Below are 72089 nucleotides of genomic sequence, written 5' to 3'. Positions count from 1 at the left end.
TTGGTTAGAGATAGATAGTCAAAGTCAAGATTTCTACATCTAGCTCAACCCTTTTCAATTCTAGCAAACAAATAATATTTGGCCAAGGGTGTAAAAACTTCCGTTCCATATAAAATCCACTAGTAATATGCAAAAAATTCTCCTTTAAAATACAACTTAAAGCATTTTCCTAAGAAAATCCACCTAGGGCACTCCTTTATTTGATTTCTTAAAGCATTAATCCTTGTGCTCTCTCCATCCAACTCCTTTAAATTTTGTAAAAAAGGAATATATGGCCAAGAGCTCCATCATTATCCTAATTTAAGTGAGACAATTGAGATGTTTAGCTCTTATGAATGCCTCTCGGGTTTAGAATGAGTGCGATAAAATTCCAAATGTCTAATAGACCAATTCCAAAATATTTCTACTCCAATTAACAGTAAATCTTGGAGTATTAAATCTGCCAAATACCTATTTATGAGCATTCCAATAGAATAAATGGATGGCCCAACCATTTCCAATTCTAGCAAATAACTAGCCAAGAGTGTCATAAAATTGTCAAACCTCTTTTCCATATAAAATCCATTAGTAATATGCAAAAGAATTTTCCTTCAAAATACCACTTAAGGCCTTATAAAAGTTAACATCTTTTATCAAGGGGAATCCCTTTTACTAATGATAAGTTCAAGAAAAAGAGATCCTTATGAAATGAGTACTCTCTTGAGGATTCAAATCCCTGCATCATAAACACCATTAGGTCAAGGTGCATCATAAACACCATTAGGTCAAGGCCATTCCATAGATCCATATCTTCTACTGTATATATTCCGTCGCAAGAGTATATGCCTATGATCTATATTTTTTCCTATTCATCAAGCCTTTTTTCTGGACTGAAAATACTTGAAAAATCACAAGTGGGTAGTCCAACTTGATAAAAGAAGGAAAATACTCCTTAATAAAAGGGAAGAAACGTAGAGCGTACTCAGAGATCTCTAGCTATCCACCCAAAGGTACAATAGAGGTTAGTTCGCTACAGGTTCAATGCTCACGAGCCCCTTCATGCTACGTGGTTGAGATCCGCCTCCCAGGGTAGCAATTTCCATCTTCTCACGTTGGAATATACTCTGGGACAAAGTTTTCAAGTTATCATGATGCTGCTCCCTACGGCCAACAATGCTCATTCCTGCTTGCTGTCCTTGAGACTCGTCACAACAAGAGACTACGTTGTTGGATCTCATGACTATGGCCCTTGAGGTGGAAGTGATGAAGAAATCGCGTGAGGAGCGGACAAATATAGCTATGGAGCGACTGCTTTGGAACCAGTGGTAGACAAGCCCGTGGAGCATATCTCCATCTACAACACCAAATCTGTTGCAACACGATATAATAGAGCACATTGTCATAGCCCAATTATATGAGCCCCTCAGTCATACGACCGATTATACAATCCTCTCCTTTGTTTACAATATGACACGGCTCATAGTGTTTCGTCTCCTTCAATAGGACACGGCTCATAGTGGTTAATAGATAGGGAATACTTGTTGAACGTTTTCCTCCAACGCTGTCTTGTAAGAGGTGAGCATCTCAAATACTGAGAAATATAGAGAATGGCTATTCTATTCATCCCTGCGTTCACGATAATAATTGGTCCGAGGGCGTGCTATAGACTTTCAACAGGGTGAAGGGAGTCCGAAGACCATTTCTTTTGGGAATTCTCATAAAGAAGCATTCGGCTCATTTCGGCTTATGTCGTGAAGAAGCATTTGGTTTATTTCGGACCTGCAAATGAAGCAAGTAGGAGTAGGGTCACGCTATCCTCTCCTCCTTAGGCTTGAGTTCGACTCTGTGAAGGAGACAAGCGACTGGAAGAAAATCCACCAGTAAGGCTTTCGAGCTATAGCAGACCATAGCATGTCCGCATGAGATAGCGTAGCCATGTTTACTCCAGATCCCAATGAGCTGAAGAGCAAAGACCTGCTTGTAAGCTCGATATCGCGTTGCAAAGCTCACTGCTACTGACTATAAATTTTGCAGTTGATCGGATATGGTGGCGCCGGCTTAATGCGCAAATAATAATGTAAAATCCCAGAGCATAATGCGTAAAAGACAGCATGCGTCACTCCCTAAGTAATACAAGACGCGGTGTGGAGGAGCAAAGAAACTCTGGTGAAGGACCGCTTCCAACTTAAGCATGAAATCGTGCTTATCGACGAGTTCCACAGGCACGGCCTGATCCTCACCGTAGGTATTGCATTTCAAAACAGAGCCTCGTAATGAAACATGCTCTCAGCAAGGCGATTAGTTTGTCTCACACATTCCTCCTTCACGGTGTGGTTGTAGTCAGACTCTCGCTTTGTGGAGAGGTGATTGGAGGTAAGTAAGAAGGAGGTAGGAGAGGAGTGAAAGGGGTTGGAGGCAGTGAGGAGGTGAGGCTCAAATGGAGCAAGAGAGTGTACTGGAGAGCGTGATGGAGAGAGCCAATGCTAGCTTGTACACCCAAGAGTTAAAGCTAGTAGTATTCATGTCTGCACAGGTACCATTGAACTGCCCATAACTAGGACAGATATAGTGTAATTATCTGTCCTTACACATAGGATTCCCTCCAAAAAAATCGTGTATTTACAAGGTAGAAAATTCCTCATGTATATTGTCACGAAAGAGGTGAAGGCGTGGTCCTCAAGGTATGCCTTCCATTACTAATCATTTAAAATTGTAAGAAGTGGACAAGGAGGCCTTTAGGGATAAGCTCATATTTCCATATTGGAAAGGCCATCAAAGGTAAGCCCTATATATTCTTAATGGGGAGGCCACCAAAGGTAAGTCCTATGAGCTCTTGTCCCCATTATCATAAATATAAGAAATATTCATACTTTTATATACTACATTTGAAATTCCAAACTTCTTTCACGTGAGTTCAATAAACTTCCAATGATATCCATCATCTCTAAAAGAGCAATACTATAGTAGACATACATTGATGAAATACTTTCCACAGTTAAGGCTCGTTCCTCTCCTTCTCACAACACCTTACATGACCATGAGCATGCAAGGTTGCTCATAAGGATCTTCCCATGAGCATGAGCATGCATGGTTGGTCATAACCTTTTCCAACATGATTAAACCCCCCAATCACAAGTCCAAGTTCTTTTTGTGGGGGACGATGCCAATAATGTACCCCAAATTCTTCCTCTAAAGTGTTATCACGCATAGACTTTACACAAAGTCCCCCAAGGGGTGAGTATGCATACTCAAAAATTACAAGGGACCTAAAGGGGAAGTGTGTGTGTGTGTGTGTGTGTGTGTGTGTGTGTGTGTGTGTGTGTGTGTGTGTGCGCGCGTGCGTGTGTGTACGAAAATAGTAGGGCTAGGGGAGGATTTTCATAACTTTTAGCATTATTTTAAATATTGATTACCAAAAAAGATGTCATAACATGTATGGACTAAGTCATGTATGTAAATCCAAGAAATAATTATTAAAGAGGAACAAAAAAGCGGGGAAAAAAAAGGGGGTTAAGGGGGTTCCAATATGTATGCACACTTCTTATGTTAATGGGCTAGTATAATATGCCATTGCCTTGGGGGAAGTTACAAAGTATTTTGTAATCTAGGGTAAAAGAGTTTATCAATGCTCGAAGGGTGTGTGTGTGGTTGTGTGGTCAGGGGGGTATGTGTGTATAAAGAAGGAGTCTTCCATTCAGAGTATGTGTGTGTGTGTGTGTAAATTGTAAAGAGAGGTAAGAGGGGGGTAGTGTGTGTGTGTGTGTGAAGAGATGATCAAGTGAAAAAGTGTGTGTGTGTGTGTGTGTGAAAATGAGAACACTATTAAGCAAGATTAATGTGTGTGTGTGTGTGTGTGTGTGTGTGTGTGTGTGTGTGTGTGTGTGCATATACATGTACACACACACACACACACATAGATATATATATATATATATATATATATGTAGAGAGAGAGAGAGGAGAGAGAGAGAGAGAGAGAGATCTCACATAGTTATTATTCAACTATATAGTGTGCACCTCTATCTCACATAGTTATTATGCACCTCTATAGTGTGCACATCTATCTCACATGATTATTATGCACCTCATTGCTTTGTTCGAGCATGATATACTGGGTTGTTTACCAAATGTATGCTGATATTATTGTCATAATAAATGATCCATCCACTACCTGATGCATATCTACAAGTAGTTTCTATAACCAAGCTATGTCACATGTAACCATAGTTGCACCCTTGCATTCTATGTTAATATTTGACAAGTTAGTCATTGGCTACTTCTTGCCACTCCAACTAGCTATAGGGAAATCCCAAGAGAATTCTTGAAACTTCTAGTATATCTCCATTTAGAGACAATACCAACCCTATATATACACACCCTAACCTCTAGTCTATATCCCGTGTCCAGAATGCAATTTACACCTTAATATCTTCCTTGCCACATCTGAATTTTCTTCCTTGGAGCTGACATAAACTGATTCACAATCCCACATCATAGAACAAATATAGCCTAATGATATTCATATGTACTAATCTTCCGATTATGCATCTGTATATAGTACATTCCTCCAACCCATCTCTACACTAAGCTTCACATTCCACTCCAAGGAAACTGAAATAGGCTTATAGCCTAAAATACCATATTTGGACAGCATGTCCAATCCATATTCCCTATCCAATATCCATATCCCACTTAAGGATCTAATTACGTCAATCTGGGCTCAATTTTTTGGATATCCTCATCACTATTCCCCATCATGATCAAATTGTAACATATGACTAATAGCATTTTTTTTCTTTCTCACATAAAGTGAGAAGTGTGCTTTACCATTCTAAAAACCAATAGTCATGCATTTTGTTAACATTTTCATGTTTTTGTTAACCCATTATACTTAAACGTCCATTTTGTTCTCAAAATGCATAAAAATAACATGACTACATTTGTAACTTTAAAATTTCACTAGTGAACCAAATAAATATACTCGGGGTAATAGTCTAATACTGACAATAAAAGGCAAAAGACAAATATTCTCTAGCTCACCCTCTTCACAATAATATCAAGTGGTATATGATCTCCATCTTCTTCCTCAATGTCATGATCTCTCCATCTCTCTATTACGATGTTGTTGTTTCCACCCTCTTCTCGGCCCATGTCATGATCTCCACTTCTTGCCTAGATCAATTGGGATCAATTCGATCCATTGGCATTTCCATATCTACATCCCTATCTTTAAAAGCCGATTTACTTTAGGGAGAAAATTGGACCACATACCATCTTGTGTCAATACGATCCGGATGAAAGACCACTTGTGTTTAAGATGAAAATGCGGCCCTCAAAATGCCATTAATTATATTAATGGCATATTACAATTGTTTAAAAACAAAGGTATGCTTGAGTATGAACATATTACAATTGTTTAAAAACAAAGGTGTTAGCTTAATTCATTTGTACATACATGTTTGCCTTGTTTGGGAAGAAAAAAAGTATCACTTTCATTGGTTTAGATCTTGGTGGAGTCTATCATAATGTCAAAAAACTAGTATTGTCTTTATTGACTATAGCATTGGGACCAATGTAGAGAGTTCTAATCCCTTTTACATCAAGAATACAAATACTAAAGACTCTAACTCCAACTTTATAGATTGCGTGTTTGGTCCCACAATAATCTAACTTTAAGGAAAGGATATTCCAGTATCAGACACACTTTTGCTCAATTATCTTGTATGAGTTAGCCATGACACCACAATTAAATGTGGCTCTCTTTGAAACAATGCGTTCCACACAAAAATGTCATCCATATGACCATAATGCATTGTACATTTTGTACTACAAAAGAGATTCATTAAAGCAATGAGGATGCATTTTATAGTGATTGGAGAGTGATTGTGACTATGATTAACTTAACTAAATCAAAAATTAAGAACTTACATGTAGATTACATCCTAATGCAAACTCCCACTCTCACTCAACTACTATCTATCCATCATCTTTAGCTTTACAAAGAGATTGTTGTAGCCAGTCAAGTGACATGTCTTTGTGGAGAAGAGCAAGGTCCATTGGATAAAGTTGTGTTTGCTTGCTAAAAATCCTCCTCACATCTTCTCTTTCTATTTTAGCATATGAATACCTTTGAGTCCACTTTTGCATGTCCTCACTATTGAGGATACAAAACTTGTCAATGATGAATTTCTCCCTTAAGTCTTTGACCATGTTTCATTGAACCCCTTTACCTGAAACCTCGGCAAGGGTATGATCATCATCCTTATTATGCCAAGCATGTAGCATATAAAGATTCATGGATGCAAGAAACTTAGTTATATATACTAATGACTATTGCACAAGCTAACCCTCACAACAACACAAAGCAAGTATAAACGCGCTTGGTAGACGTGCAAAATAACGGGCGCGTCTATAGGCGTTGCTTTAGTAGAGGAATTACGGGTGCGTCTAAAAGCGCGTCTAACAACTCGTCTATTTGCGCGTGTATTAACACGTCTAATTGCGCATCTAAACTGAGAAAATACGGGCATGTCTATAGGCGCGTGTATAGGCGCATTTATTTGCACGTGTATTACCACGTTTATTTGCGCGTTTACACTGAGAATCAGACGCACAGTTAGACGCGTAAATAGACGCAAACCAGAGAATACAGAAAGTGAGATTTTGGTATACATCATTGCTTTCCAAACATTGCCCATGATTACCAAAGCACATAATTTTTTGCAAGCCCACATATACAAGAATTAACTGAGATGAGAAGAATGAGACAATATGTAATATATTTTGCCAATATCAATTATGGGGCTACGGTTCAATCTCATCCTCAATGAGATCAACCCTTGCCAAACTATCTACTTCAAAATCCAAACAAGTGTTTAGATCTACAAATACATTCAATCCACTACTACTTGTGCCACTCAGTGCTCATCGAAATCAGCATCTCGAATGGTAGGCTTGTCCTCACGGGTAATGGCCTCAATATCTGTATCTCCTATCTCATGATCATCCTCCTCTCTCATATCACGGTCATCATCATGTCCATGGCCATGATCATCCTCCATATGCTCCATATTAGTAAATGTACTATACGTCACTTTGGAACGTGGCATAATAGGTATGACATGCCACCATCTATTATTATCCACCATTGGTTGATAGACAACCTAATTCAAACACAGATACAATCATGTTATTTTTCTTGCATCAAATATTTAAAAGCGAGTATTTTTATATGTGTGCACAGTACCTGTTCACATTGTTGCGGTAGTACTAGTGTGTCCTTCCTACTTTGCCAAAACTTTGTGGAGTCAATAGTTACAAAGCCACTTGCATGGCGTTTGATTGTTGCATTAGGGCCTCTTTCCACCACGTCCTTAAACCACTTTACATCCAAAACATACACAAAGAAGCGTCGAAAGTCAAGCATAATAATATCTTGGATTATGCCACAATAATCATCCATGGCTCCATTGGCTCCCTCAAAGCTAGCAATGACGCCGCAGTCTTGTGTGTTTCTCTTATCATCAATCCGTTGTGTTCGAAAATGCTTGCCCTCACACCATATAACATTGAACATAGTGCACTACACCAAGAAAAAATCAATTAAATAAGCAATCTAAATTATCGAAAGCTCTTAACTTATGCATAAGATTCTATATACCAACCTTGCTCATGCATCCCCGAGCATACTCCCATTCTTCCATTGTGATATGCATCCCCTCGTCTTTCTCTGCTTTCTCCATTTCATCAAGTAGCCAATCCACATGAATATCCTTTGGAAGTGCTCTTAGATACTGAGGGTATGGCACACGAGATCCGTGGTGTGTACGAAAGAGGGCCCTTTCTTCTTGTCTTCTTGCCTTTGCATCCTCATATCTTGTCACCCATCTTTTCATCACATCACTATTAAGCACGGAAAAGAGGTTGATACTATTATGCAACTCCGTGTCTATTATTTTGTTGCGTCCTTTGCCTTGAGGCACAATAGAGGTCATCCTTAGGTCTTCATCATCTCTGCATAGTCGTGGGAGAGAGCTATCCACATCAACAAGAAACTCAGAAATATATACAAGTGACTCTTGTACCAACCAACCCTCAGCCATGCTACCTTCGGGTCTTGCATTTTGTCTCACGAAGCCCTTCAAGGTCTTCATGAAGCGCTCGAGGAAGAACAACCATCGTGCATGTATAGTACCACATATAGCAATCTCATCCACCAAATGCACTATGAGATGTAGTTGGCTTGTGAGAATAGAACTCCTCCACTAAACAAACCGCCTCCACTGACATAACTCGAGCATTCTCAAGCATGGTGGGATCTATTTCCTTTGAGCTCACATACCTAGAAATGAAAAAGTACAGCATATTAGCAATATGCATTCAAACTTGCATGGAGCATTGATACACATCATATTTTGTATCATGTGAAGTACCTCACAAGGTCGCCCATCTTGTAAATACAATCTTTCACGTCCTTCGATGCACTACGTGAAATGCTAGTAGGTAGTATGAACTGAACCCATGAGGAGCTGGTTGATTAGTTGCTTATAACTATTCACTCACAAATTGGAAAGGAAAAAGATATTATGCACATAAAATACTTACTTGGAGCATCTTGTGCCAATCATGAGATTTCAAGCCATATAATTGCTCTACACCTCTTTTCTTGCTCTTTGTAAAGGCTCCCTTCAAACACCTCATGCATCCAGTGGGAGTACGAATTGTAGTAATAGCACGCTTCACCGTCGCCATCTCTAGCTTTGATAACATCCACGGTGCACGAGGTAAAAAAACACACCCATTTGGTCTCTCTTGAGGCCAAGCTTCATGCATCCTCCCTGTGGTATGTAGATCCTCCCTTATGCTTGCAGAATCTCGTGTCCCATTCAAATGCTCCCAAATGGTAGATGCCACATTCTTGAAGATATGCATGGGATCAAGCAGGTGATTGATCTTGAGGTGGGACCAATATGGTAAACGATAAAAAATGAAGTATCTAAACAAAATAAAGTGTTAGCGGGCAATCTTTACTTCCAGCCAATATAGCCAATCTTTACTTCTAGCCAATAGTTACAAACCCTTACCGGCTCATGCCAAGTGGTGGAGGAGTCGTGGAACCGTCCCAAATTCTCATCCAATCTCCCGGTTGAGTGATTGTGGGAGGACTTCATTCCAAGGGGCAACATATCCAGGATGATCAGGTGGGAGAAATCGATGGTGATTCTCATAGATGACCTTATTCAATGTGCCTGCCCGTGAGGCAACTAGCGAAGGACCACAAACAGGACATGCATGGTAACCCGATGTAGTGAGACCTGAACAATAGACGCAATTAAGAGTTGAAGGTGGGTTTAGGGTGCCACATCCTTTGCCTATTCATAATTAGAAATGCAATGCTTACCTGAACACTCGCCATAGCCTGGGAAGTCATGCATCATCCACATCAAGACTGCTTTGCAGTTGAAGTCTCGTGACAAGGGAGGCCTGCTCACATCATGCACCTCGATACCTCTCCAAAGTATCTCTAGCTTGTCAATCAAAGGCTCCAAATAAACATCAGGGTTTTTGACTTTATGTTTCCCTGGAATTAGAAGGGACAGCATAACATGTCCTTTCTTAATAGCCATAGAGGGTGGAAGATTGTAATTCACCAATACCACTGGCCATACACTGTAAGACGTGCTTTTGAGACCAAATGGGTTCACACCGTCCATACCCAATTCAAGTCTCAAGCTCCTAGGTTCTTCCTTGAAGCTTGGCCTTGTGTCTTCAATATGCTTCCATGCAGGAGAGTCCGCGGGAGTTCTCCACTTGCCATCAGTTGATCGATGGGAGGAATGCCATGACATGAGCTCTGCAATAGATTTACACTTGAACATATGTTGGATGCGAGGGATTATGGGAAAATGTCACAGAACCTTACGAGGCACGTCCAAGGTTTTGAGATCTGCTTTATATCTTGCCTCTCCACAAGTAGGACACTCTCTTGCATCCTTATGTAGTCCACGAAACAAAACACAATCATTAACACATACATGGATGCGCTTGTAATCTAATCCTCCAAGAGAGGTCACATGTTGCCTTGCCATATCTCTTGAGGTCGGTGGTTTATTGTCCCTTGGAAGCATTTTACACAATAGCCTACACGTGAAGACCATAAATGAGGAAAAGCATTCGAGTAATTGACCCACTAGCATAATTCACCATGTTTGCAAAATAGACTTTAAAGCTTACTTGAGTAATGCATTCAAACTTGCATTGCTCCATCCATAGATGGTTTGCAAGTTTAGTAACTCAAGGGAGGCACGTAGAATAGAGAATGTGCACCCCTCAAATAGTGGAGTCGATGCTGCAGTAAAAAGATCATCCTGCTCCATGCTATCATCCCTCCCTTGATGGACATATAAATCCCGCACCATATCATCAAACACCTCCTCCTCCACGGCTTCATGAGGTAATGGCGGAGGGCTACTATCACCATCACTCCATGCATCCGTAACGGTCCCTCCTGAAGATCCCACCTCATATCGCCGATGCTTCGCCTCCTCACGACGAGCATAGGGCAACATATGCGGGTGTGGCATTGCATCCTGTATCAAATTAAAACGGGATCATAACTCAAACATATGAACACCCATAGGTATCTCAATCAACCTTAACTTACAAACCCTTACCCTATTTACGGTCACATCCCATTCTCCATACTTTGAGATATGATTGAGTGTAATCCTGCGTGCACGATACATGTTTCCTCGAATCGATCACACAGACATTTGATTTTTTTCTCCAACCACATTTCGCGATGGTGGATACGGAGGGATTCATCCTCACTGGAGCTACTTGTTGAAGATGAAGACATCCTACAAACAAACAACCCACCAAATTTGCTCTTCTTCAAATGTTTAGTTTAAACTCTGTGGCGCGTCTAAAGGCGCATCTAAAAGCGTGTCTACAGTCGCGTCTAAATGTGCGTCTAAAGGCACATCTACTCTGTGTATTTAGACGCACCTATAGATGCGCCATTAGACGCGATTATAGACGCGGCTTTTAAACCTGCTTTTAGCGCGCTCGCTTTGCTTTTCTTCACATTACTTATACTTCGCGCGGCTTGCTTCCTTCCTTATTAGCAGATCCATAGTTTCGACGCTTAAGAGGAAGGCTCCCATACTTACTTCCAAGCTTACACTTAAGAGGAAGGCACCCACACTTACTTCCAAGCTTAAAGGAGAGGAGGACGAATAAGGAGGAGAAGCAACTTTAAAAAAGAAGAAGAACCTTCCATACCTCTATCCAAGTAAGTCCTTTTGCAGTTGATCTTGTTTGGAAGTTTGCTCTCTTTAGATTTGTACTTTCTCGTATCCAAGAAATGCACGATCTGGGTATTAGTGTCACGTTTGTGTGTCGGGCGCAATGTGGGCGCAATGTCATTTTCTACTTTTTAGAAATCCCGTCTGTCGGAGCGCGTCTATAGGCGCGTCTTAGAGCGCGTCTAAAACCGCATCTAGAGGTGCGTCTAAAGGTGCATCTAGCCTGTTTGCAGACACAGACAGACGCGCCTATAGACACGCTGTTAGACGTGATTATAGATGCGCTTATCAAACGCATCTATAGACGCGCTCCAACAGTAAGCCTCTTTTCCCTTCCCCTTTCTTCTTAGCTCATCATTAATAGATTTTTTTCCTTTTTTCCAGTTCAACATGTGGCCAGGAAGCGCTTCCAGCTCACCTGATCCCCGGGATTCTATTTGGAAGGACTTATATAACCTTTTAGGGCACCCTCCTAGTCCTGCGGAGTTATATGGGTATATGACGGGTACTTTAAGCACTCCCCAGGAGTCGGCACTACAGACTCCAAACCACCCCACACCGCCTAAGATCACCCCAGTGGAGTCAGCATAGCCGTCTTATGCCCCTTCTTATGCCCCTTCCCCCATATCGTCTTATGCCCCTTCCCCCATGCCGTCTTATGTCCCTTCTGCCATCCGTCTTATGCCCCTTCCCCTATGCCGTCAGGAGGTCCTTCTGTCTCGCAGAGCCGTCGACGTACTCTTGTGCCGTCGAGACTCGGTTCTCCAGCTAAGAGTGGTCAGCGTAGTCCCGTGCAGTCTCCAGCTACGAGTGGCTAGTGTACGAGCTCGACACGACAGGGTAGCAGGTGTAGTAGTAGGGAGAGCGGTGGGGGATGCATGGCACAGTGCTTTGGGCCATGTGGCGGTGGGGAGGATGATGATTCAGATGATTTAGAAGTTCCTCCGGGTGATGGTACGATATTCTATGACATCACTCAGATAGGAGGCATCTTGATGGATGCGCGGGGGAAGGACATCATGGCCTTCATGCACTCTGTAATTGCTAACAATTATAGAGATTACTTTATCCACTTCAAAGACCAGCCAAAGAGGTTGGCTGATGAGACCCTTGCTGCAGTTTGCTCTAGGTATCCTAACCCCCCCAATCGCCAGTTCACAGATAAATGGGCCAAGTCAAAGATTGTTACGATACTTGGCAATAAAAGATCTTCGCTTAAGAGGCAGGTACTAGCGGAGCTTGCCAGGCTTGAGGGAGGTCAACCACTAAGGGGCCCGCCCCACACCGCTCACAAGCGTGAGTGGAAGAAAGCAATGAAGTCAGCGAGGGAGGACCCCAGTCTGCAGCACGTGGAGGCACGGAGGATCCAGATGGAGGAATATGGAAGCGCGCATTTTGGAGCAGGGGGTGTTGAATCATGGGAGGCCCAATTTGTAAGTATCGATCTCAAATTATATTGCTTATGTAGTTTATTAGGAGGTTGTTTCTTTGTGCTAATCCCTCCGCAAAGTGTGTCGTCTTATAGCTTGAGATCGTGGGCAGATACCCTACTCCTAAGGAGACAGCCTACCACCGCCACCATCGCAGAGGAGATACATGGAGGCACTTCTATGATGACGGGTTGATTACTGAGGAGCAGTATACTCGGGCTACTAGAGCGGCCCCCGAGGTATTTAAAAGTAATTAAATAATGCCAAAATTATAAGTAAAGATTTGATTTTTCATACATTGATATATGTTGTCCCTTGTTTACAGGCCCATGCACAAGACAATGAGGAAGACGAGGAAGGAGGCGCAGAAGGGAGCGCAGAAGGAAGCGTGGAAGGGAGCGAGGACCTGGAGAACATAGATTAGTCGTAGAAGTAGTGCTAGCTACTCTTTTTTGTACTTAAAGCCACTGGCTTGGCTTCGTGCCTCTTGTATATACACTCCTCTTATTTTTTGTACTTGAAGCCACATGACGTGGCTTAGCTTCCTTATTTTTTGTACTTGAAGCCACATGACGTGGCTTAGCTTCGTGCTATATGTATATACAAGCACTTTTTGAGCTTTCAATTTTATTGCATTTTGGAGTTGTAATGTTTTATTTGGAATTGTAATTAAAATGCGGTTGGCTGTAAGAATTGAATTACACAATGTGGATATGGGATTCTTGTAACTATATAGCATACACAACATACATAGCATTCTGTAAATTTAAAAAATAAAAAATAAAGCGCATATATCAGTGCATCTATAAACACGTTTATAAGCGTGTCTGTCTGTTCGACCGGCATCTATTTTTGTGTTTATAAACGTGTTTATAAGTGCGTCTATTTCAGTGTCTAAGTGCGCGTCTATACGCGTGTGTGTCTGATATATAGATGTGCTGATAGACATGGGTTTCCAGACGTGAAAATAGATGCGCCCGTAAGTTTTTTATTTAGTTCAGTAAATGCGTTTGTGTGCACGTCTATGGGTGCTTTCTCTTGTTGTGCCTCTACCATGCTTCCTTTGTGTCTTGCTTTTTGCCTTAAAAATACCTGCAAATTTTTCATAAATGGTTCATGGAAAAATATCCAATGTTTATGAATGGTTCCTACAATAGCAACCTTCTCAACTATTTGTATAAGCAAGTACACGTGTCATCATAATGCTTGAGGGAAAGTGCTTCTAAAGCAAGCATACACCTTCAATGGAGTCCAACCTAGCCTTATCAACACTTGATAAAAAGATCTCTTTTTTAGAGATCCATCTATTTCACGTGCCCATATAAGATTCAAGTTTTCTACTCATTCGAAATTGAATAAAATATAAGGTGGCATGATAGTAAGCAAAATTCACAATGCCATTAATCTTGTACTGATAGCTTTTCTAAAATCTTCTAATAAGCATCTCTCACCATAATTATGAGGATAAACTATCCAAGAAACAAAGGAGTTATAGCAATGCATCACAATCGTAGACATAGTAATGCACCACAATCCTTAGAGTGTTCAAGCATTAATATATATTTAAAGCATGTAGAATACATGTATGTACTTGCGCCAATCATGGGAATTGAGTCCATTAAGCTTATTATCCTTTGTAAACTCATTTTTTAAGAAATTCATGTGTCCCACTCCCATTGGTGTCTAAAAAGAGGCAACGTCCTTCTTGACCATTGCCTCCTCCCTCTTAAAAAATATCCATGATGTTTTCAAGAGAAAACTTTACGACCAAGAATTCGGGGCCACAAGTCTAGCATCCTATCCATTTTCCTGAAGTCTTGTCGTGCTTCCCTTCTATCTTTATCACCAACCAAATGTGCCTAAATAGAAGCCCCCACATTCTTGAATATATGCATGGCATCCAAGAGATGATTGATCTATAAGTAACCCCGATAAGGAAGCTCATGAAATATTGATAGCCTCTTCATTCTGGGTGGAAGTAGATCTTCAGTCACTCTCCAAGCTTGAACCATATCACTTGCCTTCTAAGAATCTTATTTATTACCAAGTTGACCTTCACATATAAGGTGGTAAAGCATAAGGTATCTAGCAAATCCAATCACTTGCGTTCAAAGAAATATTTTATGATCAAGTTGACATTCATGCATAAGATGGTCAAGCAAAAGATATCAACTATGACCATTATATGCCACTTTTGTTAAATTTTTGGAGTGTCATGCGTCTAAAAGATCACCACAAATAGGGCAATCATGGTACCCACTGTTTGAAGACATACATACATAATTTAAACATCATTAGGATTTATGGGGTCACATCACAAAGCATGAAAGTGTGATTAGGTATGCATAGACCTACAAGCAGGTACCGAGGCACTAGAAAGTTATGCATGGTTCACATCAAATCTCCCCTAATCATCAAGATGTCATAGGAATGCCTCAGAGATCTACAAATATCAAAGATACGTATGCCTCTCCATAGGATCTAGAGCTCGTCTATCAAAGAATCCATGTACATGTCCATATTGTTTGCCTTGTACTTCCCTGGCATAGGGAGGGCAAGCATGAACTATCCCTTATTTATTGTCTGCCATGGTGGGATGTTGTAATTCACCAAAACTATGGGCCATTGTGGATGTTGAATGTAACCCAATAGGATTTCTACCTTCCATCATGAGCCCAAGTTGTAAGCTCACTGTAAGTTATGTGGCTCCAATGCAAAGTCTGGCCACATGTTATCTATGTGCTTCCAAGTAGCACAATCTAAAGGAATCCTTGAAGTATCATCAGTAGACCAATGACAATCCATGTCATCAACAATGCTATGGACTAGAACCACTATGGACTAGAGCCAAAATATATGTATATAGTCTCGCAGTGTCTCAAGACATTTAGTGGAATGGTCTAACCTTGCAAGTCCTACCTATAAGACTATGCCCCACAATTTGGACACTTAACCAATCCTCGTGCCTATGACCAAAGAGAACACAATTATTAAAACAAGCATGGATAGTGTTATAACCCATCCCAACACTTACAGTCAATATTCTTTTTTCTTCATTCCTTGATGCGGGCATGGTATTTGGTTCAGGCAACATCTTTTGGAGTGACCTATTGTAATTTTTGTATGCAAGGAACATTAAGAATGTGATACTAATAATTGTTAGCATAAGATCAAAAAATCAAATTGATATAAATTTACTATCCTCAATAAGGCTGAGACACTCATGTCTAACCAGCCATACATTGCTTACAAATTAAGATCAAAATGCAAGCCTGTAGTTTTAACATCTAAGAACCATCATCCAAGGGTGTTGATTGAAACTCCTGCATGAAGATCTCAGACTCAGACATCATATGTATACGTGATGTTGTGACTCTAAAAATTGCAGGGAGCAGATGGGTCTAACCAGCAACAGAAGCTATGATGTAATTGTATACAAATATGAAATAAATATATTGCTTATTTTGACCACAATTTGTGTACTCTCTTGTATATCTTGCTTATTTTGACCACAATTTTTGTACTCTCTTCGAGTCCAAGGTTTGTGTGAGGTAATGACATTGGGGGGATGCGTCAATTTTACGAGCAAAAACCTATGAGCAGGTTTATCCGAGCGTGTTTTTCAAGAGATTTTTAAAAATGTTTTTCTTTAGGAAACATGGTTTTTACACTTTTATTTTCACTAGAACTAGATCCCTTTATCATAAAAATATACAGACTAGTCACTCATTCATTTTTGCACAACATAATTTTCTTATTTAGAGACATCCCTTTGTACCCCTGTTATTACCTTAAAAAAGTGTTGATTCCTTTAAGAAACATTCCTCATAATCACTCTCAATGTAATAATACTATGCATATATAATTACTTATTAACACATTTATATCATATGGCAATATCTTTTTAGTGTTTTTATAGCATATTTATGGACATGTTTCTAAAGAAGTCTAAATTACTATAAATAAGTATTAACTTGGGCTTATATATCACTCTCATAAAATACATGTAATATTTAATACTATATATGAAAGATTTTCCAAAATATAACTTCATGGATGTGCTCAAATGGGGTGTTCCGATCAATTTGAGTGGTTGAATGACTATATTTGGACATTCGATATGAAAGTTATGTCACTTTTAAAAGTGCTATCCAAGGTAGTTTCGCCAGCGAAACTACCTTGGGAGACTTGCTTCAAAGGGGTTTCGCTGGCGAAACTACCTGGATGGCTTGCTTCAATGAGTTTTCTTTGAAGAAACTATTTTATGAAGATAAATTGAGAGAGGGTTTTCAATGTCACCCCCTATTAAGTAAAAGTTGTAAGAAGGATCATAAGGGAATTTTCATAGAGAAGTCTACTCTACATGTGGGTTTCTTCAAAAGCCATCCCATTATTCTCTCACCATTCCTACAGATTCACCTAAAGATTTTTGTATAAAATAGGCATTGCTATAATACTTTGCATATTTCTAAGTGAAACTATGTTTTCTTCTGATTGATTTTTGCCATATTTATGCATAGTTGGAAGCTTTTTTTTTCCTTCGCTCGGACGCTCGGAAGATTTCGCTCAGAAAATGCTCGTCCCCACATTGGGGAAGGTGGGTACATGGTGAACGAGGGGGAACAGAAGGGAGGGGCGCGGGGTGGGGCAAGGGGAGGGGTGGAGTGGTAGCAAGGGTGGGGGGAGGGGGGGTATGGGGGGTATGGGGTTTTGAGATATCGAGCTCCACTCGTGATATGCCAGGGTGACCGTTGTGCATTTATGTCACCGACTTGTTAGCTGCAGATGCGGTTGGTACACCGCCCATGAATAATAGTTGGATGACAGCTATCCTTATGTACTCTAGTTCGTGGCTCAGTTAGTGTGCCACCTTAGTTAGCTGAGTTTGGTTTGAGACCCACATATAGGGTTCTTCTATTTCTTTGTACTAGAGTTCTTTTGGCTTTCACAACTAAGAAGAGGAAAATTGTTTTCAGCCTCCACCTTTGTGTGTATTCCCCCATTGTGTATGTGAGAAAGCCGCAAGTGAGACTCCTTCCTTCTCTCCCACTATCTTCACATGGTATCAGAGCCTGGTTCATGGTAAGGAGCTCAAGAAAGCAAACCAAGTTTGCGGTGTCCTGGTAAGAGGACCAGTGTTGCTTTCCTTTTTCGAGTTTGGGAGCAAATCTCTACAGGTAGCACAGCCGGAAAGTGCAAGAGTGCATTGTCTCAGATTGAGACGCCCTTCGCGGTGTGATGAGAGAGCAGTATATGCTGTAGGAGAGGGCCATTTTTTTGATTCGAGGCCATTTCGGGGCCCCTTTTGGAGGCGGAAGTTCTCTGCAAGCATTGAGAAAAAGGCCATGTTTTTGCTGTGCGACCACTGCTTTGCAGGTCGGTGAAAAGTTGCCGCAGAAATTGCATCGTATGCCTATGCACAAAGATATTGGGAGTTACAGAATCATCCTTATTGCCTGTTCATGCAAAATCGTCACTAGGAAGTGACTGTATGGTCAAATAACACTTTTGTCAGTTTTGCAGATTTGCCCTTGTGAGGGAGAAGCTGTGTTTTTTTGTAGTGACAGAATATTTTGCAGTGTTTTGTAATGGCGTCTGATTCTCTTTCACAGATTGTCACTGAAAAGCTTGACAAGAACAACTTCCAAGCATGGAAGTTTAGAATGACAAATTTCCTTATGGGAGAAGGCTATTGGGAGTTCATTACAGGAAATGAAGAAGAACCAGTTCTTCCTAATGTTCCCAATCAACAGGAAATGCAGGCATTTAAGGGATGGCATGAGAGAGCCAGAAAAAAGTTATGTACTGGCTGTTTATCAGTATTTCAGATTCTATGATTGTGTATATTCAGGATGCAAGTACGCCAAAGGAGGCATGGGATACTTTGGCAAAAATGTACAGCACAAATACGCAAGCCAGGAAAATGCAGCTCAAGCAGGAGTTGCACAATGTGCAGAGAGAAAATATGAGGATCAATGACTACCACATGAAGGTGAAGAAAATTGTAGATGCACATGCTTCCATTGGGTCGCCAGTGGAAGATGATGATTTAGTTTCTGTGACCTTGAATGGTCTAGGAAAGGATTATGCACAATTCCGGACATCCATTGCCATCCGTGAAAAATTTCCTGATTTTGAGGAGTTGTTTGCTCTTCTAATTTCTGAAGAGTAGAGAAATGGTGGTGCATCTTCTTCAGGAGGAACTTTAAAAGAAACTATCTTCTACTCAAATGCTGGAAGAGATAGAGGCAGAGGTAGAGCACGCCAATCTGGAGGCCGTGGTAGAAATCAGAATATGCAGCAAACTCAAGAAAACCAATCCTATGGAGGAGGACGTGGTAAGTCTAGAGGCAGGGGGAACCAAAGAGGTCGTGGTGGATGGCAAAGAGGCCAAAATGCAAATAGCAATGTTGAATGCTACTACTATGGTAAAATGGGTCATATGGCTAAAGATTGCTATAAAAAGAAGAATGACATCATGAATGGAAAATTGCAGCAAGGGAATTATGCATCTTCTAGTAGACAGGGTGATGACAGAAATGAGCATCTGTTTATGGTGCAGCACATGACCAATTCTGTGACAAGTGCAGAAGAAAGCAATGATGTGTGGTATGTTGACTCAGGTGCATCAAACCACATGACAGGTCATGCAGAATGATGTAGGATGCAAGGAAAATGGAAAGACCAGGATTTGTGGACACTGGTGATGATACTGCACATCCTATTGTGCAGATTGGTAAAATTCCTTTGTCTATGCAGGATGGGAAAAAAAAATACCTATCTGATGTATTTCATGTCCCGAATATCACCAAGAACCTGGTTTCTGTTGGTCAAATGGTTGAGCAGGGCTTGCAGGTCAAATTTAATCCTCATGGATGCTTTGTTGAGGATATGAAAAATAACGGTCGCTTGATAGCAAAAGGAAAGAAGAAGGGCAAGATGTTTACGTTGGATGTGGACATGCCTGAATTGAGTGCAGCAATGTTTGCACATGGGACCGGTGTAGTTGCAGATATTGATATCTAGCGTAAATGCATTGGTCATGTTAATGTACAGCGACTTAAATCAATGTAGGCCCAAAATGTTGTTGCAGGATTGCCTAAATTCAAGGTTGCAAAAATGCATAAGGTGTGTGAAGCCTGTCAATTTGGAAAACAGGCAAGGAAACCATTTCCTAGACATATTCAAGAGAGTAAGAAGCCATTGGAATTAATCCACTCTGATGTGTGGACTACTAAAGCTGCATCTATTGGAGGCTGTCATAATTTTGTCACTTTTATTGATGACTACAGCAGAAAAGTTTGAGTGTATTTTATGAAAAAGAAAAGTGAAGTGTTTAAGCATTTCAAAGCTTTTAAAGCTATGGTTGAAAAAGAAACAGGCCTGCAAATAAAATGCCTAAGGTCAGATGGAGGGGGAGAGTACCTCTCAAATGAGTTTGCAAGGTTCCTGCACAAGCATGGCATAAAGCAACAATATTCATGTAGTCATATCCCACAACAAAATGGACTTGCAGAAAGGAAAAACAGGCATATTGGAGAGGTATCTCGGGCCATGCTAAATGAAAAGGACCTACCAGATTATTATTGGGCTGAAGCAGTTGCTACAGCAGTTTACATAATGAACAGGACTCCCACTGCAGCAATACATGGCATGACACCAGAGGAGATGTATATTGGTAGGAAACCAGATATTTCTCATTTGAAAATTTTTGGTTGCATTGCCTATGTTCATGTGCCAGATGAGTTGAGGTCCAAGTTGGGTCCAAAGGCTGAGAAGTGCATCTTTATTGGTTATTCTCTACAGAGGAAAACTGTTTTCAGCCTCCACCTTTGTGTGTATTCCCCCATTGTGTATGTGAGAAAGCCGCAAGTGAGACTCCTTCCTTCTCTCCCACTATCTTCACATGGGGGAGGGCGACAGGTGAGGGCGGGGCAAGTAGGGGGGAGGGCAACAGGGGGAGGGCGACTAGGGTGGGGGGGTTGAAGGGGTTAGGGCGGGGACAGGGGGCACAATGAAACCCTAAACGTAATTAAAATGGGTGTCAAAAGATGATGGGCCTATATAAAATGTTTTAAAAAACCCTAACTCTCATTATTCAATGGCATGAGTGGAGAACACTGCTAGACCCATAGGATGCCGCCTCCACCCTTCCTCCTCTAGCTCCACCACCTCCATGGCATCTGCACACATGAACCTATCCAGGTCCGGTGGCATGAGTGGAGAACACTGCTAGACCCACAGGATGCCGCCTCCACCCTTCCTCCTCTAGCTCCACCACCTCCATGGCATCTGCACACATGAACCTATCCAGGTCCGGTGGCGCCTCATCAATCTCTCGTGAGCCCTCCCCCAACTCTCGTGAGCCCTCCCTCGACTCTCATGAGCCCTCCCCCAAGTCCCATGAGCCCACTCCCACTCTCATGAGCCTTCTCCTCCTCCCAAGTCCTGTGAGCCCACTCCCCATACTCCCAAGTCTCAAGAGCATGATCTTTCCCCTCACCCTTCCCCTCCCCATGAGAGCACTCCCCCAATCGAGCAAAATGTATTTGAGAACCTCCCTTCCCCTCAGCCTTCCCCTCCCCATGAGAAGACTCCCCCGCACGAGCAAAATGTATTCGATAACTTCCCTGATATAGAGAGGCTTTTGGATAGGGGCCAACAGACTGCTAGAAAGAGCACAATCTTCCCTCTCCCACAGTGATAGAGCCCATCATGGAAATGGTACCTGTGCCCATAAAGAGGATAAAGCAGATGCCGAGGAAGCCCCATCCCAAAGAAGGACAAAGCTCAAGACATCCACAAGGGGGGGACAGAGGAGGATCAACATAGAGAAGAGCCAATGTAAGAAATTGAAGGCAGACAGGAGGCCGTGGAACCATGTTCGGGTACCTATAAAGCCTCCACCAAGAGTTAAGAAGCCATACAGAGCAAAGCCAGGAGTGCGGGCCCTAAGGGAGATCAGACAGATGCATAAGGGTTTTAGGCATTCCAAGCTCCTGGCGATGTCCCAGGCACTTTTCCCTTCTGTGCCACAGTGAAATCCCTCCAGGATTTGACAGAAATGAACTTTCAATACCCAAAATTTTGTGAAAATCATACTAAATTGGCTAGAAATGCATTAAATTAACACAATTAAAAGGATGGAGAAATATATATCATATACGACTTAAACAAAATACAATGGAATAAATATGATGAATTCATGATGAGCAACAATGACTTAAAACAAATAATAAAGACATGTAGTCATGTATCCATTGAAATATATGTTTATATATACAAAAGGCCTCACAGGCTATCTTTCTTCTTGGCTAGTTCGAATACATTGAGAATAGGGGTCTTTGAATCCCCTAGTGGACTCCTTGATATAAACCTAGCCGCAATATCAGCACTAACATCCTCCTCTCCTGCTACCAAAGACATAGCTATTGCCGTCAATGTCCTGCCATGAATGTTCAATCCAAAAGCATTGATAGTAGCCAAGCAATGTACCAAAATCACTTTGTCGACATTCCGAGTAATGTTGGAGTATTCGATAGTGCGCGACAATGCCTTGCACTTCAGCAGCTTTTGAAGGACCTCGAGAAGAAAATTTGTTGTGGAAGTGCTCTGCAACTTTGCCAAGGTAATGGGACAAAGAATGATCTCGCCTAAATGTGCTGCGAACATTACCCCATCGAGATGAGAATTCATCAAGCTCAAACGCGTCCTCCAACAATTCAACAAACATTAGAAGACCGATAAAACAAATTATACCGAAAGAACATCAAAATAAAAAATATTGTTCGAACTTACCACTACAGCGTCGTCGGCTTCTATCCCTTCCTCATCTACAACGTTGATGGAACCAGGGGCTGTGTGATGTTCCATTTGGGAGGTGGACATTTTCTCCTAACCTGTGTTGGAGATGGAAGCTTCTACATGAGAGGGTTGTGCATCATATACGGACATGTTTGCATCCCTCATTGAAACCAATGTCATCAAGAGAAACTCTTCCATTGTCTGGTCTTCGGAACCTAAAACCATGGGATCTTTGACACTTGTGTCAACATTGAACTCAGATAGGACTCCGAGTGCCTCATTCTCTCGTAGTCCAAAAAGAACCTCTATGTCATGGAGAAATACGTACTCTTCTCCATCGACGATGAGGGGGGACAAGGACCATAAGTTTGATTTTGGGTCAGCGGTCTCCGATGCAAATTCTTGCTCTACTGGGGGCTCTTGAAGTAGGCTCAATGCTTGAGTTGGTTCCATCTCCTCTCTTCCATGTACATGTCAGAGTCTAGTCTAGGGACAAGCAGATCAACAGTTCTACTAGAGGAGGTGCTAGACGATGAGGCTTCTTCATCTAAATTTCCTTCTTGGAGAAGGAAGATGAATGTCATCTCCCATGAAAGGAATTTAGTGCCTATATTTTCGTGATCCCCGCTTCTAGGATGTCTTTTACTTCGACCGTCCTAAACCCTTCCTTTGTAAGATTATCACAAAAGCGGGCCAAGCGCTTTACAAACTTGGATTCCTCTAGGAATATATACTTTATGTAATCTATGGGAACCCATCTCTTTGAAGAGTGGTCAAGTGTTATAAGCAAAATTTATGAAATTCTCTTGCATGCAGAGGATGAGATATGAGAATTCATCCTTGCCACACATATATGTCCCTAGGACATTTAAAGTCTTATCAAACACTAAAAATAGCTCTTCCTCATGACCTGCAAATGCAATTCGCGAGATGAAATCATGGAATGCAGTTCTAGCTGAATCCATGGCAAATAGTGACTAATGGAGTGTAACTTTTGAGGGTGGGAGTTTCTATGGCTCTCTAAATGTGAAAGTGAGAATGTGATATAAGAAGGGCTCTTACCCCTTAATATATATCAAAACCCTAAAAATTAAAATTAATCAGAAAATCCCCAAATTTTTTGAAAAACATTTACCATGAATTGAAAGGAGAAAACATTAAAAGAAATAACATTTCAATTTAATTATCCATCATCTTTTGAAGCAATAACTATGTTGTCTCTATGCCAACATGGACTTAGGTAGTACAGAATGTGTGTGTAGAGTAGCAGCAAAGCTCCACTTGTACTTGCATAAGGCTAGGAATAATCTTTCTTAGGAATCCTCAACATGCAAGTTCTACTTGCGATTCCTACATGCGAGTTCTACATGCAACCCCTACATGCAAGTCGTACATGCAATTCCTACATGCAAGTTCTACATGCAACTCCTACATGCGAGTTCAACATGCAACATGCAACTCCTACATGCAACTTCTATATGCAAGTTCTACATATAGAGAGAGAATGTCTTACAATTCCTACATGCAGAGAGAGAATGTCTTACAATTCCTACATGCAGAGAGAGAAGCTCTCCAACTTGTATAAATACCCCATAATGGAATGAAGCCCACACTCTTTGGGGCATTGTGTTGAGTTCTACTTTGGTATTCCAAGCAATTGTCTCAAGTGTCCATGCTTCCTTGCATCCCACGTCCAAAAGCATGTCCTAACCTTGCAACTCCTCCTCCCCTCTTCTCCAACCTTGCAACCCATCCTCTCCCTCTTCTCCTCCCTCCTCCTCCTCCTCCTCCTCCCTCCTCCTCCCTCCTCCTCCCTTCTCCCCCTCCTCCTCCCTCCTCTCTCTTCTTTCCCCCCATGCTCTTACACCTTTTTGCTCTCCCACTCCTATGCTCCCCCTAAACCCTTAGTTCCTCAACCCTTAACCTCCATGAACTACGAGGGAGACGAGTTCTCCACCATATACTCTACCCTAAACCTTGGATCCTCCTTCTAACCCTTGAGCCTCTTCTAAACTCTGGAACCTCTCTCTAAACCTTTTAACCTCCTTCTAAACTATGAACCTCTCTCTAACCCTTAAACTCCTCCTAAACCCTTCAACCAGTGAACACATATTAAGTGATAACTTTCCCATGTGGCACAACCCGTACGAGTTCCACCTGAATGTAATTGAAAGCAACCGTGCACTATTCAATAGAATCTCTTCATTTGCAGTCTTTCCCACAAGGTGCATATCTTCTACAGCCACAAGTTGTAGCGAAACCATTTCCATCATAAAAGACGATGAATTTGACCTAGGCACAGAAATGCAATCGCAACACAAAAACAAAATGACGCATGAACCCCAGCAATGCGAGTAGGCTGTCATGCCCAACAACAAATACTACACCTTGCTTTGGTAGCTTAACTCCCAGCAGTGGCTCATTTTAGAAGACATAATGCTCAAGAAAAGGTTGCACCCTCAAGAGCAATTCCACCTCTTCCTTTTTGGGGAGGCAAGGATTGGGAAATCTTTCACGCTCCTGTTGCTGGTCCAAGCATTGCTACGGCACTAGTCGCATTACCAGAGTAATGAAATTGAGCTACAAACAGTGCTGATGCTGGCGCACACTAGTCGGGTAGCTTGCAATAGCGGCAGGACTACATTACACTCAGCCCCCCACCTACCTTTGCTCTCAAGCTTGTACATTGCCTCAACAGAGAAACTACAAAGGCTATTTGAATTGTACAAACACGTCCAACTACTGGTCGTTGACGAGATCTCCCATGTTGGACTAAACACCTTCATTTCACTAGATTCACAAATGCGTGAGATAAAGCATAACCACGACAAGCCATTCAATGGAGTTAATGTGTTGCTTTGTGGGGGGGACCTATGCCAAGCAAGCCCTCTTTTTAGCGCTACAAATCCAATTGGTCTTCTTTTTTGGTATTTTAGATTTTGGGCAGGCAGTATGAATGATTTATTATCATTCACCTTAGGGCCTTAGCACATGGACTGGGCTAGCATGGGTTTAGGATGGGAATATTTTTGTCATCATTACTCCCATCCTACACCAAGTGGTCTAGGATGGATTTAGAATGGGAGTAGCCACTTTTTCTCCCATCCTGGACCATGGCCTCTAGACCTTGGCACCCAAAATGGGTTCCCCTTTTTTAGAGATTCAAAAACATGGAAGGATGACATGTGTCTTTGCCCCCACAAGGTCCCCACCTCTTAAACACATGAAATGATGCCATGTGTCCTCTTCCTCCTAAACCCATCCCTAGTTCTTTTTTTGTTAGCACATGGTGGGATGGGAATAGGATAGAAATATGAGTGGGACCACTTGGGACCACCTTTTCCCATTCCCATCCTATTTCTTCCCATGTGCTAAGTCCCTTATTTTGGTTTTTTTGGGAATAATTTGAGTTCACGCACATCCCCTATGAGTGGATGACCAGGCTACTTCCCCATCCGGAAATGCAACCATTGTATAATCTGTGGTTGCATTAAGCAACTTCCAATCAACTTATATTCTGTGCAGTAGGACTTTGCAACACTATTTCTTCAAAACCAACTTTTCACCCATTCCCTGAATTCGAGCTGCCCTCTACCTTCTCCATGAAGAAGAAGGACACAGGCAAAAAAGAAGTCGAGTACAAGAACAAATCGGGCACCGCGTGGAGTCATTCCTACCTTAATCAGAAGCCCTGGCACCCTCTTTCTTACCCGAATCAACGGCGCAAATGGATTGCCGAGCAGACCAACGCAGAGCGCGATCGAAAGACAGAAGAAGTGGCCCGAGAGGTGGGTTTTTATCTTGTTTCCCGGGGGAGTTTACTAGGAGCGATATGTGAGAAATTTTGGCAGGGCTTGAAATTTTGGCTTCGGCCATTGGTTGTAGTTCTTTTCTTGTCTATCTTCAGAACCTTTGCCTTCTGTAGTGAACTCAATGTCCTTGCTGTATTTTGAGTGGCTCGCAGTTTGCTCAGGAGCAGGAATTCTTTCGCACGAGCGCCCTCTTATCAAAGAGAGAGAAAGAGAAGGTAACCTCAAAAAAGCTCTGTCGGCAGCTTAAGAAGTGATTTATAGAAACAACGGGTGAGGGATAGCTGGACTCACAGAGAGTAAACCAAAGATGAATGAATCCCTATTTAGCATAAAATCAAATCCATGTCTGGAAATACGGCCAGGGGAATAATAACTAGAAAGACCCATGCAAAAGCAATGACGTTCTTTCCCAGGATTGGCAAAATTTTGCTTGGAGCTAGTGCCATCTACACTATAATCATCATGTATGGCAGGATCTGTGACTCATTTTGTAATCAGAATCCTGAAACTCTTCAGTGGCACACAAGCATTTATGCAGCCATAGTCGCTACGAAGAATTTTGCGTTCGCACTTCCCATTTCCTTTTCTGGGCGGTTATTTAACAAAACAAAAGCGTGTTTTGTTAAATCCATGAATGCATCCTCACCACCCAATAAGCGACCATTGGGCCACTTACATTGCAGGGAGTCCCTGTCCACCAGGCTTTCAAGGTGGCTTTTCTGTTCTTTACCGCATGACTAGGGCGGATGGGGGGGGTGTGTGTGTGTGTGTGTGAGAGAGAGAGAGAGAGAGAGAGAGAGCTTGTAATATTTTTAAATATCGTAAGTGTCTTCAAAAGACTATCAGGACTTTGACTTGCTGTCAGTTGAGAGATGTAGAGGCTACACATAAACATAGTTTTATTTTTCGAAAATTCTTTGGGTTTTGCTCTTGTGTGGACATCCTTTTCGTCTTGTTGTAGCTCATCGTAAAGATCTTTAAGTTTGGAGTCAAATTTTAAGCACAAGTGGGATCAAGCCTTTGTCTTTACCTTCTTTCGAATTGATGCAAGCTGCTCCACAATGTCAAGTGATTCACTATCATTAGGCCCCTAGAAGTACAACAGCAGCTACATACAACCTCTTTTGTGAGGGACAGTTACAGTTATATAACAAGTAATTAAGTGGACAATTTGCGTAAGTGAAATCTTCCACTATGATCTAGTCTGTGTGTGCATGATCAACATCATGGATCTTTACAGTGGGAAAAGACATCAAGAAATAATACTCTGTTTCCTTTCTAACACTATGCTTTCTAAAAGAGCAGCAAGTTTGCTTTGTTATTTATGGCTGTGCTATGCTTTGTTGCTCAATACTGTTTTATTGCTTACAACAGGAATAAATCCTTTCCAGCACCACCACTGCAACGAGCTCAATACAATTTATAATGAACAGTGATATCTTTGTCTAGTAAACAGAATTCCATTTAGATGTGCATCAATTGTTATTCATTTCAGTGTCTTTCACCAATTTATAGTACTACTTAGACTGTAGGAGTAATTCCAATTCCACCTTAAATGCTTTACAACACATGGGATGCCAGCTCTAACTTGAGCTGATTAAATGCTGAGGGAGGGAGAGAGTTAGGATGATTAAAGCATAGAGTGTGCGAGGCCTTACACATCAATGGGAGCAAGCTTGGTGCAAGGCCCTGTCCACAGCAATCCATTTGCTGCAGCTCTGTTTTTCAATCCCCGTGTACTGTGCTAAAGCATAAGTGCTGCCCTATATAAATCAATCTCCAAGATGACAGAAAATGCTCATTAATTGAAAGTGTTACATTTACATTTATTCTTACATAAAATCATTCATAAGAACTATAAAGCACTATGCACAGCATATGGGATCCAATGAGGGGAGCTTACCTTTAAGGACTTGCATATACATGTCATAGGGCTTAAGGGGGGTTGAAGACTCTAAAGATTTCTCTTTCACGATATACCTCCAAATGTGTATGCTTCAAGAGAAAAGTATCTTAAAGGCCTTATCTTAACTGTTTTGAAAAGAAAAGTACCACCTGTGTTTGGGTTAAAGACTCTAAAGATTTCTCTTTCATGATCTACCTCCAAATGTGTATGCTTCAAGTTTGGTTCATACATTTCTTTGGCTCATCAGAAATTGTCCCTGATTCAATTTTGGATCATATGTTCCTTTGCTTCCCCAAAATTTGTAAGGTCTACAGGTGCAAGCTTCAAGGCGAGCTAGCTGCTGAATAGCAGGAGAATGGGAGAAAGGAAAAGAGGGGGGGGGGGGGGGGGGGTTATGGGTGATCATCCATGTACATATGGTGTTACATATGTTCAAATATTGTATATATGTGTAGATGGTTAGGAGTATAGAGGACTTTAGAAGGGATCCTAAGTCCTAGAGCGAATAGGGTAGCCCAGATCAGGGTTCAGTATATATTGTATCATGTTCATTTTTTTGGTATGATAAGAAACTGTACATTTTGTATAGCCAATTGTTGGTGTTCTCTCTGATTCACATCACTGAGTATGTGGAGTATGTTGGAAAGGTCACCTCCCCATCTGTAAGCCCCCGTATGAGGAGAGCGTGGGGGAGGGAGACCTAGGGCAGGACATGCCCAGAGGAAAGAACATGGAGAGGGGGCTGCCACATGGGCAGTACCTCACAGGAAAAGAGAGAGAGAGGCTGCCTCATGGATAGCATCTTGGCTGTCATGTGGGCAGCACATCTAGAGAAGTACCTGGAGCGTTTGGGAGTATGGATCAGCACCATGGATAAGGCGACTGGCAGAAGCAGGTCCAGGAGCAGATCAGTGGCGATTTGGAGCTCCAGACAGAGGCAAGGAGTGGCTGTATGAAGGTGGCACATGGCGGGGTACTTCAGCATGAAAGGCGCACATGTGTGGGGCAGGTTTGGGACCTGCACAAGGGCCTGTTGATGGCAGGATAGCAGCAGCAAAGGGCAGCCTAGCAGCAGCCCAAAAGGGCCTAGCTAGGGCCCTTATATAGAGCTGGTTGAGCCAGCCAACCAGGCCGACCAGCAGGTCCGCTGGTTAGGATTGGGCCAGCCAACCAAGTCGGCCAGAGGGGTTCTGTTCATCCCCCTGCTGGGTTGGCCATTTCTCAAGGCCCTTTGGGCCTATAAAAGGGGGCACTCGTGCCTCCATTACTCATCACTTGGAGCAGCAGAAAAGCCCCATCAGAAAGGAGCAGCAGGGAGCTTGTCTTGGGCCTCATCATTGGAGGAGGAGAGCATACAGTAGCTGCAGACTTAGCTGAGGGTGCTGCCCACCTAGGCTGGTGCAAAGACAGCAAGGTGGAAGGGATCTGGACGGAAAGTCTACTTATGCTCGAGGCGGAGCACGCGGGCTCGAGTCTAGAGATAGCCAGCAGATAGGAGTACCTTGTGGTAAGATCAGAGGACCACACCATTGGTGGGACTTTGGATCTCTCTCTTTTGTGGTTTGGATGGAAATATATTATTTTGTTGGTTTCTCTATTTGGCTGGTTCATTGTCTATTGATGAGTCTGCACATCTATTCTATGCACATCAGTTCAAGAAGTTTGTGATTCCACACCCTACACCTCATTGTGTGAGCTACTGGGCTATTCTATTAGTCTTCTGTTGTGCGTACCCTCTGTTGGGTGATTTCTAACATGGTATCAGAGCCCAAGTAGTAGGCTCATAGGTGTGGGAGCCTGAAGGCAGGGACCTTGCTGAAGGACGACCCTGATTCAGAAGCTCTTGGGAATCGACTTCCACGACTGGAGGATAGTGCCCTTGCGAGAAGGAAGGTGCCTCAGGTTCAATTAGGTGCGTTTAGAGTTCTGATCTATTGAAGGTTGAGTTTGTTCAACTTTGCTGTGTGGTTTAGCAGCATAGATGTCGACCTCTTCAGCCCCTGCTCTCCCTTCCTCCTCCCCCAGATTTCTTTCTTTCACTATCCCTAACTTTGGAGAGTCTGGGAAACTGAATGGGTCAAACTACCCAATCTGGAAGATGAAGATCCAGAGTCATTTAGTGGCTCGGAAGCTGTGGAAATTGACAGGGGGAGTGGAGGCGAAGCCGGAGGACATGGTGGACAGACAGGGGAATATACTCATGGCAGTAGACGGAGAGGAGCTCGAAGCTTGGGAAGACAAAGATGCCCATGCCCTGGCATTGATCATAGGGACTACAGCAGACTTTGGACTTCCTCACATTCAGATGGCCGAGACGTCAGTAGAGGCATGGGTCACTCTGAAGGATTTGTACGAGAGAGACAACACATCCCGGATCTTGCTTCTTTAGCATCAGCTCTACAACCTTGATATGGATGAGGGAGATTCGGTACATGACCACTCGATGAAGGTCAAGGATCAACTGGCGTCAGTTGGAAGGTGGACTCGTGCCATTTGGCCTTGATGGTACTGAGGAGGCTACCTCGCATATTCAAAAGCTTTGTAATGACTGTGATAGCAGGACAGAGGACCAAACCTCTGACTTTTGAGGAGTTGGGTCCATTATTGCTACAGTTAGAAGCTAGGGAGAAGCTCTAGAACAATGACAAAGACGACAAGGCGTTGCTGGCGAAGGACTACGCAGGCAAAGGAAAGGGCAAGCCTAACGGTGGTAAGTATAAGAAAGACGACTCTGGATGATGACGACACTTCCAAAAGGAAGCAAAAGAAGAAGTGCTGCTGGGACACGCCAGGTCATGTTGCGAAGGACTGCAGAAAGAAGGTGGATCAGAAAAACAAAAGGAAGGAGTCCGACTCAGATTCAGAGGGTGATACAAAGGCCAAAGCAAATGTGGTAATCGAAGAGTTGTTCTTGGTGATATCTCCGTGCGTTATTGAGGTTAGATATGCCGACCTAGAAACCACAGTGATGATGTCTGACATTGAGATGTGGGTTGACAAGGAGTCAGATGCCTTTGTGAAGGTGAAGGACAGCATGGAGTGCTTGGTATCTTCGAGGTGCGTGGCTGTTGACACTGACACTAGCGTGGATTTCATGGAGTGCCCTGGGGTCTCATGTTCAGATGGATGTTGTACTTCAGAAGGGGACAGTACATGATTACACAGTCTATTGGTATGTGCCTCGATTAGGTGCATGGTTTGCTTTCAGAGCAAGCACACAGGTAGTATGACGATCCAATATGTACTTGATGCTCTTCATTTGAGCCTTTATAGCATGCTGTAGAGAGACTCTGCTTTTCATTTGTCTCAGGTAATGCGAGATTGGAAGGAATTGGCCTTCTTCGAAGGTAGAAGGGGAAGTGTGAGTGCTTCTTTAAATCTCGGACATAGATTGCTAGAAGGTGATGGACAGGGTAACCTGAAGCCAGAAGAGTACTTGCGTGAGAGCTCAGGAAGGCGACTCCAATCAACACTCAGGTTTGCTGCGAGGTCAAGTTCCCTACTGCAAATTTATTTTTCAGTTTTCAGTTTGCTATTACAGCAAGGATGGAGGACAAGGATTCAACTGTTGCCTCTTCAGCCCCTTCTTTTTCTTCCTTCTCCATATTTCTCTCATTCACCATCCCGAACTTTGGAGAGTCAGAGAATTTGGAAGTGAAAATCCGGAGTCATTTAGTGGTTCGGAAGTTGTGGAAATTGACAACGGGGGTGGAGGCAAAGCCGGAAGATATGTTGGACAACAAGGGGAAGATTCTCATTCCAATAGATGGAGAGGAGCTTGAAAATTGGGAAGACAGCGATGCCCACTCCCTAGCATTAATCATAGGAACCACTGCGGACTCGGTTCTTCCGCACATCTAGATGGCCGAGACGTCTGTAGAGGCATGGGCTATTTTGAAGGATCTGTATGAAACAGACAGCACATCTCGTATCTTGCTTCTTCAACATCAACTGTACAATCTAGATATGAATGAGGAGGACAATGTTCATGACCATCTGACCAAAGTCAAGGTGGCAAGGGACCAGCTCACTGCAATTGGTCAGAAGGTAGACTCAAGTCATCTAGCATTGCTGATGCTACACAAGCTACCTCGCAGTTTCAAGAGTTTCGTGATTACGGTCACTGCAGGACAGAGGACCAAGCCTCTCACCTTCGAGGAGCTTGGCCCTTTACTATTGCAGGAAGAGGCTCAGGAAAAGCTATTTACTCAATCGGACGAGAAGGCTCTTGTGGCAAGGGACAAGCCCGACAAGGGTAAGTTTAAGGACTCCAAGAACAACAACAAGACCGAGGATGTAGAGAAAAAGAGGTAGATGAAGTGCTTCTACTGTGAGAAGCTTGGTCACTCTGCTAAGGAGTGCCGCAAGAAGAAGGCGGACCTCAAGCGAAAGAAGGAGTCCAAGTCCAAGGAGGAGCCAAAGACCGAATCGGCAAACGTCACAACCGGCGCTCTCTTCTTCATCACTGAGTACTGCTTCACTTATGCAGTCAGTGAAGGAAAGGAAGGTTGGTATGTGGACAGTGGAGCTTCAAAGCACATGTCTAACAAGGAGTAATTCAAATCCATGGAAGGTATGCATCCCAAGTCTAAGGTCACTATGGGGGATAACCGGACATGCCCTGTGAAGGGTGTTGGTAGTATTCCATTCATCACGACTGCAGGAAACAAGGAGCTGATTTTTGGTGTATTGTATGTACCGAACTTGTGCAAGAACCTTTTGTCAGTGAGTCAGATGGACAAGCACAATATGTCTGTCTTATTCGACATCGGCAAAGCCATTGTCACATCCAAGGAAAATGGAAAGGTGGTGGTCCAAGGAGTCCAGGAGCATGGGCTATATTGGCTCAACACTCTGTTGGTACACAGAGACCATGGCAGATCCAAATCGTGGCATGAGCGGTTCGGTCACATCAATTATGGCACTCGCGTCGAGATGTAGAAGTTAAAGATGGTGGATCGACTTCCACCGATTGCAGGCAATGATCATGTTTGCAGGTCTTGCTTGGAGGTCAAGCAACACAGGGACAAGTTTCCACAGGAGGCCTCATCACGGGCCAAGAAGCCGCTTGAGTTGGTTCATTCCGACATCTGTGGCCCAATGTTGACAAATTCGTTCGCAGGTTCGCGGTATTCTCTTTTATTTGTGGATGATTTCAGTCGCATGACGTGGGTATTCTGCTTGGCCAAGAAGTCCCAGGTTTATGAGAAATTCAAATATTGGAAGGCCCAGGTTGAGAAGGAGAGTGGGGAGGTAATCAAAGCCGTTCGCACCGACAGAGGGGGAGAGTTCACTTCTACCGAGTTCAATGGATTTTGCAAGAAGCCGGGGATCAAGAGACAGCTCACTAAAGCTCACACATCTTAGCAGAATGGAGTTGCCGAGAGGAAGCACATGACCGTCATAGAGACAGGTTTGACCATGTTGCGAGGAGGGAATCTCTCGAGAGCTTACTGGGGTGAAGCCGTGAACATTGCCGTTCACATCCTTAATAGAACCAAGACCAAGGCTGTTGATTACAAGACTCCATATGAAGCTTACTATGGTAAGAAGCCCACGATATCTCATTTACTGGTTTTCGGTTCTAATGCATTTGTTCATATGCATAAAGATGAGTGGACGAAGCTTGATTCCCATAGCCGAAGATGTATCTTTGTGGGATACAGTGAAGAATCCAAGGCCTATCGTCTTTTTGACTCGGAAAAGAAGAAGATCCTTATCAGCAGGGACGTGATCTTTGAGGAGTCAGAGCCACAGCTTGCAGAAGAGGTTCTTGAACTTCCGTCATTACCCCCACCCAAGGTCGCCATCCAAGAGGTGGAGACGACTGAAGACCCCAAGGAGGAGGAGGAGGAGCATGCTGTTCTAGAACCAAGGGGACTCTAGTGAAGACACCTCCAACAGAGAAGAAGCTACCTCAGTGGTATTTGAAGACTTTAGCAGACTCATGAGTCACGGACATTCCTGAGAGCAGTTCCGGAGTACAACGGTCTCAACGCAACATGAAGACTCCCTCCATGAACTACACTATGGTGGCTCAGCTTGAGGAGCCTGTTCCTTCCAGGTAGCAAAGGATATTCTAGAATGAAAGGAAGCCATACAGGCAGAGATGGATGCCATTTTGGAAAATGACACCTGGGAATTAGTGCCCAAACCAACCAAGCAGAAGGTCATTGGGACTAAATGGGTGTACAAGCTTAAGTTTAAGTCAGATGGGAGCTTGGATAAGTACAAAGCGAGATTGGTGGTGAAAGGCTATGCACAATCAAAAGGACTTGACTTGGACGAGACCTTCCCCCCCACAGCTAGGATGGTGACCATTCGGACAATCATTGCCTTAGCTGCTCATCACAGTTGGCCTATTTTTCAGATGGACGTCAAGTCTGCATTTTTGAATGGAACCTTGGAGGAGGAGGTATATGTGGCACAGCCACCAAGATTTCAGATTCCAGGAGCCCCATCAAAAGTTTGCAAACTGAAGGCGGCCTTATATGGGCTGAAACAGAGCCCCAGAGCTTGGTACCAATGGATAGATGTTTTCTTTTAGAAGATCGGGTTTCAGCGGAGTGGTCAAGAGACTTCTCATGGAGGAGTTCGAGATGATTGAGTTAGGCATACTTCACTACTTTCTTGTGATTGAGGTGAAGCAGGGAAAGAGCTGTATCTTTATTTCATAGGAGAAATATTGCAGGGAACTGCTCAAACGCTTTCATATGCAAAATTGCAAAGCAACAGTGACTCCCATGGCTGAAGCTGAGTGTGTGTGATCCATCTCAGCCGGTTGATTCATCATTGTATCGATGCATGGTTGGGAGTTTGCTTTACCTCACCAATACCAAATCGGATATTACAGTTGGATTGCTCTATCAGTTCTCTGCCACACCCAAGAAGGCCTATTGGGACGCAGGTATGAGGGTGCTAAGGTACTTATATGAGAGGCATTGAGTTGGGAGGTTTCTACGACAGTGATTGGGTAGGTGATATTGATACCCGGAGATTGACTTATGGATACTGTTTCTTAGTCACCACAATGTAAATATCCTAAGTCAAAGTATAGTTGACCAATTTGATCATAATCAAAGAGTTTTCCATCTAGGTTAATTATGGTCAAAAGAGTTCTTCTATTGGTCAAAGAGTTGACTACGGTCAAAGATACTTGACTTCGGTCAAGTAAGCCTGATTTCGGTCAGGAAGACTTGGTTTATACCAAGAAGGTTAACTGCGGTTAACCAAGATGTGCCAACTTCGGTTGGAGAGTTGTGCCAACTTTGGTTGGAGAGACTTGACTATAATTAAGGTGCCTCGACCCTTGGTCAAAGCCCCTTAATTATGATCAAGAGTGTTTACTTCGGTCAACCATAGAATAAATATATTTATATATTTGTTATGTGTGCACATGTGTTCAGTGGGGACGCCCACCGTGACTAGGATTAGTCCACAGTTTATTATTTGCATGCAAATCGCTAATAATTAATGGGTACCATGGTGGTGCGCTTTAATTAATTGTTGTAGGTACTAGGAAGGGTTATTTTCCCAAGCGCTATGGAGCCTAAGAAGCATCTAAGTGCTTCGAAGACTCCAAAGTTGCCCTTAGTGGCATGTAATTAGGAAAGTAATGTAGAAATTGACAAGTGGCTTGTTGCCAAGAAAGAGAGCCTAAGAGCTCATGTAATTTCATTCAGGTTTTGGATTTTGTATGAGCAGCTTCACGCTGAACTCTTGTACTCAGTTTTCTCTCCAAGTAATAAAGTACCTTGGGGGGGGGTCCAGCCCGACATGTTGTCCTGGGCCCTAGTTGTTTGCAGAGTGAGGGAATGAGAGAGAGTTCAAAGAGTGAGCGCAGGAAATTGATGCTGGCATATGCATTAGATTACATTGGTATCAGAGCTCAGATTAAGCCCTTTCTTAAGAGGCCGACGATCCAAGTGCAGGAAATGCCTCTCGAGATGATAGGTTGACGCTCCCTCTAATGCTTGGAAGACCCACACAAAGTGCACGGTGTGTTTTGGTGTGATGGTGAATTAGTGGTGCTGCGTGGATGACGTTAATCCTCAGCGCAAGCGTTTGGTGAATTAGCACAGGTCCAAATCATCCGACGGGATCTGCGAATTGGAACATTTTTCGTTTGATTTTCTGAACAGATGTTCTGAGTGCATGTGCTCAACGCCAGCGCTCATAGGCTAAGCAATTGCTGAATGTGCAATGGAAGAGGTCCCGTGACTGTGAATGGTGGAACCTCTCCAACGAATTGACGGAAGTACTTCCACGGGAATTCCCTGTTAGATTTCGTGTGCCTGCGGCGTTGTCTGTGTGTCTTAGCATACATGGCGACTTAGGCAGGTGAAATTGACGAAAGCACTGAGGTGCTGAGTGTTGGCGGATGCCCGGGATGGTTAGGCACATGCAGAAGGTCCCGCGACGGATGGTCTCCAGAAGGCGCGACGCGATCAGCTGTCCAAGGTTTCTGACCTTAGGCTGATGTGGCAGGGTGATAGGCACGTGGCACATAGTGTTAGAAAATACCCAACAGAGGGTACACGCAGCGGAAGACTTATAGTAATGCCCAGGAGCTCACACAGTGTGCGGTGTGGGTGTGGCAAACTTCTTTACTTATGTGCATACAATAGGTGTGCAGACTCATCAATAGACAATGAACCAACCAGATAGAGAAACCACCAAAATATATATTTCCGTCCACAAATATGGACACAATACAAAAGAGACAGATCCAGAGTCCCACCAATGATGTGGTCCTCTGATCTTACCACAAGGTCCTTCTCCTATCTGCTGGCTATCTCTAGACTCGAGCCCGCGTGCTCCACCTCGAGCTTCTGTAGACTTTCCGTCCAGATGTGTTCTTCTCCACCTTACTGCCTGTGAATCAGCCTAGGTGGGCAGCCCCTGCCAAGCTTTGTCTGCAGCACACAGATCCCTGTTCCACTGCTCCAACCTGCTCGTGAATGGCTGCTCCAGAAGGTATAGTGATCTCAGCACCTTGCTGCCCTAGATGACAGCCAAGGTCCCAGCCCTTTCCTGGCTAAGTCTGCAGCCCTTCAAGCACCTCTCTATCCTCCTGAATGTAGGTCCAGAGGGTGGCTTCCTGCTGCTCCTTTCTGCCCTGGATCTGCTGGAAGCTGGATATAAAATGAGGCCACAAGCCTCTCCTTTTATAGGCCCCAAGGGCCCCTTGAACCAACCGACCAGCCAGCCCTAAATGGGCCGACTGGCTGGTCTGTTTGGGCTGACCAGTCTGCCCAAAAACAGCCCTTTAAGGGCTCACAAAACTAGGGCCCTTTGGCCCACACTTTTAGGGCTTTTGGCCCTCCAACCTAGGCAAGGGCCCAGCCCCTAGGTCAGCCCTATATAAGGCCTGGTTGGCTGCCTCAAAGCAGCCCAACCAGCCTCTCTCCTGGCCGACCCATGTGCTGGTCTGTCCCGCCTCTGCTGCGCCACTCTGATCTGCCCACTTGCAGGCCCATCCGTACATGCCTTGCCACGTGGCACTGCGCCACTGGCCCAGGCCATATGCGCCCTATTGCGGGCCTTCCTGCAGGCTCCAGCCTGCCCTGTTTGCAGCGCCATGGTTGCGCCTCTCTGCTGCAGCATCCTTGCCTCCTGCCAGGTCTATACCAGCCCCGTACAGCCACGTATGCATCCCGTACCTTCTCCGTACTGAAGCGCCGTCTGTCCTTGCTGGAAATCCCTATGCAATGAGGCTGCTGCAGGTCCCTGATGTCCACGTGTCTGCCCCGTACATCAGGAGCTCCATGACTTGCGAGGTACCCTTCTTGCTTTGTGTGAGGTGCTGCCCATGTGGCAGTCCCCCTCCCTTTCTCTTCTCTGGGCATCTTCTGCCCTAGGTCTCCCTCCCCCACGCTCTCCTCATTTGGGGGCTTATAGATGGGGAGGTGACCTTTCCAACACATAGGTGACATGGCGGCCACACGTGTGAGCTGATGTGGCAGTGTAAAGTTCAGACGTTGATGTGGCATGCAAGCCTTGAGGGGTGCTGACATGGCAATACATGTGGCAGCCAGATCAGATGTTGACGTGGCAGACCATGGGTTTATCTAACCTAACCTTGGTAGTGGATTGGTTAGACGTCCAGTTAGTTGACCCAACCAGACTAGTCTGATCACTGTAACCAGATTGTGACCAGTCCAATTAGTCTAGTTGCAGACTAACCAAACCAGAACCAGTCAGTCTGGTTACTATAACCAGCAGTCACCCATCTAGTTACTGTCCCCCCCCCAAAAAAAAAGACAGTTACAGAGACTGTTTCTGCCAATAGTTTTCACCCACTTGAGAGAGTATTCACTGTCAGAAAAAAAAGCAAAAATCAGAGAAAATCAGAGATTTGCAGAAAAAGAGTATGCATGCCTTTGAGCAGTGAAAAGAGGGAAAAACATATGCTTTTGAAGTCATTTGCAGTAGCCAGAAAAGGGGCACACAGCTTTGAGTTTATGCCTTGAGTTGACAGCCCAGCATTGGCACAAGTTGTTAATGCAAGACACCTCTTGTTGAGGTAATTTTCTCTTTGAAAAGCAAAGGCTGCGTCCATTAGTTGCATACACAGTGTGTGTGAGACACTCACAGATCTTAGACAAGTTGTAGGAGAATGGCTCAATCACCTATCCAGTGGGATTCACAAGATAGGGATGCACATCCAAGACAGAGAAGTGTGCAGCAAATTTAGCAAGAATTTGAGCAGATGGTACGCATTCGCATGCAGGAGATGGAAAATCTTAGAAGGGATCCAAGAGCTCAGCATCTGTTTCAAGCAGAAACTATGCCTAATGTAGCTTATGATGTGCCGATGCCAGAGGCACACTCGTGTACAGCCCAAGAGAGAGGGATCTCATAGGGGACGGTCTCATAGTAGGAAGAGATCGAGGCATCATCACCGATCTCCAAGCCCTTCACCGTCTACCTCAAGCTCAACTTCTGTATCTTCTTCTTCATCATATAAACCATCCAGGAAAAGAAGGAAACACAAGAAGTCTAGGAATAACAAGTCTTCCAAGACCAAGAAATTCAAAGATGGAGGTAAATCTATCGAGTTTATGACCTATAATGGACAATATGGTCATACAGACAAAGCACTACAGTTCATTAGACAGTTTGATGCTGCATTTGGTACATAAAAATTTTCAGAATCCTTCAAGTTGAGAATGGTCAGTTTGCACTTGACAGCGACAGCTAGTGCATGGTGGAGTGCACAGACCACAGATGGGCCAGCCCCAAAGAGGTGGAAGGGCTTCAAGAAAGCCTTCTACCAGCAGCTCATGCCTAAACGGTTTAGAGATCATGTTCTTCAAGATTGGGATAGTTTGCATATGGATGCAGGAGATACAATGGATGTGTATAATTAAAAGTATTGGGATGCTTATTTGCAGGTTGCACCTTTCAAAAAGATCTCCAAAAGAACCCAAATGAGAAAGTACAGAGCAGGTCTCAGTCCAAAAATTCAGGCAGTGGTGAATGCTTTGGGGGCAAAGAACATTTAGGACATTATGTTCAGCTTCAGTAGCTAGTCTCGTGCCGTTACAAGATCCATCCACAGTGCTATCCTTGCATGCAGGAGGTACTGAAAGGAAGAAACCTGATTTTTCAAAATCAGAAAAGAAAGAGTATCCCAAGGTTGAAAAGAAAGGGTTTCAGCCTCAGAAGCCGAGGGGTACTCAGCTTTCGAAGTCATATAAAGGCGAATCCCCATTCACTCCTGAACAGATAGCTGAATTCGGCAGAGATGGGAAATGCTTTAGATGTGGGATAGAGGGGCATATGGCTGCCCAGTGCCTTGAGAAGCCTTCGGGTTCTAAGGGGCAAAAAAAGCCACAAGTACCGCCGAGACCAATGGTGGGAGCAGTCCCAGATGTTTTGGGTAGTACCTCAGACCCAAAGGAAAAAGAGCTTTTACTATCATGGGGAAAGGTAAGAGATTAGCAAGCGTTAATCCTATTTAATCCAGGATCTACAGACAATTTCATATCCGAAGATTTAGCCCTGAGATAGGGATTAAAATTGAAGAGCTAGGTTGAGCTCTTGATGCTGATCAGATGTTCCAGGGAAATCCAATGCAAGTTACTCCTTTGATTGGAAAGCTTCGTGTCCATGTGCAGAGCTATGTAGATCAGGAGGACTTCTTAATTTCTCCTCTCAAGCAGCATGATGTTGTACTTGGTACACCGTGGTTCCATCGAAAGGAAGTAAAGATAGAATACCTTGAGAGGGTGCTGAATTTTATCCATAGGGGGAAAAACCAGCGTTTAGTTGCCAGGAATAAAGGGGAAACTATCCCCATTGTATTTGATTTACATGTGGTAAAGCAATAAAGTCTGCAATTTCCGCGTACATGGTGTTTGTAAAAGAAAAAGAGAATGATATGGATGCTGAAATGAATGATGCAGACAAAGATAAATTTCAGTTTCTTGTAAACTTTAAAGATTGTTTTTTTTATGCTTTGCCAGGGGAGTTACCCCCAGAGAGACCAGAGGATTATCAGATAGAGTTAATGCCTAGTAGTGAGCCACCAAATAGACCACCTTATAGAGTCAATGCGACTTAGAGAGAGGAGATTATGGCTCAGGTACAGGACTTGCTGTCCAAAGGGTTGATTCAGCCTAGTTCATCTCCTTTTTGCTCACCAGTACTTTTAGTACAAAAGAAAGATGGTTCTTTTCGAATGTGCATTGATTACCGTGCATTGAATAAGATGACCATCAAAAATAGATTTTCGATACCACGAAGAGTGGTTATCATCAAGTCAGAATACAACCACAAGATGTGCATAAGACAGCTTTTTGCACTACATTTGGGTTGTAGGAATACTTAGTGATGCCTTTTGGGTTGACAAATGCTCCAGCCACATTCAATAGAATGATGGATCGCATCTTCTGAAAGTACAGGCACTTCACGGGTACTTTCTTTGATGATATCCTAGTCTTTTCAAAGACAGAAGAAGAGCACAGGGAACATCTTGCTTTGGTATTTCAAGAACTTAGAAATCATCAGCTTTTTGCCAATAGCAAGAAAAGTGAATTCTTTTTGGAAGAGATCCATTATTTGGGGCACATAATATCCAAGAATGGGATATAGATGGATCCTGCTTTGTGTGGGTGTGGGTGTGTGGATTTGTATGTGTGAGAGCATACTTTTATACTATGGTCTACACCCACTGTTGGGCGCTGATGACGTCAGTGGGGATGTCATAGTAGCTAGTCCCTGCTATGCGTGATGGAGTTTATGGTTTTCGATCTTATGAATGACTGTCGTGAGATTGAAACTGCACTATGTTGTGTTTTTAGAGGATGAGTTTGGGAATGTTTCTGGATTCATCTAGGTGTATAGATGGGTCGTGCAAAGATCCGAGCCATCCAAGAATGGCCTGAACTGAAAATTATGCATGAAGTCCGTAGTTTTTTGGGACTTTGTTCCTATTATAGGAGATTCATCAAGCATTTTGCTGATATCGCAGCTCCACTACATGACCTTACTAAGAAAAATGCGGCCTTCACATGGGGGATGTCACAGAAGAAAGCATTCAATACACTCAAGGAGAAGCTGACTACAGAGCCTATTCTTGTAGTCCCGGATCTTTATCAACCTTTTGATGTTGATTGCGATGCCTGTGGAGAGTGTGTTGGGGTCGCATTACATCAGAATGGACATGTGGTAGCATGCGAAAGCCGAAGATTGCGTGATGCTGAGAGATATCGGGGAATCTATGAAAAAGAATTGTTGGCTGTAGTTCATGCTGTGAATACATGGAAGCATTATCTTTTGGGTGCAGATTTTACCGTTAAAACAGATCACCAAAGTTTGAGATATTTTCTAACTTAGACAAAAAAAAGAGCTGCAGATAAGCATAGGAGACAGTTGGATCTCAAGGAAGGGGATTGGGTACTTTTGAAGTTCGAGAAAGCTATGCTCCGTAAGTTTAAAGGCAAATAGAAAGTGTATGCAAAGTTATCTCCTAGGTACTATGGCCCTTTCTGGGTTACAGAAAGAATAATCATTTGCATACAGGTTAGCATCGCCAGAGCATTGGAGGATTCACAATGCATTCCATGTGAGTCTTCTAAAGAAATTTCAGGGGCTAGAGCCTACAGAGGCAATATCAGAGGATCCACCAGAAGTGGATGAGCTGGAGCAGGTCCTTAAGCTAGAGCAGATCGTGTACCATACTGTACGCAAAGGCCCTCAGGGCAAGGAATTTTACAGGTACCTTGTAAATTTCAAGAATTATACGGCATTGGATGCCAAGTGGATGGATGAAGGCATGTTGTTCGATCATCCACAGCTTTTGGATGTTTACAAAGAAGCTTTTCAGTTGAGGTCAACTAAATAGAAGCCGAGGGGATGTCACCACAATATAAATATCCTAAGTCAAAGTACAGTTGACCATTTATTTGATAATAATTAAAGAGTTTTCCATCTAATATCATTCAGGTTTTGGATTGTGTATGAGCAGCTTCACGCTGAACTCTTGTACTCAGTTTTCTCTCCAAGTAATAAAGTACCTTCGGGGGGGGTCCAGCCCGACATGTTGTCCTGGGCCCTAGCTGTTTGCAGAGTGAGGGAATGAGAGAGAGTTCGAGAGAGCAGAGTGAGTGCAGGAAATTGATGCTAGCATATGCATTAGATTACACTTACTCTCATCAAGAGCTACGCCATGGCTGAGTAAGAAACAACCTATTGTCGCCCTTTCATCTATAGAGACGGAGTACAGGGCTGCTTGTACAATGGCATGTGAAGCATTGTGGCTCAAGTGGATCTTGGAGGGCATGAATGTGGCCCAAGAAGATGCGACGGTGGTTATGCGCGACAACTAAAGTTGCATAGCGATTGCCAACAACCGCATGTTTCATGCACGGACGAAGCACATCGAGGTCCACTACCACTTTGTTCGTGAACTCATGGATGAAGAAGTCCTAGAGTTGATGTACTGCCTGATCGACGATAACATCTCGGATGTCTTCACGAAGGCGCTTCCCAGGGAGCAGGTGGAGCACCTCATTCGACGCATGGGGATCGGCCACAGTTGTGTCATTGAGAGGGGGTGTTAGAAATGTCACAACCCCACCTGTGAGCCCCCGATTCGAGGGGACAAGGGGGCAAGAGACTCTAGGGGGATAAGGGCTGAGAGAACCTGGCTGTTTGGAGGCAGATCTCTTCCAGATCTGTGACAGCACCCTATGTGGAGGATTGCGCCAGCACCATGGGCCCATACGGGGGCATTTGCAGCAGTACCAGGACCAGCCAGCAGCAGCCCAAAGGCCCAGCACATGGTGCCTTATATATGCTAGGAGGCTGGTCCATAAACCGACCTAGGGGCGGCCATTTTGGCCCCTTCAGGGGTCGGTGCAGTAGGCTGCAGCCGACTGGCCTAGTCGGCCAGTTTGAGGGCACCAGGCCCTCCTATTAAAAGGCCTCCACTACTCCCTCATTTCTCATCACCTGCACAGACTTGCCTTGCACTGGCAAGTGTGTAGGGAGAGTAGACCTAGGAGTGGTCCAGCATCTCTTGGCTGGTTGTATGCTCATCTTTGAGCTTTTGTCTGCCCACATCTGTTGATGAATATATATCTGAGTTTTGCTATCTTTCTCTCCCCTTCTTTGTGAGTGTTACTTGAGCTGCGATCGGGAGTGTGAGGAGCGAGTGATTCTATCCTCTATTTCCAACAGCCCATGACACCCTCACCGGTGGTCATAGAGGTATCAATGGTACTTTGGAGAAGTTAGGGCGCTAAGCCAAAGATGCGAAAGGATGTATACGACTATGTTCAGAATTGTCAGATATGCCAAAAGGTCAAGGCTTCCCACAAGAAAGTGGTTGGCTGGCTTATGCCATTGCCAATACCCGACAGTCCTTTCTAGGACACATGTATGGACTTCGTGGGACCATTCTAGCATCTGCCCCAGGTACGCGTAACACTCAATGTCTTACTATTATTTGTCGCTTTAGTAAATATTCCCTACAAAGAGATGGCCAGGGGCTGAAGATGTAGCTCATTTGTTCATAAAGTATTGGTATCCCATTGCCGGGTTGGCAAGGACCATCACATCCAGCTGGGACTCCAAATTCATGTCTAATTTTTGGCGAGCCTTGTTTGATAATTTTTGTACTAAGCTGCCATCTCCCCACTCTTGGGTCCTTTTTGCACTCTTTTAGGTCCTACACATTGCACAGACAAGTTCCAACACTTTAACCCATTAGAGGTTAGCGTAATGCATGCATTCCTAGTTTGTGGACTAATCCTAGTCCCTCGTGGGCTTTCCCCATTGTTCTCTTTTACCAATGCAAAGCAAAAGTAAAAACTGTAAAACTTATTCTCAACTTTCTTTGACCATAGTTAATTTGATAAAGACGACTCTTTATTTCTTGGGAGAAATACCAATTGGTGACATGCAGTCTTGTAGGCTGGCTTTTGCTACAAACAAGTGGACCATGCAATGGTGAAACGGCCAGGGAACATTCACTAGGGGGGGCACTTGAAGGAGGGATGGGGATGATTTTGCAGCAGGAAATGTCAATTGCAGTCAGTTCCGTGGAGGTCACAACCTTTCTTTAGATTGCTATACCGAGCTTGTGGGGATGGGTTGGCTTTGTTTAGAGACTATTTAGTGACGTGGCACAAAAATCTGATTTCTGGAAGGAAAAATTCACTCTTCTTTGCAAAACTCTATAGCTTTTCCTTCCTTAGAGCTTTAGAAGTGTATCCCAGTGCCCTTCGTGCTCTTTTCTTAAGACTATGATATCATCTTCTGATATGGCTGAGTTCTCCTACAATCGTTTGGTTGAATATTGCTTGTGCATTACTCAATCCAAATGGAACAATCTTTTATTCATACAACACCTGCATGTGCTTTTCATAAATCTTTAGAGATATCCAACAAAAAGGAGAACTCCTTGGCCTTATGAGCCCATGATCCAAAAGCTCCTCTACCTGCCTCCGGATTTCATGCTTTTAAGCTTTGCGGACTCTATCATGCCAAGGCTTGTAGAAAGAACTCACATAAGTAATCGGTAGGATTTGTACCTAACTGCCATGCTTATACCAAGTGTCAGCCTTGTGGGTATCCGGTCATCTTGCAACCAATACCCGTTGACTTGAACAAGTCAACCTTTGACCATTGGTTCAAGCCTTGTATTTCAAATAACCCCACACAAAACTCACACACATGTTTGAGTTACAGTACATCACTCTATGGACTCTTTAAAGACTAGTGTCAACTAATTCTTTTGATGACATTTTACATCCTATTTGGAATGTAATATTGGAGCTTTGCACATGCTCAAGCACGAGACGAACTACAAGCAGTGCCAATGCAATGCACAGCTCAAGGATGAGGACTTTGTGGATGTCTTAGCAGTGTAGTAGCATGCCATGCACAAAGGTGATGCTTGCTAGGAGCTTAGCATGAGGGAATGCCACATGCAGTAGTGTATTAGAAATGCTATTTCCCAAGTTGTATGCTTGTGTATCGAATCTTAAACTAGATATATTGTATGGCTATGTTGTAAGACTATCAGGGATGAAAGAAACAAGTTGCATATATTGGAGCATTTTTCACTCTGTAATAACACAACCACCTTGCAATTCTGTTTGTGTATAGCGCTCAGCTTCATAGTCGCAATCTGTGGATTGGTTTACTGTTGGATGATGTCAAGAGGGGGACATTAGCATCTGTTATGCTGAAGTACCACCACGTCAGCTTGTAGTAGAGCCACTCATTAGACACAATGCCACATCATAGTTGGGAACAGCTGCCCTCCTTATCACCACCGTCAGCCACATATAGGAGGGCATGGAGGATCTACATAAGCAGCCTTGAACTACATTCATTCATCAGCATTGACCTATGTTTTCATGCCACCATTCTGTCTTGCTAATTCAGCTTACATTTTTATAAGGCCTTGGTTTTGCCAATTTCAGGGATAGTATACATCATCAAGAGATTGACAAAGGCAGAATCACATCAATTAGAGCTTGAAATCGTCAAGAGTGCAAGAGGCATTTCTTGAAAGAAAAGATTAAAAAACCATAGAAATAAAATATATGTATTGCAGCGGATGAACTTGTATATATAGGACACCTTGGATTCCTTTTACTCAGTGAAGTTGGTCAAGAGGGCATGGGGTCCTGTATCTTGGGGATCTGCTATCCAGTGCCTATTCTTTAACAGTATAGCTGCTTATGCTTGGGCACTGCTGACGACATAAGTGTTGCTTTGCTTGCTAAGTATGTTTTCCATTTGCTTTCAAAATTTTTTTGGTCACCTCTTTTTTCTTCTCTTTCATTTTCTCTTTTATTTTCTTTGTAGAATTTTGGACTTCAGAATAACAAAAAATCAAATTTGTACGATTTTTTTTTGAAAAAAAAAAATTGTACGATTGGATATATTCTGGTCTTACAAAGGTATATCTGTGTGAGATCTGATGTTGAGTAGCTCTCTAATATTGTGCGGACTGAACGCCTCTCCTCATGGTGATCCTTGGGAGCATTTACTGTGTGGTATGGTGCATTGAGGCTTGTTCATGGAGTGTCCCATTATGCCTTGGAGAGGGTAGGTTTCATTTGCATTTGCAGGTTGCATAAACAAAATGGTGTGCCTTGTGCTTGCAAAATCTTATGACACAGCCCTAGCAGCAGTTGTCCTGTCAATATTTGTATTTTTCAATCCAACCAAGGTGTGTTCTCCATGATTTAACACATGTTCTCAGTAGCGTGCAGATGGAGGCAATGCAAGCGGTGAGCTTCATGTACATGCGCCCACCAGGTTACAATGCAGAAAGTGCACGGGCTGCAGAAATTGCGGACGAGATGAAATCTCTTGGAAGCGAGTCAGTCGTAGATGCCAATGATGCTGCAGCTTCATCCGACAAGTACCTTTCTGTGATTATGTTAACCTCGCAAATGTGTGACCAGCTATTACATTCAGCATTCTACCACCACCCAACCATCACTGATGGCTTAGAGTGTGGAAATTCTTTTTATGTTGCAACCTTAGTCTATGATGGTGCTTATGAAAGTGTTTGTCTCTAGTAAAGTAATCGATATGAAGGGGAAGCGACGCGTGAAGGATCTGTATGGAAGGACTGTTCCTACTGAAGAGGAGTTCCCAGTTCTAAAAAATGCACCAAGGTAAGACTGGAGTGCAATTGTTTTATCGTGGACTTTAGGAGACTTTTGTATATAAAAATGCATTATGTTGTTATTGCCTCAGTAAATACATTTGCAAAGTTCACACGACAAGGTCCTGTTGGAATACTGAAAGGAAAGAGTAGAGTTGACACAAATTCTGAATACTTGCTTATAGAATGAAGAAGAAAGAGGTCCTTAAGTAGGCACCTCATACAAGGTCACTGACATCACTGATGACCTCAAAGCTCCACAATCATCTCCTCAATCTGCTCCTAGATTCACTCAATCATCCTATGTGGCTCTCCACCACCTAACTGTGCTTGTGGGCACCTAACTGTGCCTCTAGCACTCACACATAGAAACATAAGGTGTGCCTGAGGCATACACCTTGAGATATCCCAACAAACCCCCCCTCAAGGAAATGCCTCAGGCTATGTCAAGGATACATCTAGTCTCATAGTTTCTCATGCCATCTCATGGTGGTCAAGGATAAATCTATGGCTAGGTTCTCATGCTAGCAAGGGTTCCCTTGGGTGTAAGGTAAACAGAAAGGGATACAAGTAGACCTTCCAATGGTTATCTCCCTTGCATGTACATGCACACAATGTCTGCAAGAGGTACCATGGAACAAAACATACACATGGCCTACATCATAAGGTGACCAGAGGTGTTTACAAAACACACACAACACAATAGTTTATTTTCATTCATTTTGGAGGACTATCCAGGCTGAGTACCTTGACATAAAAAGAAAAGAGATCTGGAGCATACATAGAGATGATTTAAAATGCATAATCTTCAAAAGATGCCTCATCTTGTGGAGGCTCATCCACTGTAAGTAGATTTGCATTTTCTGTCTTTGCTTTGTTTCTGCAAAACTTCTCACTATGGTTGTTTTTGCCACAGTGCTTGCATGGATTTACTTTGAAGCAGTCCTTTGAAAGGTGATTTGTTTTTCCACAGTGATTGCAAGGAGAATACTTGCCCTTCTGGAATTTCATTACATAAGCAGTGTCATTGCCTTTCCTTAACTCCATATGTCTTTCTTCTTCTTGGAGAGCTGAGATAATGCCTTCAAGGTGTGGATTGGGAAGATTCTTCAAAGTGCTTACAATGTGATCAAAACTTTCAGGCATACTCTTAAGTAGTACTGCCATAGCATCATCAGGGGTGATAGGAGAGTTGATAGAAGCTAACTGAGTCATCAGACTCCGCATATAGTTGACATGAGCAGCTAAAGTAGTATCACTTGCCATCTTTAATTCAAAGAAGGAAATTTTAAGTGATAGTTTAGATATGTGAGAGCTTGCACCAAAAATCAAATCTAGCTTCTGCCATGCTTCCGATGGAGACTCCAAGTCAGATATATGATGTATGTAATCATCACCCAAAGCTAAAGCAATTATACCATATGCTTTTTCTTCTCTTGCTGGATCCCTTGCCGGTCGTGTCGGAGCTGAAGATTCTCCAGCATTTGAGGCCGTAGAAGAAGCTGTAGGAGTAGGTTTGACAAGTCCCCATAAGTTCTCCCGCATCAATGCAAATTTTACTTTCATTTGCCATGTATGGAATCCCTTTCCATTGAACTTCTCAAGATTATATATGGTAGCCATGAGAGGGTCTAACCCAGATATTGGGCAGTGTCTATCTCTCTTACAAGGCAAAAATAACTGAAAGACTTCCAAAATATGAGCACTTAATGTAGCAAATAGTAGTGACTAGATTTCAAACAATGATGCTTCTTCTTACATGCTTCATAGAAGTGGATGAAATAAACATTTTCCAATCAAAACCAGGTCTAGCAAGTCAAAACAAAACTGAATCCACACTTGTACTGAAGTTATTGAAAGCTTCAAAAAACCAGAAATGCTAGAGTAGCATTTTATGTAGCATCATCTTCAAAAACTTATCCAAAACTGTCAAAACTGAAAAGCTGAACTTGGAGGGCTTGTAGCTCACTCTTCAAAGCAAGGAAAAGAGGGCTTTCTGAAGCAAAAGAAAGCTCATATACCAGAGAAGGTCTAGTACAGAGGTTGGACGAAATGGTGTGCACTTTTGCCCGGGAGAGTTGCTACAGGCTGAAACTGAGTTTTGACGATTTCTCCCTCGTTACTGAACCAAATGACCTGAAAAATGGCTCAAAATCTTCGTCTTGAGGTCGCCCATCTACTCCTAAGAGGGCTCAGGCAATGGCGGAGTATGCAGGGAGTATTGAGCAACAGAAGAAATTCGCTTTTTGGAGAATGGCAGCCACCACAGACGTTTTTTCTTCAATTGCTTGCAGGTGGAAGTTCGTCCATACTAGAGGAGTTTCCAGCTCAGAGGGTTTGGGCAATGGCTGTTTGTAGATGGAGAACCAAGCTCTCAAAGATTTTGGGAAGAAAGAAGAAAATGGAGAAGAAGAAGATGAAGAAGAAGATGATGATGTGGCAGAAATGGGCTCAAGGGGGATCAAAGGGCTCTGATACCATGTTGGAATACTGAAAGGAAAGAGTAGAGTTGACACAAATTCTGAATACTTGCTTATAGAATGAAGAAGAAAGAGGTCCTTAAGTAGGCACCTCATACAAGGTCACTGACATCACTGATGACCTCAAAGCTCCACAATCATCTCCTCAATCTGCTCCTAGATTCACTCAATCATCCTATGTGGCTCTCCACCACCTAACTGTGCTTGTGGGCACCTAACTGTGCCTCTAGCACTCACACATAGAAACATAAGGTGTGCCTGAGGCATACACCTTGAGATATCCCAACAGGTCCTCGTATATTCTCTCATGTTTCACATTTGAACATACATTCCTATTTGAGAAGCTAAAATAAAGTCATGGAAAGAATTGAATAAACTATCCAATATACAATAGACCTGTGTCCCCTTTCTCATTAAGGTACAGATATCAAATGTCCATTTATGTACCTTTTAATTTTGGCCAGGACTCTAGTCTACTGTAGTCTTACTGCATGCATTGCTTTAAATATTTAAGATGAAAACATAAATGATTCATCTGTTTATATGGATGAATATTTGCTAGTGCTAGATTTGTGAGTTTTACGATCATTGTGTTAGGAAGTGGATAGTTTGTTTGTCGCTTCACGGCTCCATGTCAAGGTTGGATTTGGAAGAGCTTGCTGATATCGAGAACTAGGCTCATAATTAAGGAAGCCCAAACTCGTGCTCACGCGTAGATGTAGGAGCCAGAAGCCGTGAATGGTCACTGCCAATGGAAACGCCATGCAATACCACGTAGACTCGACTGCTAAGTGTCCTCCATGAAAGGCCTTGCCCAATAGTACCTTTGAGGCCTGCATGGGCCAATCAAATCAACCCTACCAGCAACTATCTCCCATGAAGGCTTACCATGCCAATTGCTAACATACCCTCCCTCAACCGAATCAACTTGAGCTGGACCCCCCGGAAGGTTTCTTTATTCACAATATAAAATTCACTGTACATAATTGCAGCCTGAAGGCTCGCTTACAAAACGTGAAAATTAAGATTAGATGGGAGAGATGAGCTCTCCATTCTTGGCAAGTGCCACATGTCAGCTTTCCAGCTACTAACTAAACTCATGCTAGAAGTTGGGTCTCTCTGGGGCCTTCCAACACCCATGGTCAATCGCTTTGGTGAAGTTCTCCCTTAGCTCCATAAGGATAGGGCATTTTTACCCCTCTTGATACCTGCAACAATTTACCATGGCACCCATTGACTGTCAGCTTTTTCATGCAAAAATAAACTCTAGACTAATCCTAGTCTTTGTGGATGTCCCCACCAAGCAAACCAATGCACACATACATTAATTTCTCTGGTTGACCAAGGTCAATCCTCTTTTACTATAATTAAGGGACTTTGACCAATAGTCTAGGTGCCTTAATTATAACCAAATCCTGTCTAACCGACGTTGGAATATCATGGTTGACTTAAGTTAACCCTCTTGGCCTAAACCAAGTCTTCCTAACCGTAGTCAGGCCTTCTTGACCACCAAAGTCAAGTGTCTTTGATTGACGTCAATGCGTTGGCCAATATAAAAGAACTCTTTGACCATAGTTATAAATAAGTAAGGAACTCTTTAACTAGGGTCAGATAAAAGGTCAACTCTATATTTGACTTGGAGTATTTACAACTTAGCGACAACACACGTGGACAAAAAACGTTAATTCCATCAGAATTGAAATCACGAATCGGACTTTCCCAACTCTGTGAAAGAAAGAAATTTTATTAAAGTTTTCTCTCGGAAGACCGATGGGTCTATGAGATTGTGAAAAACCTGATACAATGAGTTGTGGTAGTGGAGCTACTAAACGAGCATCCACACCAATGCAGAATGCAAAAAATGCAAAATGGGAGTACTAAGTCCTAAGTGCAAGATCGTACAACATAGTCATGTCGATAGTCAACTATATATCAATCTCAGCATCATCGTCACATCAACATCATCATCATTAGTAGCAGCAGGACATCAAGATGGATGAGGCAGTGGAGGCATGAGGTTAGCAATAGAGTGCTGTCGGCCCCTCAAGGGTGCAGTCCTAGTACGTCTCCTGATCGTAGCTTTGCGTCTAACCAGGGCCATTGTGACCCTCGTCGGTCGGGCTCCGATCCTAAACAAGGAGGGGATGTCCCCAAGTATGATCTGTTTGTTAACCCTCTGTCTGAGCTGTCGGGTCATAGGCTCCAGGTCACGGTCATGTCAAAGTCTCGTCTCGTAGGGGTCTATGTGATCTGGCTGAAAGAACTTTGTGATAGAGCTCTAAGAGGTATCAGTTGAGGAAGAAGTCTGCTCCTGTCTCCGTGCTCGGAGTATCCTCTCGCGGTGTCTAAGCACCTCATGAATGAAACCAGCCAAACACTGTTGGTCTGGGTAGGAGGGGAGACGGGCCAAAACCCCATAACTATCTCTGAAGAGGCAGTAGAAACGCCCTTGGATCTCATAGTAAACAAGACACCTGAAGATGAAATGCTCCTCTGTCTCAACCTTCTGCATGTCACACAGTATGCATATGTGCCTCTTCTTGGGTAACCGCTTTGCTTTGCAGCTCTCAATACGAAGTCTGTGTGACTAGACTCGGAACTGCCTAAGAGATCCTCAGCGAGTGGGGTAGGTGAATCTGTGTGTATCCTAGTGGAACAATGAAACCCTCCGCTGTGATATGTAAGAAGTGATCTCTGTAGAAGCCCAGCTTCAGTGGAAGATCACTGGGGCCCAACTAAGTCCGGAATGTGTGTAGCTGTGGTAGATCCTCACGGATAACCTGGTTGACCTCGTGTGATAGGAGGGGAGAGAACGGAGCATCCATGCTGTACTGGAATAGAGGTAGTCTGTCCATGTGGAGCCCTAGCCCCTCAAACCATCTCTTTGTGCGTGCATACCAGCACCTGTGGTCTCCCCCTGCTGCAAGTGCCATAGAAGAGGACAGTGCTAGCCATGGTATCCTGCTACACCCAGAGGTGTAATCCCCATACTCCCTGACTCGGTACAGATACGTGATGACCTGAAATGCAGCATCTAGCTGTAATGGGGATGACCCAAACTCTGCCCGAATGATTTGGTGAGGAACGGATGGCTTACCACGGATCATCCGTGATAACATGAGAACCTCTAGCCGCTCCACCCTGATCCACTCTATATCCGACAAGTCTGGCCTCGAGCATGGACTGCCATACATCCCTGTTGGGCGGACCAAGGAGTCAAAAAGCAACCCTTTGGTCCGTGGATCCTGAAAGTGAGAGCGGAAGCACTGTCTCTCTAGTCTAGCCAATGAAGCATATCTTCTGCTCAGACGTGCATGCATCATGGGTCTCATAGTGAAGATGGGTCCAGAAAAGACGACCCCAAGATAAGTGTATGATGAAGCTACCTCAACAGGGGCCCCATCAAATGCGAGCTGGTCCTTGATACTCCGCAAATCTGCTGACCTCAGAATCAAGTACTGATGCATAAATCTTGGACATGACATGTCCAATCATAATGGTCCTGTAGTTCTCCGGGCTCATGGGATCCCTTGCCTTGTGAATGGGTGAGATAGTGTTACAGGTGCGTGGAAACCCCAAGCAAATAGCTTCATTGAATAGCTTTGCTAAGATTGGGGCTAGGAGATAAATCCCATATGCAATGAACTCAGTGCATAGTCCCTCATGATCCTTCGCTCGGCCATTATGAAGTTTCATTACGGCATCCTTTACCCCCCCCCTAGTGAAGAGGGTGCAGGATGTGGGGCATGGCATGTGTGATAGGTTAGGGACTGTGACACATCCCAGCACTCCTGAAACCTCTGATCTGCAAGCAAACACAAGAACACACACAATGTGAGAAAATTGAGCAGGTTGCTCACCACCCAACCACGACATCTACGGGATGTGATCCCGAATCAGGAGATGTCCCCTTCGAGCCACGAGCTGAGCTACTGGCACGAACTCCCAATTAGATCCAAACCAGCCTGGTGTCCCATACCACCAGGTGGTGCTGTGAAGCCTGGGATCTGCTGCTGGGCCTCGGGCTACGCTATGATGCAGGCGCACGTCCGCGACTCAATCCAGGATTAGACCTAGCACATGGGAACGAAACTTGCTCCCATTGGCTCTCTGAGAATTGAACCTATGGGCCCCTTATATAGACTCGGGCCCCAAGCGCCAAAAATAGCGAAGACCTCTTACTGGTTCGTACCCTTGCCACTCAACCCGAGAATCAAGCTTGCCTAGCTCTAAGCCTCCCCAGGCTACCTGAGCTAGTCTAGTGTACCCAGTACACGTCGGATACCAATCCGTGCACATGACATACTTCTCTCCTCTAACAACTCACTCTTGAGTTCGCTAAAAAACCCGGGAATGTCCTCTGGAGGTTCTGTAATGTCTCCCATGTTGCATCCTCCTCAACACGATCCTTCCACTTGATCTTGTATTCCGTGATAGTTCGATTACGAATCGGTCTTTCACGAAATTCAAGAATACACTCAGGTTCGTGTGAAGTCAAATATGTAACTTCGATTATTTCTTGAGGAGAAACAAGTTGATCATCCACACCTAATACTTCTTTCAGTCTATTGACATGAAAGACTGGATGTACTTTAACATCAGGAGGCAATTCTAGTCGATATGCAACTAGTCCAATTCTTTTAATAACCTTGAACGGACCACAGTAGCTGGGGGATAACTTCGGAACCAAACGAGTACTTAGGCTCTTGGATTCCTTGGGAATTCGCAAATATACCATCGTTCCTTCAGAGAACTCTCTAGGTGAACGATGTCTATTAGCATAAAATCTGTCCCGATCTTGGGCATTTCTAATAGACTCCTTAGCAAATTACACCATTTCTTGCATGTCTAGCAAGAAGGTCTTTGTAGCATCATTTTGGATTCCCTTTAACCCAACCATAACTGGTGACTTAGGTTGAAACCCGTACATAAGCATAAAAGGACTAAAACCAGTGCTCGAATGCTTTGCACTGTTATAAGCAAATTCTATCATAGGTAGATAATCTTCCCATGAAGACTATCTCTTAGAAACATATGCCCGAAGCATATCTTCAACCAATTGGTTGACCTTCTCTGTACTGCCATCGGATTGTGCATGATCTGAGGAACTCATACTTAGAGTAGTTTCTAACTTCTCAAAAACAAGTATCCAAAAGTTACTTGTAAACTTCGAGTCCCTGTCACTGACTATGTCAGAGGGCAAACCATACAGCTTAAACAAGTGGTCCACAAACTCATGAGCCAGCTGAACAGCTGAAATAGTTGTTCTAGTAGGTAAGAATCTAGCCATTTTTGTCAGACGGTCAACTATGACCCAAATGGAGTCATGACCCTTGCGCGTTCGAGGCAAACCAGTAATAAAATCCATGGAAATACTTTCCCATTTATTACGTGGAATCTGCAATGGTTGTAATAAACCCGCGCTTCTAAGGCGTTCTGCCTTAGTAACCTGACAAACCCGGCAACCTACCACATAGTTTTCAATAAATGCACGCATCTTAGGCCAATAAAAGGTATGCTTCACAAGAGACAGAGTCCGATGTATAGGAGCATCATGACACTCCCAGAGAATCTTGGATCGAAGTTCCAGAACATCTGGCACACAAATCTTTCCATTTCGGAACAGCAAGCTGTTCCTAATCATCCACTGACCTCCCGCCGCCTGTACCGTAGGTGGCACAATCCCTGAGTCCTGGTCAACCATGGAGCTCCCATCCTGGACTTTCTGCCAATAAGAACTGAAATGACTATCAGTTGCGCAAAGCTCTCTCAAGGATTGAAATAGGTGTGAGGATATTTCCGTAAATGACATAGCATTTACAAACTTGACTCGACTTAAGGCATCCGCCACGCTATTCAACGAACCCTTGTGATAATGTATTTTAAAATCAAAATCTTGCATTAATTCTGCCCATCTAGCTTTTCGTCCCCTCAATTCAGACCCATCACACTCATACTTGATTGACTGATGATCGGTCAATACAAGAAACTTCGAACCATACAAGTAGTGTCTCCAAACCTTCAGGGCATACACTACTGCATAGAGTTCTTTTTCTAGTGTGGGTCAACGATATTGGGTGTCGTCTAGCTTCTTACTCTCAAAAGCTACAGGTCTGCGCTCTTGGAATAAAGCTGCCCCGATCGCAAAATGACTCGCATCGGCCTCTAAAACATAAGGCCGGGTAGGATCGGGTAATGTAAGAACGGGTGCTTCCTTGATAGTTAACTTCAAGGTTTCAAAAGCCTTGTTCAATGCATCATTCCAAGAGATCGGTTGGGTAGACCTGCGTCCACGACCTTTCAATATGTTTGTCAGGGGTGCCGTGATGTGTGAATAATCACGCACAGACTTCCGTAGAAATACCGTAAATCCTAGGAAAGAACGAAGTTGTTTCACAGTCTGAGGGATAGGCCATTCTAAAACCTTCTGGATACGATCCAGATCAATGCTAATACCTTCAGAAGAAATCTTGTGTCCTAAGTAAATGATCTCCTTCATAAAGAAGTCACATTTACTCATCTTGGCATAGAGCTTATGCTGTCTTAGAATAACTAAGACAATCCGAAGGTGTCCTATGCACTTGGGGCTCAACCTATTAGTGTTTCACCTTATAGGATGAGCGAGCTTGAGGAGGATGAGTTAGCTTCACAGCTACAGGATTATTTGAATATGGGCTATGTTCGCCCAAGTAAATCACCTTGGGGAGCACCTGTTCTCTTAAGAAAGAAGAAAGATTCTACATGGAGAATGTGGATAGATTAAAAACGATTGAATAAAGTGACAATAAAGAATTGATACCCTCTATCTCGTTCCGATGATCTAATAGACCGTTTGGCCGCAGCGAAGTATTTCACTAAGATTGATTTGCGTACGGGTTATCACCAAATCCGTATCTATGCTAAACACATAGATAGAACCGCATTCCGAACTAGATATGGCCACTACGAGTTTCTTGTATTACCTTTTGGTCTGACCAATGCTCCTGCCACCTTCCAGCAAATGATGAACGATTTGTTCCGAGATTTTATTGGTAACTCTATGCGATGGTCTACTGCCTGTTCTGGAGGTAAACCTTCTGGCAGTTGAGCAGGGAATACATCCATGAAATCATCTAACAACATTCTCAATTCACGGTGTTCAAACATACTTAAATCATTCTTGTTATTAACAGAGACAACAAATGAAGAAATCGGAATCAAAACACACTGATAGACATCATAATGAGAAGTGTTTACTATATTCCGAAGCTGCATCGCAGATACAATAGGTCCCTGAGAAGAGGGAATGTTATCACACTGAATACAAAATTGAGTGTCCTTATCCAAAAAAGAAAGAGTATGGTCCTTCCATCCAATCTGAATATCATGGGTTTTAAACCACTCTATTTCGATCAACAAGTCCACATGCTCCAAGTGTATGACATAGCACGTAAGAGCCGTTGTGTAGTCTTGAATCGGGATAGAAAGGGCTTCAATCTTGCGATCCCAAAACTGCTTCCCAGCTGGAAGCTACACCTCATAGGTGTGATCGCTAGGTATCGTGGACAGCCCCATCTTCTGCACAAGTTTGTAATTAACAAAGTTGTGAGAGCTGCCCGGGTCAAAGAGAATGTGAACTCTTTGGTCCCTAACTTCTCCATAAACTCGGAAAAGATCATGGGAACCAAATAACGAAGTATTAAAAGTGCAATTACAAGAAAGTGGGCAGGTAATGACATTTACAGAAATACCTGTCATCGCAACTTGATTAGCTCCCTTGGCTTTGGTACCCGGACCCGCCTGGAGCTTGCTTTTGGTTCTTGCGCTTAGGACAATCATTCTTAGTGTGGCGTGACTCCTCGCAGAAGAAGCAATGTCCTTCCTTCTTTAGCTTCAAGGTTCGAAGGAAACGGGCACGACCATTCTTCGCCTGAGTCAAATGTTTCTTGGAGGCGTTGTCTATAGAGTTCGTCTCCCCGGTACCAGTGGTAGACTGGAAGAACTTCCGCTTGTTCTTCCCACCCGTGTCGGAAACTGTGGTTCCCTTTGCACTGGCCATGGTATCATCATAAATACGTGCGTAATTCATGGCCTCTTGCAATGTGGTACACTTGTTGTTCTTGATCTGTAACTTGTACGAGTCAGGCAAACCATCCACAAAGAAACCTAACAAGGTCACTAGATCCATCTTTGTAGCTCTGATCTGCAAATCCCGAAATCTATGAAGATAAACCTCAAAAGTCAAATTCAGCTTGGACATATCGAGGGCTTTAAGCTTGCCTACGATATCGTAATCTTCCTCCTTCTTCAGAAACTCTTTCTTGAAGACCCCTTCGAATTCGTTCCATGTTGCAGGCTTGGGTTGGAGTTCCTTTCACCACAATAAAGCCTTTCCTAACATAAACCCGGCTGCAAGCTGTATTTTCTTGTCATCTGGATAAGGGTGAAACTGAAAGTGTACTTGCCATTTGTGCAACCAAGTGTCAACAACCTCCTTGGTACGAGACTTCTGGTCTCCGAGAAAAGGATCTGGAGTGATGTTCGGACCTAACACTGAAGCCATGGCATCCACATGCGTGAGCGCCTGAACAGTGCTTGTCAAAAGTGTGACTGTAGTCTGAATCCCTTGAAGTTGCTGTGTCAACCCCGTTTGATTCGTATGAACTTGCTCAAACTTTCCATCAAGAGCAGTGGTGAATTCACTGAAGGCTTTTTTCGTAATCAGATCATCGTAGAGACCGTGGTCATCATCCGCATGGTAGTTCAAATCCTGGTCTCCCATCGCAAGCTCAGGGTCTACAGAATCAGCCATGACTGAAATCTGATCTGAAAAGAAGATAGGGTAGAGAAGAGAGACAAGCAGGTGGCCTTGTAGCTAGGAGGTAGAAACGAAGTGGAAGCTGGCCAAGAAGGAGGCGATGGAAGAAGGGAAAGCTGGTCGATGAAGAAGGTAAGCGGGGGCTGAGCTGAGCTGATGATTCAGTTCAGATTCTGGAACCTGGAACTCCGCTCCTGGCTGTCCGTATGAAGTGCTGTAGCAGGCCGTACCAATATTCTGGCTCCCGGGCGTGAAGATGTAGAGGGACTGGAATTCTGCACAGTCTACAGGCTATGGGAGAAGGCAATTTGGCCGAACTTATAGCGGGAGAGCAGGCTTTTAGTAAAGCCCTGCTTTTCCAAAAGCTCACCCTCCAAAAACGGAGGGGTAGCGCTTTTTTAAGCCCCCAGGCCCCCCCCGAAAAGCAGCTGACCCAAAATGCGATCTGTCCCTATCCTGTTTCGCACCTTCCTGCGCTCCCCTTCTACCTGCCATCACAACCCTGCGCAGCCAGCCGACATGCGGGATCCCCCTTTGGTTCGCCCCAACTTTACACTCTCTCCTGACTTCCTTCTGACGCCTTTACCTGGACCCCACTTCTTGCTCCTAACTACACCTCTCTCCCTCTCTCTCAACCTGTCACTTCTTGCAATGAAATCACCCTGCACTCTCTCTCTCTCCTTCCTTCTTTCCCAATCTAATACCACTTCCCTTAAGCGATGAACCGGCAGACACTTGCAGGGCTTGAGCACGAATTTCAAAATTAGGGCATACCTGGAGAAAGAATCGTCCAAAATTTTCGCAACAGAAGTTCCTACCTCAGGAGTTGGCTCTGATACCAACTGACACGTCCCAGCACTCCTGAAACCTCTAATCTGCAAGCAAACACAAAAACACACACAACGTGAGAAAACTGAGCAGGCTGCTCACCACCCAACCACGACATCTACGGGATGTGATCCCGAATCAAGAGATGTCCCCTTCGAGCCACGAGCTGAGCTACTGGCACAAACTCCCAACCAGATCCAAACCAGCCTGGTGTCCCATACCACCGGGTGGTGCTGTGAAGCCTGGGATCTATTGCTGGGCCTTGGGCTACGCTATGATGCAGGCGCGCGTCCGCGACTCAATCCAGGATCAGACCCCTAGCACATGGGAACGAAACTTGCTCCCATCGGCTCTTTGAGAACTGAATTTTTGGGCCCCTTATATAGACTCGGGCCCCAAGTGCCAAAAATAGCGAAGACCTCTAACTGGTTCGTACCCTTGCCACTCAACGCGAGAATCAAGCCTGCCTAGCTCTAAGCCTCCCCAGGCTACCTGAGCTAGTCTAGTGTACCCAGTACACGTCGGATACCAATCGGTGCACATGACAGACTGGCTGATTTGGGATATCATAGAGTGTGCGTGCATAATCAAACCACACCCGAGTCTTAGTGAGTGGTGAGGGGGACCGTCCTGTAGAAATCTATGCCAAAAGTTCTTAGAGTTGTTATTGAGCAGAATGTTCAGTAGCTCCTCCTCGTTCCGGTGCACAGAGTCAAGTTTCTTCCTACGTACCAGTGGACGGTACTCGTGTAGCATCTCAAGTTTTGCTTGGAAGACTACTTTTGGTTTCGAATCTAAGCTGACGGCGTAAAGCCTTACACTCATCATCGTACCAACTATTACAGGGTACGGTCCCAGGTGGTGGTGGGCGGGTGGTGTGGGGGTAGGCGTGAAGAGCAGCCTTGTGTAGTGAGCGGGTGACTAGGACAGCACGGTCCTCTAATAGGGGTATAAAGTCAATGTATGCGAGAAGTATGTACAGACAGCTAGAGTAAGTAGGTGAGTGATTGTGATCAAAGCGTGTATCATGGTAGGTGGAGTAAGAACTCAATAGGATAGAAAGTGTTGTGCGACGGGGGGTAGAAATGCTAAAGAAAAGATGGGTATGATCAGCCCCTGGAGGGAGAGGTGCTACGGTAAAGTCAGTGATGCAAGATGTGAAGGCAGGGGATCCCATGATGTAGTCCACAACACTGAAGCCTCCCCCATGTGGAAAGCACGTGAAGCCACCTGATGCAGGCCATGTGTCAAGACCGTTATAAATAATGAGATCATGCATCCTGTCGAGGTCTAATAGGGCCTGCCTATAAGATGTGAACAGTCCTCGTCTGTGAGCCGAAACTCGTAGCATACCTGTCTCCTCAAGGTCAATGTCTGACAGTAGAGTAGAATCATCCCTGAAGTCGAGGAGTGGTGCCTGACGAGCGCCTGTCCTCGCGTTGAAGTCTCCAACTAGGAGGACTTCTCCGCGGCTAGAGGAGTCAACAATGGATTGATAAAGAGCAGCAAATGGGGATGTCTCATCCTCCCCTCGACTATCTCTGGCAAAGCGGGAGGTCTCGGGGGGGAAGTAGCAAACTGCAATAAACAGATCCCGGCTGTCCATGTGCCGAATCCGGATCTAGAGAAACCTGGAATGTGTGTCTCTCTGCTCCACTGAGATAGCCCTCAAAAGTGTGGATCTGTAAAGGACTGCGACTCCTCCCGACCCTCAAACCCCTCCAATATTCCTCGTCTCATCTTTGTAGGCAGACTCCCACGTATACCCGCTGACTACTGGTAATGGGCGCTGTGGACTCTGATGTGTCTCTGTATAAATAACTATGTCGTGACGTGTATAGGATTCCGAGAAGTTTCCTGGTTCTGACCATAAGATACCATTACAGTTCCAGATGGTACATGATAGGGTCTCGGATGCCTGAGTCTCATAGACCCCGCCTCCCTATGCGGGAGGAGATGTGGGTGCCTGACGGGGGCGTGTAAGGAGTCGTCCATCTCGTACTACTGCCCACTTTTCCTCCTTGCGGGCCTAGTCCCACTTCTACAACAAAAAGCGCCTCTCAACCTGTAGTGGAGTGAGGTCCTCATCCATGGAGATCGTTGGCTGGTCTCGTAAGGTTGACCTACGACGTAAAGCCGAAAGTCGGGCATGGGCTTCATGGAACGGTATGATAAGGGGCTGCTCTTGGTTGGGGTCTCTCCCAACCTGCCATGCTTTCTCAATCTTGTGCTCAGTTGCCCCTAGAGTAGTGGCCACGAAGGCCGTTGCATTTGCCATCGGTGTAGCCTTAGTGCGTGGGATCCCACGTACTCAGATGTTGAGAGCCTTGCTGGCTCTCTGCTGCTGCTCTAGGAGGGTAGCCGAAACGGTTACCCTTGCAGGTTCCCGTTTGGCTACGTCGACCCATTTGGATGTCTCCTCGATGGCTGATTGCATGCTCGCAATCTGTGCTTCCACAACTGGGGTGCTCCCTGGGACTGTACATATAGCAGTGACCTTCAGTCGGAGCTGCGTGATCTCCTGTTTGAGCCCTTGAATAAGATCAGCTTGGTCTCGGATAGAGCCTGACACTGCTCCTGTATGAGATGCGCTTGCTCTTGGGTGAATTGTGTTTGCTCTTGTGTGAAGCGTGACAGCTTCTTGTCGCGCTCTCGGATGCTATGAACCTCCATCAACAAGCTCTCTCAAGCCTCTGATGGGTCAGCTCGTCCGTGCTCTAGCAGAAACTGAAAGGACTATGGCATGAAAGTGTGAGGATGAGACTGGAGGCTGGGTGATGATTGGGTGAGATGGGTGCGGTATGGAGATGATAGTGGCCTGGAGGAGGCGATCCCAGCAGGGTGTGGGAACGTGGGCTGACTGAGAGGCAGAGGGTAGAAAAAGGTGTAGTAGTGCGGAATAGTGTATGACCCCTCCAAAGTAGGTGTCATAATTGGAGAGAACTGTAGCGGGAGAAGAAGGGAGAGATGGTGTCAGTGACAACCCCTCTATCTTAGGGGAGGGTGGAGCAATCGATGCCATGGGTAGGGGTATATCAAAGCCAGTAGCTGTAACTGTAGAGGCTGTGGACAGAAGTGGAGCTGAAACTGGAACTGAAGTTGACGCTGAGGCTGAAGCTGAGGCTGGCGCTGAAGCTGAGGATGAGGATGTACCTGAGACCGAAGCTGAGACTGAAGCTGAAGCTGAAGCTGAGACTAAACTTGAGACTAAAGCTGAGGCAGAGGTGGACCCTGCCTTTGCTTTGCTGTCAACTCCGAGTCCACTGCGGTTGTAGCGTGTGTTAACATCCTCGAGTTTCAGCTGTGTTTGTTTCTTGGCTTTGTTGTCATCTTTCTTGGCGGCTTTATCCGTATCTTTGCCACCTTTCCCCATTTCGTTTGACTGACCTGTGTTCGGTGCAGGTCTTAGTGCAGGAGCGGGAGCATGAGCCCCCCCCCCCCGACGGGAGGTACCCCCAGGGGGCTGAAAAAAGGCGGGAAGCAGGAGAGCTCAATGGAGGGGGCAGAAGGCGGGGCTGTGGGTCGGGGCTGTAGGTTGGGGCGGAGGAGAATGGTTGAATGTGGAGGGGAATGGAGGAGGATTTTCTCTGATTTTTCTGTTGTTTTCTGACACGTACAGATTGTCTCTGACAGACACAAAATGACAGGTGACACCCTTTTTTTTGGGGGGGGGGGGGTGTGGAGTAACTGGGTGAGTAACTGTCTGGTTACACTAACCAGACTGATTGGTTCTAGTCTGGTTAGCTGACAGTCTAGTTAGCCTGTAACTAGCCTACTAACTAGAGTAAGTTGACCAAGGTTAGTCTAACCACCGGTGAGCATGGAGCGATGGAGCGTGGAGTGATGGAGGTGCGGATGACGATGGTGTAGGCATAGGCGTGAGAGAGAGAGAGAGAGAGAGAGAGAGAGAGAGAGAACCAGGGCCACGTGGCAAAAATGGTGTCGGAAACTTTTTTAAGAAAAGTGTAATGATAGCTCTGCTAGTGTTAATAAATGATATTCGGAAATTTATGAAGTACAGTAGGCCCATCACAGCTAGTCTAGTGGTTGCACAATTTCTGCACATATTTCGATTCAAATCGACCTAGAAGGTTGTGCTATGTCCTTGTTAAGAATTTTGCGTTCTCATGGTCGCGATGTCACCTCAAAGACAGCAAAATGCATTTGTGAAAAATAATAAAAAATTCCATGGAGCTGAATGGGTTTATAAAACAATTCTTTCAGGCTGGAAAGTGGTGCTTCTGCAAGGGTCAAACCATTTGCAGTGGCAATCAGGAATGTGAAGTGTGCTCGATGTGGAGCTTTTGGCCATCAAAGTGGTGACAGGGAATGCCCATTGAGAGATAGTATCACACCTACTGACGAAGCTCGTCAGAGACGAGATGATCCATTGACAACGATTATGAATGCAGTTTCCAATGAGGTTTTCTTTTCCCTGTTATTTCAGCATTGCCATGTTCCTTTTATCAAATTAGTTTCAACACACCTATAAGGTGCCATGTGCTGTTGCAGCCCTTTAAATGGGAGCTGAAGCAGCAACCAGGAGGGTTAAGTCCAGCTCGAGGTGGTTTCAAAATGGATGATCCAAATCAGCAAATTATTCCAGAGGATATATATGATGAATATGGGGGTATGGTTCACTCGATGGCTTATGCATCAGTGTTGAAATTCTGGTCTTGTGTGTTTGACTGATGCATACCTTCATTTGACGAAGCTCACTTACTTCCCTTCGATGCCATTGGTGATGACATATGGGGGTATGGTTCACTTGATTGCTTATGCATCAGTGTTGAAATTCCCAATTGAATGGAGCTGGTCTTACTAGTGTGTTTGACTGATGCATACCTTCATTTGAAGAAGTTTATTAACTTCCACTCAATGCTATTGGTGAGGACATATCCACAATTTTGGGAACAAATCGATGCTTGAAACTGGATACTAAGGCTAAAATGAATGTCTGTAGTATCGAATCGCTTAGTCTGGACTGTTTTCACACAGGATTTCTTGCCGGTACAAATGAAGTTCCAGACATTTTGGCATCGTTTCCATTAGTCAAGCACAAAGGTGAAGGGAAGAAGAAGAGAAAAAACAAACATAACAGTGATAATGACAGCGAAAAGGAGTACAGGCGGAAGGTTAAGAGACTTAAAGAGAGGAGCAAGCATGGAAGATCAAGAAAGGAGGACAAGGGATCAAGAAGGCAGAAGAGGTCCCTACACTCCAGGCATAAAAAATCCTCCTCTGGATCAGACAGCTCTTCTTCCTGATTCAAGGGGAAAAGCTAATGAATAGATAGCAATTAAGCTTATTTTCTTTAGGTTACTTGTCTGGTGGAGGCGGAATAGAAAGAGGTGTTTTAATTTAGTAAGAATCTTCACCAGAGTATGACCTTGAAGAACTAAGGCACACATGAAACCTGTGTTAAGTGGATATTCCACAGTTCGTTTTAACTGTGCATTGTAATACAAGTTTCTTGTATATGCAGGGAAAAAATGGCTAGAGATGATGCCAGAAATAGTTAAAACTGCTACGCTGCAGGTCACTACAAGTTGGGGTTCAATGCACATGTTTTTAATGAGTAGTTTGGTAGATACTCAGGCAATAACGCACATTTTTGTTGATTATGCTTCGTCTATAAACATGCGAATAATGAATGAAAGAACAATGAAATGAAAGTGATGGCTATCTGACTTGTGATTGGCACCTTTGGAGTTGTACATGCCAAAGATTTGGTTGTGCAGGCTTTTGGGCTACTTGAATCATGGAAATGGTTTTCAAAGCATTGATATCCAATGAAAATTCTATTATTTTCCTTTGCAACGACTCTCTCTCTCTCTCTCTCTCTCTCTCTCTCACCTTCCCTCCCTCCCCCCTCTCACCTTTCCTCCCTCCCACCCAGCGGCTCTCCTACTGCACATCCGGCTGTTGACCTGTCTCCCACCCTGCTGTGACCCAGCTTGATCTCCGCCCCCAAGCCTTTCTTCACCATTGCTCGTGCACCTGTCTTCCCTGTTTTCGCCCTCCCAGCTCTTCTTTCTACACCCCTGCCTTGCTTTCCTCCACCCCCCCTCTACTTCCTGCATTCCCCTCCATGCATACACTCCCTGGATCACCCTGTGCCTATCCATCATGCCACCTCCTTGCTTCTCCATCGACCCTGCTGCTGATCCCTTGAAGCTGCTGCTCAATCACATCCTATGGGCCCGGCTGCCCACCTGATCCTGCTGCTCCAACCTCTGAACAGCGCCTGCTTCTGAGAAGCTGCTGTTCTCTGCATTTCCCACGCTGCCGCTCTCTGCATTTTCCACTCTTTGAAGAGCCCTGCTTCTGCCTCCTCAGTGTTGCTATTGCAACTCTGCCTCTGCCTTCCTATTGCCTTTCAATTCTGCCCAATACAGTCGCATTCGTCCATATTCTCCTCCCTAGCACTGTTGATTCCTGTACTTTGAACCCTCCGCTTCATCCTCCAACTAGGACTCTAGACCTTCCCCTCATTGTTGGGAAATGGAGAAAGGCGAGGGGAAACCCAAAGGCGAGGACAAGGGAAAAGGAAGAAGTATGGGCATCACCAAGAATCAAATAAATAGATGGTTTACTTGTAGTGGGGATCAAGCGGAGAGCACCACTACATATCATGACTCCAGTTCACTCACTCATCCCTTGGCGACTCCCTATGCCCTAACAGAACCCCTCGTCTCATTGGCAGTGTACTCTCTCCCCCTAGGTCACATCCCCCCATGTACCAGACTATGGTTGGTTTCTCTCTCTATCATACTCTACCCGCCACTCCTATGCTATATGCCCACTACCCATCATAGTAGCCAATGTCCCCTCTCCCGGAGATCTTGCAGAGTAGCTACAACAACTCGTTATGGTGATGCATCACGTGTGCCAGAGAGAGGAGCAGTAGAGGTAGATAGATACACCTCATCTAGAATGAGGTGTAATGCACTCCAAATTTGGAGTGCATTACACCTCATCTAGAATGAGGTGTAATGCACTCCAAATTTAGACGATATTTTTTTATATATTATCTCATCTAGAATGAGGTACAAGAGCACTCCAAATTTTTTCAAGGTCACGTCGAGGTCTTGACGCATTGATGAAAACCCTGGTTGCTTCACTTCCCACCACACATTAGTACTTGTATTTGCATTTTGGGAGTCAAATGCTTGACCATTTGATTTAACACTAATTGGAGACACCATTGGAGGTGTAGCTATAGCTCATCCAGTTTCTCAAAATTTGGATCACTCATGTGGGCATTAGTATCCATTATGGGAATTTTTGCCAGATTCGATTAGTCGGACAGAGACCAATCATAGGTTTTTTGCACCATCAAGTAGAGTAGCCCCACTTTGATTTGGCAAAAAGGCACATTCATAGTACCACAATAGGTCCTATCTTGGGGATTTTGTGACAATTGATTGGGACATATTGATAGGTTCTTTTCTTTTTATGTCTCTTCAATCCAAGGTACAATGTGAGAGATACAACCAAATTTGTGCCACATGCAAGCACTAGATCCCCTCATGCATCCCCATCATAGTCAAAAAAATGGCTTCCTAGTTGATGTCAAAGGTGGAAGAAGCAAAGAATGCATAGCTATCAACAAAGGAGTGGTCACAATCCAAAAAGATAATGCCAACTTCTTGAAGGACCTAAACATCCTCAGAAATGCCAAGGGGAGGCAAAAAGAAGACTCACAGGTGCCAACACTTGGCTTTTCTTTTGTGAACTACCTCCCTAGGGCATTTCCCTAAGGACTTCCACCCCTTCCCCCCTTCGCACCCTCTCCCCTCTTTTAGACTCCCATAACCCCTATCCCCTCACCCTATACTACCCCCCAATCCTTTCTCTAATTTCTCTGACCTCTCTCCCTAGTGGACTACCCCCCCTCACCACTATTCCAATACTCACCACTTACTCCACTAATCTTGGACCATCAACCTAGCTTACAACGCACTCCTCATGGCCTTGGCTTCTCTCTTCACCATCCTCCTTGGGGTCTTCTCTCATGGACTGCCATATGGTATTTAGTACTATTGGCATACTCCTAGATGTTATGTACCACTGTCACATGCTACTCAAAATCATAATTTGGTACTCTGTAGGTACTATTATCATACTCTCAGATGCTATGTATAATTGTCATATGTTAATACTATTTAGTACTCTCTAGGTACTATTCTCATACTCTCATATTCTATGTAGCAATGTCATATGCTACTCAGTACTATTTAGTACTATTTTGGTACTTTTGTCATATGCTATTTAGTATTATCATATTTTCTGAGATGCTAAGTATTACTGTCATATGCTATTTAGTATTATTGACATTCTATTAGCATATTCTCTCACCATTGTCATGTGCTACTCAATACTATTTAGTACTATTTAGGTACTTCTATAATATGCTATTTTTAACCATTCGGTACTATCATATTCTCTAAGATTCTAAGTATCATTGCCATATGCTATTGAGTACTAATTAGGTTTTACAGTTGTCATATTCTCTCACCACTATCATGTGCTACTCAATATTGTTTAGTACTATCTAGGTACTTTGAGTCATATGCTATTTTGTAGCATTTAGTATTATCATATTCTCTAGGATGCTAAGTATTACTGTCATATGCTATTTAGTACTATTTAGGTTCTACTATCATATTCTCTCACCCCTATCATATGCTACTAAGTAGTACTATTTAGTACTATTTAGGTACTCCTATCATACTCTCAACTGCTAAGTAGCATTGTCATATGCTATGTAGTACTATTGGGAACTATTTATGTTTTACTATCATATTCTCTCACCACTATCATGTGATATTCTGTACTATTTAGTACTATTTAGTAGGTACTTCTGTCATATCGTATTTTGTACCATTTAGTACTATCATATTCTCTAAGATGCTAAGTATTATTGTCATATGCTATTTAGTGCTATTTAGGTACTACTGTCATTCTCTCACCACTGTCATATGCTACTTAATACTATTTAGTACTATTTAGGTACTTTTATAATGCTCTTAGCTACTAAGTACCATTTTCATATGCTATAAAGTACTATGGGTTACTATTTACATTCTACTATCCTATTCTCTCACCACTGTCATGTGCTACTCAATATCATTTAGGTTTTTAAAAGGATGGGTTCTGTCCATATCTTGTTCTACATTATTCTGATCAGGGATTTCTGCCTTTATTTTGTGTCCCTAATAATTGATTTCTTTTGAAAAGTCACCTACATTTTGTGTAAATGCTCTCAAAAACATATTCCATTTTGTATCGTATTTGTTCGAAAATTGCTCCTTCAATTTTGGAATTTTTGCATTCCGTTTGTGATGCTTCTATTTTATTTACAAAAACTGTTGGATTTCTATCAACCACATTTGCGTTAGGCTTGATTTTCTTTGGCTTTTTGAGAGGTTGCATAGAAAGGGGGAAAGAAATGCTTATTAGTTTTTTCATCATGTTGAAATATATCACGTGAGCTTGGGTTTCTTTTACATTTAGTTTGTTCATGTTTTTATATTTCTTTATAGAAACTCTTGGATCTCTATTAACCACCTTTGCACTAGCTTTATTTCCATTTCGCTTTCTCATGAGGTTGTGCTTTTAATGTTTTTTGGGAAAGGGGGAGAGAAAAGCTTGTTAGCTTTTTCATCTATTTTTAGCTATGAAATTTGGATCTTCTATAAATTTTGAAAGCAAAAATGTCACTTTCTTAGGTATGGAGAATAGGGACCCTTGCAAGAGAAGGCATCTTCTATTTGACCATACTCAAGGACCGCACCAATGTCAAGGTAGCCTTAACACTTTGATGCTAAGAAAATACTCAAGATTTTGTCTGTTTACGAAAGGTAGGATATTGTACCAATTCTGACAATATAGCATGTATTTAAAATAATCATGCAGCAAGGTCTGTGTATAATATCTAAAGCAAGATGCACAATCTGCAAATTCCTTTGTTCTTTTCATATGCCGAAACCTTGACATATCAATTTGGATGTATGCACATATGTGTAGCTATATGTATATGTGATCTTTGCAGGCTTTGGCAGGTTTCCAAGTTGGTTTAAAAACTAAATAGGGGTTTGATAGGTAGATTGAAAATTACTGGTGTTTGCAAGTCAATGTTTTGAAGGTGGAAGATGTAACGCTACCAATTCAGAGTTGAAGAACATGAAACAAGTTCATGTGGATTATAGAAGTCTAGGAAGTCTATGATGGAAAAAAGATTGAAAAGTTTAGAGACAGTTGATGCAAATGCAAGGATGTTGTGCCCAACACAAAATTGTACAAGGGACGTGCCAGGATGTTGGTTTTCAAGCTCAAGAGAAAGCCTTTCTTTCTCTCACTTTCCTCCAAAAACATCAAAAAAACATGAGGGCACCCAATAGCACTGCCCCTTTGTCTATAATCTAGAACGAATGGTGATCTTTTGTTGCTTTTATGATTGATACAAGAAACAACACATTTTTCATGCAAAGTAAAGTGTGATCTACCAATGATAAGCAAGGTGATGATTAATGTAATAACACAAGCTTTTGGCTATTCTACAACAAAGTACCATCTTTATATTGGCTAAAATAAATGCCATAGGTAAAAAAAATAGATTTATGCTCATATGTATAACCTTTGCATAAGTTTACTCATTAAGAGTTTTCAAGATAAAGTCGATTTATATGTGCTTCCCATATAGATGCTTTACGGGAGATGCATCATATAATTCAGCTATCGAGACACATGGATCATGCAACAAGGTTCAAGCTCCTCAAAGACGCTCTTCTCTTCGGTTGTTTACTCTTGAAAGATGCCATGAGACAGTGGAATCCAATATTTTAGAGAGTTTTTAGACAAAACATACAGAATAACACACTATTCAGCATGTTTTTTGATGGTTGTGCATAACACTTGATGAAAAATGAGATTTATGGTGACTTTGGCCATCTAAAGAATATTATATGGGCACGATACTTTGCAAGTACCTCAACATAGGGTGGATTCATGCATGTGCAAAGTATCGTGCCCATCGGATATGTGCATGTTTGAATAAGAAGCTTGTCAAAAAGTAGTATATGAGGCGTGTTATTCGAATGTGCACATACCCAATGGATACAATACTTTGCACATGCATGAATCCCAATTATGTTGAGATACGTGTAAATTATCATTCCCATCATATATGCTTTGGATGGTTGAAGTCATAAACCCCATTTTTCACCAAGTGTTATGCACTCCCATAAAAAAACATGCTCTAAGGTGTATTATTCAAATGTGCACATACCCAATGGACACGATAGTTTACATGCATGTAAATCCCACCTCTTTTGAGGTGTGTGCCAAGTATTGTTTCCATCGGATATGCTTTGGATGATTGAAGTGACCACAAACCCCGTTTTTCACCAAGTGTTATGTACACCCATCAAAACATAGTATCTGAGGTGTGTTATTCGAATGCACATATACATGATGGGCATTATACTTTGCACATTCTTGGGGCCTATTTATGTTGAGGTGCATACAGATTATAGAGACCATCGAGTATGCTCTAGATAATTAAAGTCATCATAAACGTTGATTTTTCAACAAGATTTATACACAATGGTTAGAAAGCATGCTCTGAGGTGTGTTATTCAAATGCGCATATACCTGACAAAAATGATACTTTACACGCACATGAATCCCATCTATCTTGAGGTGTGTTCCAATTATCTTTCCCATCAGATATGCTTTGAATGGTCGAAGTCGCCACAAACCCCATTTTTCACCAAGTGTTATGTACACCCAATAAAAAACACTCTGAGGTGTGTTATTCCAACATGTACACATCGTATGGGAATGATACCTTGCACACATTTCAATCCCTCCTATTTTGAGGCACATACCAAGTATCATGCCCATCCGACATGATTTTTATGGTTAAAGTGGCCACAAATTCCATTTTTGACTAAGTGTTATGCACACATGTCAAAAAACACACTCTGAAGTCTGTTATTCGTATGCCAGTCCATCTATTTTTCTTTGGATGGTCGAAGTCATCACAAACCCAATTTTTTCACCGTGTTATGCACACAATTGTTAAAAAATAGTTTTTGAGGTGTCATTTGAATGCACACATACCTGATGGGCACAATACTTTGCATGTATGTCAATACTACCTATTTCAAGACCCATGCAAAGTATCATGCCCATCGGATATGGTTTGGATAGCCAAAGTCACCATAAATCTCATTATTCACCAAATGTTATGCACAACCGTCACAAAACACGCTCAGAGGTGTTATTCTGTATGTTCTATCCATGGATGATTTTTTGATGTTAGTTTCATTAAGAAGTGAAACTTTGATATTGGCATCAAAAGTTTGTATGCTGTAATAAAAATAAGTATTTGAAACATTCGCCAAGATTTAAAACTTTTATGCAAAAAAAATTAAAGTTTCGTAAGGATTTACATCGTTTGCTTTAAAATTATAAAGAAAATATATAAAATCATAGTATAGTCTATAAATATTGTGAAACTAAAAAAATAAGACCAATAAACTTTCGCCAAGATTTTATATTACTATATAAGCATAGCTTCGATAAAAACATCCATGGTTC

The 72089-nt window shown here is 43.4% G+C and overlaps 1 protein-coding gene across 1 annotated transcript; it reads left to right on the top strand.

The window, feature by feature from the left end:
• Positions 1–25923: 25923 nt before the first annotated feature.
• On the top strand, positions 25924–65093 carry LOC147885633 (zinc knuckle (CCHC-type) family protein). The gene is made up of 7 exons (XM_087396429.1): positions 25924–26307; positions 26484–26546; positions 46975–47126; positions 47287–47385; positions 63705–63903; positions 63993–64110; positions 64479–65093. The coding sequence occupies exons 1-7, from the start codon at positions 26122–26124 to the stop codon at positions 64745–64747; spliced, it is 1086 nt and encodes a 361-aa protein (XP_087252555.1). The 5' UTR covers positions 25924–26121; the 3' UTR covers positions 64748–65093.
• Positions 65094–72089: the final 6996 nt, after the last annotated feature.

The sequence above is a fragment of the Dipteris shenzhenensis genome, chromosome 25, assembly GCF_047967505.1.
Source record: "Dipteris shenzhenensis isolate YYH24624 ecotype China chromosome 25, Dip_SZ_1.0, whole genome shotgun sequence".
NCBI lineage: Eukaryota > Viridiplantae > Streptophyta > Polypodiopsida > Gleicheniales > Dipteridaceae > Dipteris > Dipteris shenzhenensis.
Note: the sequence above shows the minus strand (reverse complement) of the source record. Positions and strands in the feature narration are given on the sequence as shown.

Excerpts from the sequence above, each read along its gene's own strand:
- LOC147885633 (XM_087396429.1), top strand. The coding sequence starts at position 26,122 with ATGAAGAAGAAGGACACAGGCAAAAAAGAAGTCGAGTACAAGAACAAA. Across the intron at positions 63,904-63,992 it reads TGAATGCAGTTTCCAATGAG|CCCTTTAAATGGGAGCTGAA; the intron begins GTTTTCTTTTCC and ends GTGCTGTTGCAG. Across the intron at positions 64,111-64,478 it reads TATATATGATGAATATGGGG|GATTTCTTGCCGGTACAAAT; the intron begins GTATGGTTCACT and ends GTTTTCACACAG.